Source organism: Urtica dioica, chromosome 4 (assembly GCF_054948205.1).
Source record: "Urtica dioica subsp. dioica isolate 48M chromosome 4, U.dioica_male_clone48M_v1_H2, whole genome shotgun sequence".
NCBI lineage: Eukaryota > Viridiplantae > Streptophyta > Magnoliopsida > Rosales > Urticaceae > Urtica > Urtica dioica.
Genome location: NC_142759.1, coordinates 25,115,860 through 25,187,948, shown reverse-complemented (window position 1 = coordinate 25,187,948; position 72,089 = coordinate 25,115,860). Strand labels below are relative to the sequence as shown.

The following is a 72,089-nucleotide window of genomic DNA, read 5'->3' as shown; positions in this document are numbered from 1 at the left end:
CTTTCTCATGTTGTCATGAACAAATGAAGAAGCTTCTAGAAGCTCCTTCTAGAGAGACTTGGGCGCCTACCCTAATAGAGAAATAGGAGAGTTTATTTTGTGCATAAATGTATTTAGATACTTGCCAAAAGAAAAAGAGGAAACAAATTTCCTCCAAGAGGAAAGTGGGAATCGGCCAAGTGAGAGACAAGGCAAGGCCTTGAACAAAATTGGAAACAAATCAAGGCTTCTAGAAGCCTTGAGTTGGCCGAGTGTCTCAAAGGTAAAAAAGAGGAAATTGCTCATGAATATGTGATATTCTATAGAAGAGGAAACTACGTTATTGAAGGTGAGACCTCTCCTATAAATAGGAGCCTCATTTCCTCACATTTCATTCATCCAAGTTTAAGAGATTTGAGAGACTCTCTCTCTAGAACTTTGGCCGAAAATCCTCTCTCTCTCTCTCTAGTTTATTTTCGATTTTTTCTTGTCTTGGCACCTAGGTCCTCATTAGACCTAGTGTTTAGCTCTGCGACTTCGAGACTCGTTCTTAAGTCGTAGTGTTTAAAAGTGCCCACTCACTGATTCCTTCTTTTCGAGTGATTTAGTGATAGAAACTTTCGTGGTTGCTCGAGGTGCCGAGGAAAGAAAGAGAGACATGCTGCGAGGGGAGACGAGCGTTGCAAACTTTCCACAAGCTTCTTCAAAGTTCAAGCTTCAAGAAAGGTTAGTAAACTTCTAGCTCATATTGGTTTTTAATTACATGTACTTGCACTTGTCTAGGTTAGTAAAAACTGTTTTTACTTGTAAAAGAAAATTTTTAAAATTCCGCCGCTTACCGAAGCGTTAAATATTTTCTCAAACCCTAGATCGATTCCAACAGTTAGCGATAGCCCCACTATTATCACAATAAAGGGTCATGGACTCGTCGACGTTTGGAACAACTTCCAAATACTTAAGGAATTTTCTAAGCCATACAGCCTCTTTGGATGCTTCACAAGCAGCCACACATTCTGCTTCCATTGTGGAGTCAGCAATGTAAGATTGCTTAATACTCCTCCACACAACAGCTCCACCATTAAGGATGAACACAGATCCCGATGTGGATTTCCTGGAATCCTTATCCACTAGAAAATCGGAGTCGGTATATCCCATCATAGTAGGTCAGTACCTGAGTATGTAAGCATCAAGTTCCTAGTTCTTCGAAGATACTTGAGAACATGCTTAATAGCAATCCAGTGCTTGGGTCCAGGGTTGGATTGGAAACAGCTACCTACGCCAACGGCGAAACATATATCAGGTCTAGTGCAAAGCATAGCATACATGAGGCTTCCTATGGCAGAGGCATAAGGAATTTTCCTCATGTCTTCAATCGCTTGTGTAGTCTTGGGAGACTGGTCCTTAGAGAGTGAGACTCCATGCCTAAAGGGTGTTTGGCCCTTCTTGGAGTCTTGCATCAAGAAGCGATCCATCACCTTATCAATATAAGATGCTTCAGACAGTGACAAAGTCCGGTTTTTCCTATCTCGAAAAATTTGGATCCCCAGAATGTACGCGGCTTCTCCTAGATCCTTCACATCGAATTGCTTTGCTAACAAGACCTTAACCTCAGATAATTTACCCACATCGTTACCTATGAGTAATATATCATCGAAATATAGTACCAGAAACACAACTTTGCCTTCGTGTATTAACTTGTAAACATAAGGTTCATCTATTGACTGTTTAAAGCCGAAGCTTTTCACAGTTTAATCGAATCTAATATTCCATGACCTAGATGCTTGCTTTAGTCCATAAATGGATTTAAGTAACTCACAAACCTTGGTCTCTTGACCTTTATCCACGAAACCGTCTGGTTGAGCCATGTAAATGCGCTCGTCAAGATTGCCATTCAGGAAGGCTGTCTTGACATCCATTTTCCAGGTCTCATAGTCGAGAGTTGCAGCTATGGATAAGAGTATGCGGATGGATTTAAGCATCGCGACTAGCGAGAAGGTTTCTTCATAGTAAATCCCTTCTTGTTGGGTATAATCCTTCGCCACAAGTCGTGCTTTGAACGTCTCGATGTTCCCATCCGGACCTCTTTTCTTCTTGTATATCCACTTACACCCTACGGGTTTAATCCCTTGAGGAAGGTCTACAAGTTTCCATACTTTGTTGACGTACATCGAGTGCATTTCAACTTTCATGTCGTCAAGCCAAAGGTTTGATTCAGAACAAGCCATTGCTTGGCTATAGGAAATAGAGTCATCCATGTCAGAGACAGCTATGAGAGAGTCTCCATAGGACGTGTACCTGTCAGGCTTTTGAGTAGCCCTCCCACTACGTTGACGTACTACTTGACGAGATTCTGAAGAGTTTGGTTCTGTTTCCGTTGGGGTAAGAACAGTTCTTACAGATGAGGTAGAAGCTTCCTCACCCAACTTTTCTCCAAGCACAATTTTGCTTCTAGGTTTTGTATCCTTCATAAAGTCCTCCTCAAGTAAACGAGCATTCGTGCTAACGAAAGTCTTATCGTCCTCGGGACTATATAATTTGAAACGTTTTGTTTCCTTCAGATATCCAATGAACAGACACAATTCTGACCTAATAGTTAACTTGCTAGTCTTTTGCCTTAGCACGTGTGCGGGGCAACCCCAAATTTTGATGCGGCCAAGATTCACTTTACGGTCAGTCCATCTATCATATGGAGTACCAGGAACCGTTTTAGACAGAACTTGGTTCAGAATGTAAACGGCTGTTTCGAGGGCATATCTCCAAAAGGAAAGAGGGAGTGATGAGTAACTCATCATTGATCTAACCATCTCCATAAGAGTTTGGTTTATTCTCTCTGACACTCCGTTTTGTTGAGGTGTGCCAGGTGCGGTAAGCTGAGAAGCAATACCTTCTTCGTTAAGAAAGTCATCGAACTCTCCAGACATATACTCACCACCTCGATCAGATCGAAGGGTTTTGATCAATTTGCCAGTTTGCTTTTCCACTAAAGCCCTAAAGACCTTAAATACATTAAAGGTCTCGGATTTGTGTTTGAGCAAATAGACAAAACCATATCACGAGTAATCATCGGTGAAGGTAACGAAGTATTCGTATCCTCCACGTGCCTGTTGGTTGAGCGGTCCACATACATCAGAATGTACTAGTTCCAGCAACTCAGTGGCTCTTCGACCCTTATCGGAGAAAGGTTGCTTAGTCATTTTTCCTTCTATGCAGGATTCACAAGTAGGTAGTGAACCTATTGCAGAGGCTTGGAGTGGACCATCACTCACAAGTCTCTTAATCCTATCTAGACTGATATCACCAAGTCTTAAGTGCCAGAGGTATGTTGATTTTGTTAGATCGGAGGATTCAGAAAGTTTGATCCTCTTTGGCTCCCTAATTAGATCATTATCTTTTTCGGTATCTAAAAGAGAAGGTTGAGTGGGATCGATGTAGAAAAGAGCATTCTTCATACGTGCATCAGTGACAAAAGAATTATCAGGAAACGAAATACGAATTCCATTCTCAATGAACTTTAAACAATAATCTTGCTCAAGAGGACGAGCAACGGATATTAAGTGTTGGAATTGATCTAGGGTGTAAGAAAAAGTTTAACGCTTCGCAAAGCGGCGAAATTTTAAAAATTTTCTTTTCAAGTAAAAACAGTTTTTTACTAACCTAGACAAAGAGCAAGTACATATAAATAAAAACTATTATGAGCATAGAAGTTTACTAACCTTTCTTGAAGCTTGATCTTTGAGAAGCTTTTGGAAAGTTTGCAACGCTCGTCTCCCTCGCAGCACGTCTCTCTTTCTTTCCTCGGAGACTCGAGCAACCACGAAAGTTTCTATCACTAAATCACTCGAAATAAAAGGAATCAGTGAGTGGGCACTTTTAAACACTACGACTTAAGAACGAGTCTTGAAGTCGCAGAGCTAAACTCTAGGTAAAATGAGGACCTAGGTGCCAAAACAATAAAACGAAATTGAAGAGAGAGGGAGAGAGAGGATCGGCCAAGTCTAGAGACAGAAGCTCTCAATCTCTAAAACTTGGGATGAGAAAAATGAGAAGAATAAGGCTCCTATTTATAGGAGAGGTCTCACCTTCAATAAGGTAGTTTCCTCTTCTATAGAATATCACATATTCATGAGCCAATTTCCTTTTCTTCTCCTTCATTCAGGCGGCAAAGACTTGTCAAGCAAGTCCTTGGATTTGTTTCCTCTTTTATTTGGCTTCCCTTTTTCTCTACTTGGCCGAAATTTCCCATGCCTTGTATAGGAAATTTGTTTCCTCTTTTTCTTTTGGCAAGTATCTTGATACATTTATGCACAAAATATTCTCTCTTTCTATGGATATGTTGGGCGCCCATATTGTCTCTAGAAGGAGCTTCTAGAAGCTTCTTCATTTGTTCATCACAACATGAAAAAGGCCCATTAAGAATTTTCAATAAAACTCTTATAAAATGAAATTAATCAACAAGTCCCAATGATCAAGTCATGGCCGAGTATTATCAATTCATCAAATGACCTTGTCAAAAAATTTATTGACATTCATTTCATGCTATGTCGCAAAAGACAAAAATACCCTTTTGACAATTTTCGTTCTTGTTTTGACTTAGCTTCCAGTTTAACTATTCCTATTCGATGTGATTCGTGACAAGGACCTCATGGATCCAAATGAACAAATCTTGTGCTAAATACTTGGACTCAAAAGTTCACAAACCTTTTCCAAGTTTAGCTTAATGTCAACTGACTCCACTAAAGAGTTGACACTGAAAATCCCTCGGTTCAAATGAATTTATTTTCTACTAAAAAATTCAACCTAATTGTAATGAGCGGATCCACATAATATTATCAGTGTTTACCCTTCATGAATATCATCAGCTAGTCGGGATTTACAAAATTACCATTTTACCCTTCTAGCTGTTATTTCCTCAACTCCTTTGTCGCTTGTGAATAAGTTAGAAACAATGTATTGACGAGGAGCTAACAAGTCACATTGTTTCATCCAAAAGAGTCAAGACTCAATTTGGACACTGGTCAGTTCATTTATTCACACTCCAAGGAACAAAGCATGAGGTGATATACATTGCATTTCAGCAATCTTGTACATGAATTCCATATCTATGAGAACTTCACAAAGTTACTCATGACATTCTCACAACTTAGTACTTCACCAATAGGCCTTGTTCGGAATAACATAGTGAGTCCGAACTCTGACTTTCTCAAATGAGAATACTAAGGTGTGAAATGACAAGTCTCATTTCAGGATTAAGGTAAGCACGATGCAATTCATACGTAGTGACTTCGAGACATAAGAGGTTAAATGGTTTGTTCTTATCTTGTTTCTAGAAGTGTACTGGTCAATTCAGTACCTTCGGAAGATACCTAGAAGAACTATAGAGTCTCCAACTCTCAATGCCTCATAACGAAACATCATAGATTCTTCTAACAATCATACTGAGGTCAATAGTCCTTTGACCCTTAGATTGCGAATATATCGTTTTAAGCAAACTACGAAGAGTTTGTTCATGCAAATCTACATTTGTCTCTTCGTAAGTTGTATAGTTTGTTTATGGACTAAAGACTAACGTTTTATCATAAAGCTTCAAACAAAGAAGATTGAATGAACGTTTCAACTTTTTATTAATGAATAAGCAATTATAAGCAAGAGTCTTCATGAGACTTTATTACATCAAATGTACAATATAAAGATTACAACTCTTCTTGTGGGCACCATTGACAATACTCAAAGGTTAGTAAACAAATAATTTACTTGTTTTAAAGATAATTTTTAAATTCCGCCGCTTGCTCGAAGCGTTAAATCTTTTCATAACCCTAGATCAATTCCAACACAAATTTACTCTACATGGAAAGGAAGTGGACGGGCAAAGCAAGAGAGGAAGCAAAAGAGGAAACAAATCCAAGGCCTTCTAGAAGGACCTTGGACGTGTGAAATGAGACAAAGGAGAGCAAATATTTGCTCATGAATATGTGATATTCCGTAGAGCAAAGGAAACTACCTTTTGGAGGTAATCCTTCTCCTATAAATAGAGCCCTCATTCTCATTGTTTCTCATCCCAAAATTTTAGAAATTGAGAGCTTCTCTCTCTAGAATAGCCGCCCATCTTCTCTTTCTCTCTCTTCCCTTTTCGTTTTTGTTTTGGCACCCAGGTCCACATTTGATCTAGGTTTTGTTTTAGCTTTTCGACTCTAAGACTTATTCTTGAGTCGTCGTAATTAAATGTGCCCACACACTAATTCCTTTTTAGCTCGAGTTATTTATGTGATAGAAACTTTTGTGGTTACTCGAGTTCCCGGAGAACGAAGAATGACGAGTTGCGTGGGGAGACAAGCGATTCAACCTCCACAAGGTTCTCAACGATCAAACTTCATAAAGGTTAGTAAACGTGTAATAGCTCTTAGATAGCTTTAATTTAAAAATAACATGTGCTTGCTCTTTGTCTAGGTTAGTAAAAATCGTTTTTACTTGTTTAAAGAAAATTTTTATTTTCCGCATCTTGCTAGAAGCGTTAAATCTTTTCTTAATCCTAGATCAATTCCAACAGACATGTACCTTTCAAGCTTTTGAGAAGTCCTCCCACTACGTCGAAGTACTACATGACGAGATTCTGATGAGTTAGGTTGTGTTTCAGTTGGGGTAAGAACAATTCTTACAGATGAGGTAGAAGCATCCTCAACCAACTTTTCTTCAAGCACAATTTGGCTTCTAGGTTTTACATCTTTCATAAAGTCCTCCTCAAGGAAACGAGCGTTCGTGCTAACAAATGTTTTGTTGTCCTCGGGACTATAGAATGTGAAACCTTTAGTTTTATTCGGATATCCAACAAATAGACATAATTCCGATCTACTAACCAACTTGCTAGTCTTTTGCCTTAGCACACGTGCAAGGCAATCCTAAATTCTGATGTGGCCTATATTTACTTTACACTCTGTCCATCCTTCATAAGGAGTACCATGAACTTTTTTAGACCGGACTTGGTTCAGAATGTAATTTGTTGTTTCGAGGGCATATCCCTAAAAGGAAAGAAAGAGTGATGAGTAACTCATCATCGATCTAACCAACTCCATTAGAGTTCGGTTCCTTCTCTCTGACACTCCGTTTTGCTGAGATGTGCCAGGTGCTGTAAGCTGAGAAGCGATTCCTTCTTCTTTAAGGAAGTCATCGAACTCTCTAGACATATACTCACCACCTCGATCGGATCAAAGGGTTTTGATCTGTTTGCCAATTTGCTTTTCCAATAAAGGCCAAAAGACCTTAAATACATGAAAGGTCTCCGATTGGTGCTTGAGCAGATAGACAAAACCGTATCTTGAGTAATCAGAATGTACGAGTTCCAATAACTCAGTGGCTCTTCGACCCTTAGCAAAGAAAGGTCGTTTATTCATTTTTCCTTCTATACAAGATTCACAAGTAGGCAATGAACCTATTGCAGAGGCTTGGAGTGGACCGTCCATCACATGTCTCTTAGTAGCAGCGGAGTCAAGAATGCTTCGGTAATAAGTACAACACCTTTTTCCTTAGCTTCGAGGTAGGCAGGATAGTTCATGCGCCAGTGTCTGGGTTCATTGCAGTGGTGGCATTTGTCATTAGACTTGTCCACCTTGATTGCCTGGGGCTTCGTCTTCTTCTGAACCTTGCCTTGGTTCTTCTTCTTAGCCATGCGAGGTCTCTTCTTAGATCCAGAGGTGGAGGCTTTTTGCTAAGTAGCATGTGCCTGTCCTTGGTTCCTCTTTCTCTTATTGAGACCTTCAGCAGTGTGAAGCTCCTTCATCAGATCGGTAACAGTGTACTCTAGCTTGTTCATGGAGTAGTTCAGCTAGAAGGTAGCGAAAGATTCGGGGATAGTTTCCAAGATCATATCTATTTTAGTCTCTCCATCAATCTCCGATCCTAGGATTTCCATTTCATTAAGATAATTAATGATCAACATCATATGGTCTCTAACTGGAGTCCCAACATTCATGCGACAGTTCATAAACTATCAGACTTCTTGCTGTCTGACCTGAAGCCCTTGCCCTCCAAACATCTCATGGAGATTATAGAGCATATCGGCGGCTTTCTCAATGTCACGATGCTGCTGTTGAGCACATTGTTCATAGATGCTAAGATATAGTACCTCGCAATCTCATCAGAGTGGAGACAGGTCACCAAGGCGTCCTTGTCCTCTTTAGTCGAATCAACATTTGTCCGAGGAGGACACAGGGTGGTGAGTACCCACTTGTGCTCGTCAACAGTAAGGATGATGTCGAGGTTACGTTTCCAATCAAGGTAGTTTTCACCTTCGAGTTTGTTTGAGGAAAGCATGGTTGAGAGATGGTTGAGAGACATCCTGCTGAAAATAAGTTGAAACAAGTTTATGATTAGTCTTTTGGTTTAGAATAATTTGTTTAAGTTTTTAGGAAGAACAAGACAGAAGAAATCCAAAGGTGTTATGAACGAAATGATACTTTACTCATTTGAGGGAAGGCCGAAAAGAGTCTCCTTTCATAAATAAATGACTCGTCATTAATGCATAGCCAAGATGTCAATACATCAAATTTGACTCGCCACCTTGTAAAAATGTTTTATCACTCATATCCTTTCGCAGTGCCTCCAGGGAGGATTACTAGGGATTGAGTCTAAGTGTGTAACCAACCACTTACTCCATGAGATCTACTTTGAAAAACAATCCGCGGAGGGGAGGCCTTGTCTCATTATTTCACTCTCGGACGTACCTCTTATAGCAATGATCAGAGCAGAGCACCGTTGAGTACACTCATTTAAGAGAAGACCACGAGGGTGACTTTTAGTCTGGCGACAATTGCACTTTTCATTAGGGTTGGAGATTGTGGGTTATAAACAACAAGTATAACCCTCCCACTTAGTTTTTAGAGTTGGCACATTATCTCTTATATGTTCGGAAACACGTTTCCTAGTATATAGAGAAATAGAGTGGAATTCTATAAATTGATTCCTAGATCGACATGGTTCAAGGGAGAGCAGTGTTAGTGCATAAAGGCACAAGGTACATACTCAGACATTTCCTATTTTCTACTAGGGAAAGTGTGTCAAAGAAGTGTGAACTTTTAACTCACTTGAACACTTGATGTTTGAGATTACACATCTTCTTGCATCTTCTTGCTAACTAGTCTTCGAGGAGACCTCCCACTTAAATTTTCAAGAGCAATAATTTTTGAACATAAGTGATATAGATATAGTTTTGAAAAAACTTTTGAAAACATATTTGATTTGGATGACAAAATATTTTCATGTTTGAACGTGAAAACAACTTTTCAAAATTCAAACTAGTTTTTATAAAATCTCAATTTCAAGTAAATATTCAAAATATCAAAACTTTTCAATATGACACATTATGTATATTATACTTAAAAAAACATTTTTTCTCAAGGAAATTTTCCATTCGAGTTCTAGAACTCTCGGAATGGGATCCGGGATCCGGGATCCATAATCCAAAATTTTCAGAAACCCTAGAATCCCGGACTGCAATCACCTCGGAGTAAAAACGTTGTAGACGGTGGCTCCGATGTCCAATTGAGCTAATTCTGAATGATTTCGAAAGTAGACTGACATGCCATTAATTTGGTTTAAGAACCATTCAAATCCAAGTTTCGAGCAGAGATATGCACTCGCCGAGAGGTATTTTTAAGCTAAAGGAATTTCGGACAGAAATTCGTCCGAGGAAAAAAGTGCAAGAGAATTAGGTGTAAGGAAATGTTTAATTTAGTTCTTAAGTCTTATTGGTGTTTTTTTATTAACAAAGTAATAGTATAGCACCAAAGAAAATAACAACAAACATAAAACAAACAAGTAAATAAATAAAGCAAGCAAGACAATATTACTATTTCATAAAATTACCCGAAATTCTCAAACTTCTCAAAACATGATTTTGTATATCCAAAAATTAAAACTGTTAGAGCTAATTCTAATGTGTCTTAATAGCACCCATATAGTGTAGAAAATCAACACGCACTTTAGTTTAAAGGCCCGAGCAATAAATTTAAAAAAAAAATCTAAAAAACAATTTTAGCAAATTCATTACTCGAGTAAAATTAAGAAAACAATTTTCATACTCATAGTTTAAATTACAAGCACATGCTTAAACTTTGACCATAGCTCTGATACCATTTATTGGAATAGATCTAGGATTAAGAATAATTTATCTCTTCTAGCAAGCGACGGAATATAAAAAATTCTTTAAAACATGTCAAACGATTTTACTACCTGGACAAAGTATATGAACATGTAATCTAAAATTAAAAAAAAAACTATAATGAGTTTTCACTGCGTACCAACCTCGCTTGAAGCTTGAACGTTGAGAATCCTTTGGAAAGGTTGAATCGCTCGTCTCCCCACTTAGCTTGTCTCTTTGCGTCTTCTTGAATCCGAGTAACCACGATAGTTTATACCACTCGAGTCTTCGAGTTTAGAAATGATTTAGTGTATGGGCATTATTAAACGTAATGACTCAAGAACTAGTCTTAGAGCCAAAGAGCTAATACAAAATGCTTGGTCTAATGAGGACCTACGTGTCAAAACAAAAGAGGAAGAATAAGAGAGAGAGGGAGAGAGAGAGAGAGGTCGGCCAAAAACTAGAGAGAGAAGCTCTCACCAAAACTTGTTTCAACATTGTGAATGAGGTGTGGTAATTATAGGAGAAGGGATTTCCTTGAAGAGGTAATGAATATCACATATTCATGACCACAATCTCTATTTCCCATTCCTATCATAATAATACCAAGGTTGGAAATTTGTTTCCCTTCATTCTCTAATTTGGTCATCCAACATATAGCATATATGCTATAAATTTGTTTCCTATTTTTCTTTTTGGCAAGTATCTTCATACATCAATGCACAAAATAATTTCCTCTTTCTTTCGATGGAGGGCCACGAATTTCTCATCTAGAACAAACTTCTAAATATTTCTTTATTTGTTCATGACAATACAAGAAAAACCCATGTAAAATTTTCACATAAAATTCCATAAAATGAAATTCAATCATCAAGGCCCGAATCCTATTCATGGCCGTGTGGATTAATTCACATTGTCATCATATGACAATGTCCAAAATCTTATTTTGGCATTTATAACATCTTATGTCCTAATGGACAAAATTACCCTTTAGACAATCTTCGTAAAATTCGTCTAGCTCATCACTTCAACTTGTTTTGACTTAGCAACTAGATTAACAAATCCTACTCTAATGACATGTGGTAGTGACCTCATGGATCCAAATGAACAAAGCTTGACTTAGCATTCTTGGACACAAAAGTTCAGGATGAGTCATGGATCCACTCATCACAATTAAGCTAGAACTTGGAAAATGTTTGTGAACTTTTGAGTCCAAGTGTGCTAGCTCAAGCTTTGTTCATTTGGATCCATGAGATAACTACCACAAGTCATTAGAGTAGGATTTGTTAAACTAGTAGCTAAGTCAAAACAAGTTCTAGTGTTGAACTAGACGAATTTCACGAAAATCGTCTAAAGGGTAATTTTGTCCACAAGGACAATAAGATGGTATAAATGTCAAAATTAGATTTTGGACATTGTCCTATGATGATAATGTAAATTGAATCTCACGGACAACAATAATATTTGGGTCTTGAGGATTGAATTTCATTTTATGGAATTTTATGTGAAAATTCTACATGGGCTTTTCTTGAATTGTCGTGAACAAATAAAGAAACATCTAGAAACTTGTTCTAGATCAAAAATTTCGTGGCCCTCCATACAGAGAAAGAGGGAAATTATTTTGTGCATTGATGTATGAAGATACTTGCCAACACAAAAAAGAGGAAACAAATTGATAGCATATGGCTATCATCATGGACGGCCAAGCATAAAGAAAAGAGGAAACTATTTCCAACCTTGGTATTTTGATAGGAATGGGAAATAAAGATTGTGCTCATGAATATGTGATATTCAATAGAAAAGAGGAAACTACCTCTTCAAGGCAATCCCTCCTCCTATAAATATCACACCTCATTCACAATGTTGAATACACAAGTTTTGGAGTTTGAGAGCTTCTCTCTCTAGCTTGGCCGCCCCCCCCCCTTCTCTCTCTCTCTCTCTCTCTCTCTCTCTCTCTCTCTCTCTCTCTCTCTCTCTCTCTCTCTTCTTGCTCTTTTATTCTGGTACCTAGGTCTTCATTAGACATAGGTTTTTGTATTAGCTCTTTGACTTTAAGACTAGTTCTTGAGTCACTGCGTTTAATAGTGCCCAAACACTAAATCCTTTCTAAACTCGAAGACTCGAGTGGTATAAACTATCGTGGTTACTCGGATTCAAGAAGACTCAAAGAGACAAGCTAAGTAGGGAGACGAACGATTCAACCTTTCCAAAGGCTTCTCAACGCTCAAGCTTCTAACGAGGTTGGTACCGAGTGAAAACTCTTTATAGTTATTAATTTTAAATTATATGTTCATGCACTTTGTCTAGGTAGTAAAATTGTTTTACGTGTTTTAACGAATTTTTTATATTTCGGCACTTGCTAGAAGTGATAAATTATTTTTAATCGTAGATCTATTCCAACAGCCAGTTCATTTATTCACATTCTAAGGAACAAAGCATGAAGTGATATACATTGCATTTCAGCAATCTTGTACATTAATTCCATATCTATGAGATATTCACTAAGTTGTTCATGACATCTTCATAACATAGTACGTCATCAATAGGTCTTGTCTATATCACATAGTGAATCTAGAACTCTGACTTTCTCAAATGAGAATATGTGAGCTATAAAATGACATGTCTCATTTCAAGATTGAGGTAAGCATGGTGTAATTCATACATAGTGACTTTCAGACAGAAGAGGTTAAATGATTTGTTCTTGTACTCTCTCTAGAAGTACACTAGTCAATTCAGTATCTTCAGAAGATACATAGGAAGAACTATAGAGTCTCCAACTCTCTATGTCTCATAACCAGACATCATAGGTTCTCCTAACAATCATACTGAGATCAATAGCCCTTTGATCCTTAGATTGTGAATATACTGTTTTAAGCAAACCATGAAGAGTTTGTTAATGAAAATCTATATTTGACTCTTCATTTGTTGTTAGGTTTGTTCAAGAACTAAAGACTAAAATTTATCATAAAGCTTCAAACAAACAAGGAAGAATGAAATTAAATTTCAACTCTTTATTATTATTCAGCAGTTACAGTATCAATCTTCTTGAAACTCTATTACATCAAATGCATATAACAACTACTACTCTTCTTGTGGGCATCAAGGCGAACATCGACGCCATACGCGAGGGCGAATGGGGTTTCACTGGTCTCATTTCGCGTGGTCGTCCGGTATGCCCATTACACGAATGGAAACTCGTCAACCCACGCTCATTTCTTCTCCTCCAACTTTTTCTTGAGGTTTTCTTTGATCGTGCTATTCACTGCCTCTACATGGCCATTGGTCTGCGGATGCTTAAGGAGGAAAATGACTTGGTTATCTTCAACTGTTCGCAAATCTCGCGGACACGCGCGTTGTCGAATTGCTTTTCCTTGTTGGTCACGATTGACACGGGAATCTCAATGGAAAATTATATTTTTCTTGGTCGTGTTTGCCTCTGTGATCTTTGCTAGCGGTTCCGCCTCCACCTATTTGGTGAAGTAGTCGATCGCGATGATCGCATGCCTATACAACCGCGGGGCCATAGGTAACTCGCTGATAAGGTCGATCCCTTATTTCACAAAGGGCCGAGCATGATGATCGGGCAGAGGGGCGTAGGTGCCTAGTGTTGGACGTGGGAAAATCTCTGGCATTTGTCACACTTCTTGGCTCACTCGTGCGAGTCTTTTTCAAGGTTGTCCAAAAGTACCCCAGTCTTAGGAGTTTTAGTGTCAGAATGTCCGGCGGCATGGTTTTCACATAAGCCTTCATGGACCTCGCGGAGTGCGCTCTTTGCTTCACGCTCGTTCAGGCATCGAAGTAGTAGCATCGAGTATCCTCTCTTGAATACGGTGTCTCATGTCATCGTGTATCTTGATGCCAAGCTTTTCAGCTTTCTCGCCTCCGCTTTGTCTTGAGGTGTGAATCTTCGCTTAAGGTATTCCACCAGCAGTGTCATCCATGAAGGTGATGGTGCATCCTCGATCACGCCTACGTCATCTCTCGAGACATATGGCCTGGTAACCACTTCGATGGGGACGCGTCCTTTGCTTTCCTCGTCTATGCCAGATCCGAGGCGTGCAAGCACGTCGGCCTCAACATTTGCCTCGCATGGAACTTGCAAGATCTCGAACCATGAGAGAGCCTCGAGATTCCTCTGCGTTTTTTACATGTATGCGATCATGTTGGATTCCTTGGCCGCTGGCAGTCCAGATCTACTGTATAACCTGTCTTGTTATGTGTTGTTAAGAACAACTGCAAGAAGAACAAGCAACATATAATAAAAGTACGTAAATGACACCAAGAGTGGTAACTCAGTTCGGCCTCAAATGCCTACTTTGGGGGGATACGTATCTCGGTGAAAAGAGTAAATCCACTAGACAATAGAATGAGTACAAGATGGAATACAATGGATGATCACCTTCCACTATTCCTAACTCCAAGCTATTCTATGGTGTTACTAACCTAGGCCCCCCCTAGATTTGAGCTCCCATCACTTTTCACTCTTACACTCTCTCAGTGTATCAGTGTATAACAATAACAATAATAACAACAACAATTGCAAAATTCTAGGTTTTTGTTCGCCCAAAAAGAGCCAAAACCTAGAGAACCAAACGCACACACTTTTTTCTTGAAGAGATGATTTCGGCGTGTAAACTTTGATGACATTTCCTAGGGTATGGCATCTCTTTTATATGAGACAAGAAAAGAGAATGTACTATGATTAGACACCAAGATCGATGGCGCACATCAGGACGAGGATAAACAAAAAGGTGTCAGTGAGGCCACGTCATTTTCTGGCACAAAGTGACGAAAGATGTTATGGGCAATAGAGTTGCCTAAACCAAAACGCCAACCTCAATGTAACAATAATCTCCCCCTTTTGGCTTTGAGAAGGTAAAAGTCGATACTTGCAAAACTGAGCGATCAACATATGCCGTACTGTAAGATCACTCATGTGACAGTGACTGATAGAGGAGAACAAGGCACTGCAAGATTCACTCATGTCACAGTGACTGACAGAGGAAAGCACACGCACAGAACATAGCAACTATAACATAGCATATTATCAGCATCAGAGTAGTTTTCAGAGTATTATAATTGACTCCCCCTTTTTGCCAATCAAAGGCAAACAAGGAAAATCAAGGAACAAAAAAAAATATATTCAGACCAGATGTTCAAGAAGAAGATGGAGGAAAAGCAGGAACTCATAAAAACTAAACATAATCATTAAAATTCGGAGGATCAATGGGATGTAGAGGATGTGGCACCAGATAGCATCTTTGCGAGAGATTCCTCCATGTCCTTCTTGCGCTCACTGGATGTGGCAATGAGCATGTCCTGGTGCTTGATCTTGTCAACGATGGAGAGATCGATCAGCTTCTTGATGTCAGTTAACATGGGAGGAACAACAAGAGCGTCAGGAGAGAAGAACCTGGCATGAGGGATACTGGACTGGGGCGGCTTCTTGATGTCAGCAACATGATGCTTCTGAAAAAGCTTGTAGAATTGTCTGGTCCCATTGACAGTAGAATTGTCAAACATCGAGCGTCTGAATCATCGACATTAAACTGAAGAAGCTGATCTTCTAGTAACTATTAGTGACGAGGATGAAGATATGATGACAGTGAGGTACACATCGTTTATGAGGAAGAAGATGTCGATGTTGATGTAGAAGAGGATATTGTAGGCAATGATGACGATCAATGATAATTTTTTTATGTAACCACGGTTTTCCTCCACCATATGTGAGGTCTTTTAATAAAGAGAAATTCCCTCATTTGCCACCAATTTCATAACATTTTCCCACTTTCCACCAAAAGGCTAATTTGGCCCAAAATCCCACCATCATATGTGTAAAAAGTCAAATTTGCCATTCACTATTATTTTCTAATTATCTAATAATTAAGTAAATGACTCAAATTAAAATAAAACATGTTGTGTCATTTTATGACAGACGGTAATAGAAATGAGTGTAATTATATTTTCAATATTTAAATAAGTAAGTTAAATAAATAAATATTTAAATAAAAAATTGTTAAGAAAATAATAGTGAAGTGCAAACTTGACTTTTTACACATGGGCTGGTGGCATTCTGGACAAAATTAGCCTTTTGGTGGAAAGTGGAAAAATATTATAAAATTTGTGGCAAATGAGGCAATTTCTGTTTAATAAAATATCTGTGGTACCGTCCACGTTTCTTTTATAAAATGTTGTTTACTTAGATTTGAAAATCTTATATTGTTTACAAATATTGTTTTCATATTATATGATTCTTTAATAAAATGTTATTTTCATATTCTAGGATCTCGACATCTACAGGAGCAGGTGTAGATCCGCATCAGACACCTGGTTCTCAAGGTCCACCATATACACCGACTTTCCGAGCTCCTAAGAAAGTAACAGGACCAACAACCAGCTCAACGTCGGCGAAAGCAACACATGGCGTACCCGGTGCGAAGCCGGTCAAGTGGGACGCAATAAACCAAACCTTCTACCAAGATACGAGAAAGAAAAACCCAAAGATCGGACTATTGAACACCCGCCTCGGCGCTTTGGTGAAAGCCTATGTCCCGCCTACAGTTTGTGATTGGAGTGAAGTGACTCCCCAGACAGTGTCTGCTATTCTTAGCGCAATTCGTTCTGAGTTCACTTTCGTGTACGCAGATCTCGAAACCGGTAATGATATTCCAGCGGATTGCTTTAAGAATACGATTGACCAGGCTATTCTTCGGAATACCAAACAAAGGCGACGTAACCAGAAGGCTCGTCTATCAAAAAAGTTCCGGTTGGACTTCTACGGGAAAACAAATATTGCCAAGAACGAAGTCCCAACCGGATATAGGAAAGATGATTGCGAGACGGTGGTAGACGAGTTCTCAACAGACAATTCGAAGGTAATGTAATATTTTAATAAATCATGTTATCTTCTAACAGATCGAATAATGACGCAATTAAATATTTGCAGAAAAAGTCAGAACGCAGCAAGGTAAATTCGTCGAAGAAGAAGACAAAGTCGACACAAGGATCGCTTTCTTACTTGGCTCATCGTTATATTAACCTAAGTTATTCTAATTTTGTATTACTTATTTTGCACTTAAATATAATACTCATATTTTCATACAAATTGCAGAGTAAGGAAGATGGGACCTTGGGCTCCGCGTTAGAAACGTGGGAGAAAAAGCACCATAACAAAAAAGGTGAATGGACGACAGACTGGGCGAGACAAGCATATGTAAGTTATTTTTGTTAATTACTATTATATTATTTACTTAATAATCAATTTTCGATAATCTTATTTTTTTTACATGTCTGTAAAGGCAAGAATAGTCGATCAAGTGGCGGATCTTTAGCCACAAGCAGAGGAGCAAGGCGCACCATTTAACTTGGACGACGCAGAGCAGTACGCGTTGCAAGACGTTCTCGGGCACCATTAAGATTGGTATGTTGGGATAGGTCCCTCGGTCCCGAGATCATCTTGGGCCATTGCTTAGGCCATTGACGAGAGCTCGTCATCAAGTTCGTCATCGCGGGGCTTTCCAGATCCAGCGGTTAGCAAGCTACAGTCCCAATTGGTGGCACAAGAAGCCGCTATAGATGAGTTGAGGCGATCCTCGCAAGCCCAGCTGCAGGAGATGCCTCATATGTCGTCCGGCCCCGAGATGCCTCAGCTGACGCCAATGCCTCAGACGACGCCCCCATCACTTTCAATGGCAGATCGACAGACGACACCGCCATCAGTTTCAATGGCAGATGTTCAGACGACGCCGCTAGCTTCAATAGAGTTCCACCGAGAGCTTACGACGAGCGAGAATAGCACACGAGGAAGATTTAGCGGAAGAAGAAGTAGTGCTATCAAGCAGTGGCGTAGAACCCCAGGAAGGGGAAAAGAGAAATAAAAAAGAATAGGATTAAACGTTTATTTAACTATTTATCAAACATCAGAATTTTTATTATAATTATGTAATTATTATTGTAATCAATATTATTTAATAACTAAAATTATCTAATGAATTTTCAAATTAATGTTATTAGTCAATTTTATTTAATGAATATTTTAATTAATGCTATTTAGAATATGTGCATCACAAAGATTTTAAAAATAATTACTTTTACCTGTCGCACCCAAATTTGGCGGGTATGGTTTTTGGGTGCAAAAAGTCGCACCCAAAAGCCTACTCGCCAAATTTGGGTGCGACCAAAAGTTAAAGGGGAATATCTTTTGCGTGCAAAAAGTCGCACCCAAAAGTCTAACCGCCAAATTTAGGTGCGACTTTTTCGCACCCAAAGGTAAATGCAAATGACTTTTGGGTGCGAAAAGTCGCACCCAAAAGCTTACCCGCCAAATTTGAGTGCGACTTTTTCGCATCCAAAATACTTTCCCGCTATTTTCCACATACTTTCAGTCATAAAAGTCGCATCCGAAACTTATGACTTTTGGGTGCGACTTTTCGCACCCAAGACCTTTAGGTGCGGACTTTTTAGTGCGGAAAAGTCGCACCTAAAGGTATTTTTTGGTGCAAAAAAAGATTTTTGGGTTGGGAAAAATTTGCACCCAAAAGTCTCTTTTGTACTAGTGCGATCATCTCCTCCAGATTGGGGTTGTCAAACTCTTCCTTAGCTTGAGGTAATCTAGGGTTGTCAGAAGAGGTATTTCTAACATTAGCCGTTTCAGGCTTTCCAAGATCTAGCATCTCGTCAGCGGCAGACGACACCGTTTCTATCTCAGGGACACCGGACCCAGAGGGTACATCCTGTTGCATGTCTCTAGGAACATCCCTAGGTGCAGAGATAGAGTGAGGGAGAACAGTTGCCTTTAACTGAGGGAAGGGAGGCAGATTCTCACAAAGATTCAGACGTTCAGTCATTGAAGAAGGATCTCCGGCCAAACAATCGACCCCGCTCGACTTCGCTTTGATGATCTTCACTCCATGTCTGTTGACCTTAGAGATTGTCTTCTTTAAGCCAGAGGTTTCTTGCGATTAGCTTCCTTACCAGCCTTTTTGATGAAATCCTTTCGCGTCCTGGTACGCACCATTTTTTCAAACACAACAGAAATGCTACACTGAAGAGGACGATAGCAAGGCGAAAAGAGAGAATTTGAAATGTAACTACTGACACAGTTGTTGGAATTGATCTAGGGTTTAAGAAAAAGTTTCTTGCTTCGTTAAGCGGCGGAATTTTAAAATTTTCTTTTTCAAGTAAAACAGTTTTTACTAACCTAGACAAAGAGCAAGCACATTTAAATAAAAACTAATATGAGCATAGAAGTTTACTAACCTTTTTAGACGCTTGAACGTTGAGAAGCTTTTGGAAAAAGGTTGCAACGTTCGTCTCCCCTCGCAGCACGTCTCTCTTCCTTCCTCGGCAACTCGAGCAACCACGAAAGTTTCTATCACTAAATCACTCGAAATAAAAGGAATTAGTGTGTGGGCACTTTTAAACACTACGACTTAAGAAGAGTCTTGAAGTCGCATAGCTAAACTCTAGGTCAAATGAGGACCTAGGTGCAAAAACAATAAAACGAAATTGACTAGAGAGAGAGAGGAGAGGGGCGGCCAAGTCTAGAGAGAGAAGCTCTCAATCTCTAAAACTTTGGATGAATGAAATGTGAGGAATGAGGCTCCTATTTATAGGAGAGGTCTTACCTTCAATAAGGTAGTTTCCTCTTCTATAGAATATCACATATTCATGAGCCAATTTCCCTTTTTCCTTCATGAGGTGCACGGCCAAGACATATCAAGTAAGTCCTTGGATTTGTTTCCTCTTTTGTTTGCTTCTCCCTTGACTCATTTGGGCGCCCACCTTGTTTCCTCTTAGGGGAAATTTGTTTCCTTTTTTTTTCTTTTGGCAAGTATCTTGATACATTTATGCACAAAATAATCTCTCTTTCTCTTGGGTATTTGGGCGCCTATAGCCTTCTAGAAAGGGCTTCTAGAAGCTTTTCCATTTGTTCATGACAACATGAAAAAGGCCCATTAAGAATTTTCATTAAAATTCTTATGAAATGAAATAAATCCACAAGGCCCAATTGAACTAACTTGGCCTAGTGATACACGTCGTCAAAAAATTTATTGACATTCATTTCTTCCTATGTCTCAAAAGACAAAAATACCCTTTTGACAATTTTCGTTCTTGTTTTGACTTAGCTTCCAATTTAACTATTCCTACTCGATGTGATTCGTGACAGTGACCTCATGGATCCAAATGAACAAAGCTTGAGCTAAAATATTTGGACTCAAAAGTTCACAAACCTTTTCCATGTTTAGCTTAATGTCAACTGACTCCACTAAAGAGTTGACACTGAAAATCTCTCTGTTCAAATGAATTTATTTTCTACTCAAGAATTCAACCTAATTTTAATGAGTGGGTCCACAGAATATTATCAGTGTTTACCCTTCATGAATATCATCAGCTAGTCGGGATTTATAAAATTACCATTTTACCCATCTAAGTATTATTTCCTCAACTCCTTTGTCGCTTGTGAATAAGTTAGAAACAATGTATTGACGAGGAGCTAACAAGTCACATTGTTTCATCCAAAAGAGTCAAGACTCAATTTGGACACTGGCCAGTTCATTTATTCACACTCCAAGGAACAAAGCATGAGGTGATATATATTGCATTTCAGCAATCTTGTACATGAATTCCATATCTATGAGAACTTCACAAAGTTAATCATGACATTCTCACAACTTAGTACTTCACCAATAGGCCTTGTTCGAAATCACATAGTGAGTCCGAACTCTGACTTTCTCAAATGAGAATACTAAGGTGTGAAATGGCATGTCTCATTTCAGGATTAAGGTAAGCACGATGCAATTCATACGTAGTGACTTCGAGACATAAGAGGTGAAATGGTTTGTTCTTATCTTGTCTCTAGAAGTGCACTGGTCAATTTAGTACTTTAGGAAGATACCTAGAAGAACTATAGAGTCTCCAACTCTCAAAGCCCCATAACCAGACATCATAGATTCTCCTAACAATCGTACTGAGGTCAATAGTCCTTTGACCCTTAGATTGTGAATATATCGTTTTAAGCAAACTACGAAGAGTTTGTTCATGCAAATCTACATTTGTCTCTTCGTAAGTTGTTTAGTTTGTTTATGGACTAAAGACTAATGTTTTATCATAAAGCTTCAAACAGACACGGAAGAATGAATGAACGTTTCAACTTTTTATTAATGAATAAGCAATTACAAGCAAGAGTCTTCATGAGACTTTATTACATCAAATGTACAATATAAAGATTACAACTCTTCTTGTGGGCACCATTGAAAACAACACTTATGTTCAGAGAGAGTAATAATAGCAGTTGAGAGATTTGCGACCTTCCTAGGAGAATAAACCGTCAATGTGAGCTTCGTAATTAACAATTGAAATGCTGTGTTTTGACATACCACCAAGGAACCTCGCCGAATGGGCCTTTTATTGACTAAGACATAAGCCCAAACGTGTCTTGACCAGCCCATTAATTGCTACAAGTCAGGAATGCATACTCCCAACGCAGAACGCAACTTCTCAAATGTAATCATATCCAGGGGTTTAGTGAAGATATTAGCCAACTGATTCTATGTACTTACATGTTCCAATGAAAGGATTTTGTAGTTCACCTGGTCTCTGATGTAGTGATGCCGAATTTCAATGTGCTTTGTCTTGTTGTGTTGCACTGGGTTCTTGGCAATGTTGATAGCACTTGCTTGTGTTGTCACAGTACAAGGTTATGACATCCTGAGGGACATCGTACTCTTCCAGCATAGACTTGAGATAAACAATCTTTGTGCAGGCAGCACCAGTAGCAATATACTCGGCTTCAACAATTGAGATATAGACACAATTTTGCTTCTGGCTGAACTAGGAGATCAGGTTATTTCCAAGAAAGAAGCATCCTCCCGAGGTGCTCTTTCTATCATCGGAATTTCCTCCCCCAGTTTGCATCAGAATACCCAACAAGGCAAGAGTTGGTGTCAAAGGAATAGAGAATACCATAGTCAGTGGTGCCATGGATGTACTTGATGATCCTTTTAACATAGCTCAGATGAGTTGTGGTGGGTTGAGCCTAAAATCTAGCATAAACACCTACTGAATAAGAAATGCCATGCCTGCTTGCTGTCAAGTAGAGGAGGCTCCTAATCATGCTTATGTACAATTTGGTGTCACCCAGCTCAGCTCCATCTTCTTTGGAGAGTTTGACTGTGGCAGAGGCAGTAGCTTCCCAGATTCAAGGCAAAATTTCTTCACAAGCTCCTTTGCATACTTGCTCTGGAATAAAAAGATGCCTTCTTCAAATTGCTTGATTTGAAATCCCAAGAAGTATGAGAGCTCTCCAACCATACTCATCTCAAACTCAGACTGCATTTGATCTACAAAGTGGTCCACCATTGTCTGGGACATCCCTCCAAACACGATATCATCCACATAGAACTGGGAAAACATCATCTCTGAGCCAGATCGCTTGATGAAGAGAGTTTGATCCTTCACACCTCTGACATGCCCATTCTGAGTGAGGTATTCTGCCAGGCGCTTATACCACGCACAAGGAGCTTGCTTCAGACCATACAAAGCCTTATCAAGCTTGTAGACATGGTCAGGAAACTTAGGGTCCACAAACCCCTTAGGCTGCTCGACGTAGACCTCTTCATTGAGTATACTATTCAAGAAGGCACATTTTGACGTCCATCTGGAACAATTTGAACTTTTTGAGCCACGAAACACCAAGGAGAAGGCGAATAGCTTCGTTCTGAGAGTAACCCTGAGCAACCAGCCTAGCTTTGTTCCTCATGGCGTTGCCAAGAGCATCAGACTTATTCTTGAAGATCCACCTGGTCCCAATAGCATTTACCTCATCAGGTCTGGGGACAGGCTTCCAGACTATATTCGTATCAAACAACACAAGTTCCTCTTGCATAGCAATCATCCAGAAGTCGTCACTGACAGCCTCAGTGACATTCTTAGGCTCAACACTGGTTTTCATCTCCGTGTAGTTGACTAGCTCCTTTCTCATTCTGGTGATGATAGGATATGCAGGGTGATTCTTCTTTACTCCGCTCGAAACTTTCTTCACATGAGAGTCAGATGTAGCCCTTTCCTCTAAGACACCGGAAGCATTATTAGTGTTTGAGACATCATCTGGGACACTGGTAGGAATATCAGGAGAGTTGGTCGCTTCATCTTCCTGAGAGACCTTGTCTTCATCATCAACCACCACATTTCTTGATTCCATATAACATTGAGTCCTCTAGTTGAATACCCTGAAAGCAGCACCACTAGATGTATAACCCAAGAAGATGGCTTCATCACTCTTGGCAGCTAACTTCTTCCTGAGTTCCCTGTCTGCAAGGACAAAACATGTACTGCCAAAAATTTCAAAATATTTGACATTGGGCTTCTTCCTTCGCAAAATTTCATAGCTGGTGCAGGACATTCCAGGACGAATATACACGCAGTTGTGAATATGACAAGCACTGTGGACAGCCTCTGCCTAGATGCGATAGGAGAGAGACTTCGCATGATGCTTGAATAGATCTAGGGTTAAGAAAAGTTTTATCGCTTCTAGCAAGCGGCGAAATATAAAAAATTTCTAGAAAACACGTAAAACGTTTTCACAAACTATACCAAGCACATAAACATATAATTTAAAATTTTAAAACTACATTTAGTTTTCACTCAGTACCAACCTCGAATGGAGCTTGAACACTGAGAAGCCTTCGGAAGGTTGAAACATTCATCTCCCCACGCAGCTCACCTCTCGCACTAGTCTTCTTTAACCTTTGAGCAAGCAAGAAAGTTTCTACCACTAGAGTCTTTGAGTGTGGTTAGGATTTAGTGTGTGGGCACTTTTAAACATAATGACTCAAGAACTAGACTATAAGCCAAAGAGCTAAAACAAAATGATAGGTCTAATGAGGACCTCGATGCCAAAACAAAAGGGACAAGAAGAGATAGAGAAAGAGAGGGTGGGCGGCCAACAATCTAGAGAGAGAAGCTCTCAATCTCAAAAATTGTGTGTTGTAAATTGTGAATGAGGTGGGGTATTTATAGGAGGAGGATCACCTTCAAAAGGTAGTTTCCTCTTTTCTACTGCATATCATATATTCATGAGCAAATCTTGTTTCCTCTTTCTACCCCCTTTGGACGTGCAACATAGAGCATTCAAGTCCTTGGATTTGCTTACTCATTTGTTTTCTCCCTCTTTGGTCGGAAATCCCATTGCTTCTAGAAGCAAATTTCTTTCCTCTTTTTCTTTTGGCAAGTATCTTCATACATCAATGCACAAAATAAATTACCTTTCTCTTCTATGATGGCCACGGTTTTGGGACTCTAGAACAAGCTTCTAGATGTTTCTTTATTTGCTCATGACAATATAAGAAAAGCCCATTGAGAATTTTCACATAAAATTCCATGAAATGAAATTCAATCTTCAAGGCCCAATTCCTTAATTATGGCCGAGCGATATAGAATTCATGGTCATTATATGACAATGTCAAAAAAGTTATTTATTGACATTTATACCATCCCATGTCAAAACGACAAAATTACCCTTTAGACAATTTTCGTAAAACTTGTCTAGTTCAACAATGGAACTTGTTTTGACTTAGCTTCTAGTTTAACTAATACTACTCTAATGACTTGTGGTAGTGACCTCATGGATCCAAATGAACAAAGCTTGAGCTAGCATACTTGGACTCAAAATTTCACAAACCTTTTCCAAGTTCTAGCTTAATGTCAACTGACTCCACTAAAGAGTTGACACTGAAATCTTTCGGTTCAAGTAAATATATTTTCTACTCAAGAATTCTACATAATTGTATTGAGTGGATCCATTGAATATTATCTATGTTTACCCTTCATGAATATTTTCAACTAGATGGGATTTACAAAATTACCATTTTACCCTTCTAGTTGTTATTTCCTCCACTCCTTTATCGCTTGTGAATAAGTTAGAAACAATGTATTGACGACGAGCTAACAAGTCACATTGATTCATCCAAAAGAGTCATGATTGAATTCAGACACTAGCCAGTTCATTTATTCACATTCCAAGGAACAAAGTGTGAGATGATATACATTGCATTTAAGCAAGTTTGTACATGAATTCCATATCTAAGGGATCTTCACAAAGTTACTCATGACATCTTCATAACTTAGTACTTCACCAATAGGTCTTGTCTATATCACATGGTGAATTTAGAACTCTGACTTTCTCAAATGAGAATACGTAAGCAATGAAATGACATGTCTCATTTAAGGATTGAGGCAAGCACGATGCAATTCATACATAGTGACTTCGAGATATAAGAGGTTAAATGGTTTGTTCTTATTCTGTCTATAGGAGTGCATTGGTCAATTCAGTACCTTCAGAAGATACCTCGGAAGAACTATAGAGTCTCCAACTCTCAATGTCCCATAACCAGACATCATAGATTCTTCTAAAAAATCATACTGAGATCAATTGCCCTCTGATCCTTAGATTGTGAATATACTGTTTTAAGCAAACCATGAAGAGTTTGTTCATGCAAATCTATATTTGACCCTTCATTTGTTGTTAGGTTTGTTTAAGAACTAAAGACTATAGTTTATCATAAAGCTTAAAACAGACAAAGAAGAATGAATGAACGTTTCAACTTTTATTAATAACCGTCTGGTGTGATGCACGAACTTGTTTCCGAACTTTGCATTGACTACAGACCCTTCCTTCCTTGATCTTGAGCTCAGGTAGATCTCGAATAGCCTCTTTGGACACCAGGTTGCCCAAGCTTCTTAGATTCAAGGGCCCATGTCTCTTGTGCCAGAGATCTGTGACATCAACGTTGCTTACAAAGCAAGTAGAAGGAGGAGTCGAGGGAGCAGAACAAAGATAGTACTTGTTAGGGGATCTCAGTCTCTTCATGTACACTGAATTGTCCTTGCGAGTGACTAAACAGTCGTTTTTGGTGAAGGTGACTGTTAAATCTTGGTCACACAACTGACTGATACTGATCATATTGGCTTTAAGGCCATCAACAAGAAGGATATTGTCAAGGTCTAGAAGACCGAAAACATTCAGCTTTCCTTTCCCGACTACAGTACCTGTAGAACCACCTCCAAAAGTGACATGCCCATTTGAGCAACCCTTCACGTTGTTGAGAAACGAGCCTTCTCCGATCATGTGCCTTGAACACCCACTGTCAAAGTACCAGTCCTCTCTAGCAGTTGCTGTGAGAGAGGTGTAAGCCACAAGAGCTCTATGATCTTGCTTAATCCTCCACACTTGGTGAGCAGATTTGAGGGATAACTGCCTCTCAGATCGCTCCCTCAGGTCCACGTTCATCCTGGGAAATCTGCTCTAAGCATAGAGTGTTGGAATCGATCTAGGGTTTAAGAAAAAGTTTAACGCTTCGTTAAGCGGCGGAATTTTAAAAATTTTCTTTTCAAGTAAAAACGGTTTTTACTAACCTAGACAAGTGCAAGTACATGTAATTAAAAACCAATATGAGCTAGAGTTTACTAACCTTTCTTGAAGCTTGAACTTTGAAGAAGCTTTTGGAAAGTTCGCAACGCTCGTCTCCCCTCGCAGCACGTCTCTCTTTCTTTCCTCGGCACCTCGAGCAACCACGAAAGTTTCCATCACTAAATCACTCGAAAAGAAGGAATCAGTGAGTGGGCACTTTTAAACACTACGACTTAAGAACGAGTCTCGAAGTCGCAGAGCTAAACACTAGGTCGAGTGAGGACCTAGGTGCCAAGACAAGAAAAAATCGAAAATAAACTAGAGAGAGAGAGAGGATTTTCGGCCACCACAAGGTCTAGAGAGAGAAGCTCTCAATCTCTAACTTATGTGGAATGAATAGAATGAGAGGAATGAGGGTCCTATTTATAGGAGAAGGGTTGGCCTTGGAAAGAAGTAGTTTCCTCTTATTTTCCAAGCCTTTATGAGCAATCTTTATTGCCCATTCCCATCCAAGTCACACGGCCAACATGTGCCTTAATAACACCTTGGATTTGTTTCCTCTTTTATTCCTTGCTCTCTCCAAGCTTGTTTGGCCGAAATCCCTTATGCCTCTTAGAGGAAATTTGTTTCCTCTTTTTCTTTTGGCAAGTATCTTCATACATTAATGCACAAAAGGAACTCTCTTTCTCTTGGGTATTTGGGCGCCTATGACCTTCTAGAATGGGCTTCTAGAAGCTTTTCCATTTGTTCATGACAACATGAAAAAGGCCCATTAAGAATTTTCAATAAAATTCTCATGAAATGAAATTAATTCACAAGGCCCAATAATCATATTATGGCCGAGTGACATTAAGTCATCAAATGAACTTGTCAAAATTTATTGACATCCATTTCATCCTTATGTCTCAAAAGACAAAAATACCCTTTCGACAATTTTCGTTCTTGTTTTGACTTAGCTTCCAGTTTAACTATTCCTATCGATGTGATTCGTGACAATGACCTCATGGACCCAAATGAACAAAGCTTGAGCTAAACACTTGGACTCAAAAGTTCACAAACCTTTTCCAAGTTTAGCTTAATGCCAACTGACTCCACTAAAGAGCTGACACTGAAAATCTCTCGGTTCAAATGAATTTATTTTCTACTCAAGAATTCGACCTAATTATGATGAGCGGATCCACTGAATATTATCTATGTTTACCCTTCATGAATGTCATCAGCTAGTCGGGATTTACTAAATTACCATTTTACCCTTCTAGCTGTTATTTCCTCAACTCCTTTGTCGCTTGTGAATAAGTTAGAAACAATGTATTGACGAGGAGCTAACAAGTCACATTGTTTAATCCAAAAGAGTCAGGACTCAATTTGGACACTGGCCAGTTCATTTATTCACACTCCAAGGAACAAAGCATGAGGTGACATACATTGCATTTCAGCAATCTTGTACATGAATTCCATATCTATGAGAACTTCACAAAGTTACTCATGACAGACTCACAACTTAGTACTTCACCAATAGGCCTTGTTCGGAATCACATAGTGAGTCCGTACTTTGACTTTCTCAAATGAGAATACTAAGGTGTGAAATGGCATGTCTCATTTCAGGATTAAGGTAAGCATGATGCAATTCATACATAGTGACTTCGAGACATAAGAGGTTAAATGGTTTGTTCTTATATTGTCTCTAGAAGTGCACTGGTCAATTCAGTATCTTCGGAAGATACCTAGAAGAACTATAGAGTCCCAAACTCTCAATGCCTCATAACCAGACATCATAGATTCTTCTAACAATCATACTGAGGTCAATAGTCCTTTGACCCTAAGATTGCGAATATATTGTTTTAAGCAAACTACGAAGAGTTTGTTCATGCAAATCTACATTTGTCTCTTCGTAAGTTGTTAAGTTTGTTTATGGACTAAAAGACTATGGTTTTATCATAAAGCTTCAGACAAGGAAGATTGAATGAACGTTTCAACTTTATTAATGAATAAGCAATTACAAGCAAGAGTCTTCGTAAGACTATATGACATCAAATGTACATAAATAGACACTACTACTCTTCTTGTGGGCACCATTGACAACAAACTCCCACTTGACTCAAAGAAGATGTGAGTAGTCCTACATGCCTAATCCCTCTCGAAGTTGGTCGAAGACCATGTTCGCTAGGGCCTTGGTGAATGGATCTTCCAGAGATCTACTTTACCTCCACGTCTCCGCGTTGCGCGATCTCTCGAATCAAATGGTATTTCCTCTCAATATGCTTAGAGCGCTTATGGCTTCTAGGTTCCTTTGAGTTAGCGACAGCCCCACTATTATCACAATAAAGGGTCATGGGCTCGTCGACGTTTGGAACAATTTCCAAATACTTAAGGAACTTTCTAAGCCATACAGCCTCTTTGGATGCTTCACAAGCAACCACATATTCTGCTTCCATTGTGGAGTCAGCAATTCAAGATTGCTTAATACTTCTCCACACAACAGCTCCACCATTAAGGATGAACACAGATCCCGAAGTGGATTTCCTGGAATCCTTATCCGCTTGAAAATCGGAGTCGGTATATCCCGTCATAGTCAGGTCAGTACCTGAGTATGTAAGCATCAAGTTCCTAGTTCTTCGAAGATACTTAAGAACATGCTTAACAGCAATCCAGTGCTCGGGTCCAGGGTTGGATTGGAAACGGCTAACTACGCCAACGGCGAAACAGATGTCAGGTCTAGTGCAAAGCATAGCATACATAAGGCTTCCTACGGCAGAGGCGTAAGGAATTTTCCTCATGTCTTCAATCTCTTGTGCAGTCTTGGGAGACTGGTCCTTAGAGAGTGAAACTCCATGCCTAAAGGGTGTTTGACCCCTCTTGCAGTCTTGCATCGAGAAGCGATCCATCACCTTATCAATATAAGATGCTTGAGAGAGCGACAGCGTCCGGTTTTTCCTATCTCGAAAGACTTGGATCCCCAGAATGTACGCGGCTTCTCCTAGACCCTTCATATCGAATTGCTTTGCTAGCCAGACCTTAACCTCAGATAACTTACCCACGTCATTACCAATGAGTAGTATATCATCGACATATAGTACCAGAAACACAACTTTGCCTTCGTGTATTAACTTGTAAACACAAGGCTCATCTATTGACTGTTCAAAGCCGAAGCTCTTTACAGTTTCATCGAATCTAATATTCCATGACCTAGATGCTTGCTTTAGTCCATAAATGGATTTAAGCAACTCACAAACCTTGGTCTCTTGACCTTTATCCACGAAACCGTCTGGTTGAGCCATGTAAATGCGCTCGTCAAGATTGCCATTCAGAAAGGCTGTCTTGACATCCATTTGCCAGATCTCATAGTCGAGAGCTGCAGCTATGGATATGAGTATGCGGATGGATTTAAGCATCGCGACTGGCGAGAAGGTTTCTTCATAGTCAATCCCTTCTTGTTGGGTATAACCCTTCGCCACAAGTCGTGCTTTGAACGTCTCGACGTTCCCATCAGGACCCCTTTTCTTCTTGTATATCCACTTACACCCTACGGGTTTAATCCCTTCAGGAAGGTCTACAAGTTTCCAGACTTTGTTGACATACATCGAGTGCATTTCAACTTTCATGGCGTCAAGCCAAAGGTTTGATTCAGAACAAGCCATCGCTTGGCTATAGGAAACAGGGTCATCCATGTCGGAGACGGCTACAAGAGAGTCTCCATAAGACATGTACCTGTCAGGCTTTTGAGTAGCCCTCCCACTACGTCTAAGTACTACTTGACGAGATTCTGATGAGTTAGGTTGTGTTTCAGTTGAGGTAAGAACAGTTCTTACAGATGAGGTAGAAGCTTCCTCACCCAACTTTTCTTCAAGCACAATTTTGCTTCTAGGCTTCGCATCCTTCATAAAGTCCTCCTCAAGGAAACGAGCATTCGTGCTAACGAAAGTCTTATCGTCCTCGGGACTATAGAAAGTAAAACCTTTGGTTTCCTTCGGATATCCTACAAACAGGCACAATTCTGACCTACTAGCCAACTTGCTAGTCTTTTGCCTTAGCACGTGTGCAGGGCAACCCCAAATTCGGATGCGGCCAAGATTCACTTTACGGCCAGTCCATCGTTCATAAGGAGTACCAGGAACCGTTTTGGACGGAACTTGGTTCAGAATGTAGGCGGCTGTTTCGAGGGCATATCCCCAAAAGGAAAGCGGGAGTGATGAGTAACTCATCATTGATCTAACCATCTCCATAAGAGTTCGGTTTCTTCTCTCTGACACTCCGTTTTGTTGAGGTGTGCCAGGTGCGGTAAGCTGAGAAGCGATACCTTCTTCTTTAAGAAAGTCATCGAACTCTCCAGACATATACTCACCACCTCGATCAGATCGAAGGGTTTTGATCACTTTGCCAGTTTGCTTTTCCACTAAAGCCCTAAAGACCTTAAATACGTTAAAGGTCTCGGATTTGTGTTTAAGCAAATAGACAAACCCATATCTTGAGTAATCATCAGTGAAGGTAACGAAGTATTCATATCCTCCACGTGCCTGTTGGTTGAGCGGACCACATACATCAGAATGTATTAGTTCCAGCAACTCAGTGGCTCCTGGACCCTTATCGGAGAAAGGGCGCTTAGTCATTTTTCCTTCTATGCAGGATTCACAAGTAGGTAGTGAACCTATTGCAGAGGCTTGGAGTGGACCATCCCTCACAAGTCTCTTAATCCTATCTAGACTGATATGACCAAGTCTCAAGTGCCAGAGGTATGTTGATTTTGTTAGATCGGAGGATTCAGAAAGTTTGATCCTCTTTGGCTCCCTAATTAGATCATTATCTATTTCGGTGTCTAAAAGAGAAGGTTGAGTGGGATAGATGTAAAAAGACCATTCTTCATACATGCATCAGTGACGAAAGAATTATCAGGAAACGAAATTCGAATTCCATTCTTAATGAACTTTAAACAATAATCTTGCTCACGAAGACGAGCAACGGATATTAAGTTCTTCCCAAAGGTAGGAACAAAATAAACATTATTCAAGTTTAAAGTGCGGTCTTCAAAAGACAGCGTCACGGATCCCACAGCCTTCGCAGACACCAGGCTCCCATCACCCCATTTGAAACAGAACTCGCCTTCCTCTAAGCTTTTGGTTTTCTTGAAACCATTCAAGGAACAACAAATATGGTTAGTAGCAGCGGAGTCAAGAATCCACGTTGATACATTATCAGCTACTAAGCATGCTTCGGTAACTAGTACAATACTATGTTCCTTTGCTTTGAGATAGGCGGGACAGTTCTTTTTATCGGCCTTGTATGGTCTCTTCACAGTTCCAGAGGCGGAGGCTTTTTGCTCAGTAGCATGTGCCTCTCCTTGATTCCTCTTTCTCTTAGTGAGACTTACAGCAGTGTAAAGTTCCTCCATAAGCTTGGTAACAGTGTACTCTAGCTTGTTAATGGAATAGTTCATCATGGAGGTATCAAGAGATGCGGGGAGAGTTTCTAAGATCACATCTATGACATTCTTCCCATCAATCTCAGATCCTAGAATTTCCATTTTACTCAGATGACTAATGATCAATATCATAAAGTCTCCAACAGGAGTCCTAGCCTTCATGCGACAGTTCATAAACTGTCGGACTGCTTGTTGCCTTGTTTGACGCCTTTGCCCTCCAAACATCTTAAGGAGATTGTAGAGCATGACAGCGGCAGTCTCGATGTCATGATGTTGCTCTTTCAGCACATTGTTCATAGATGCCAAGATATAGCACCTCACAATCTCATCGGATCGAAGCCAGGCCGCTAAGGCGTCATTGTCCTCTTGAGTTGAATCATCATTCGTCAGAGGAGGACACGGGGTGGTGAGTACCCATTTGTGCTTGTTAACGGTAGGTATAATGTCGAGGTTACGTTTCGAATCTACGTAGTTTTCGTTTTCGAGTTTGATTGAGAGATGGTTGAGAGACATGTTGCCTATATAAGTTGAAACAAGTTTATGATTAGTCTTTGGTTTAGGATTTAAGTTTTATTAAGACTTTTGTAAAATCCAAAGGTGTTATAAACCAAACGATAATTTACTCCCTCAAGAGAAGGCCGCAAAAAATCTCCATTTATAAGTAAATGACACATCATTAATGCTAAGCCAAGATGTCAGTACATCATTTTGACTAGCCACCTTGTAAATTGGTTTGATCACTCACATCCTTTCGCAGAGCCTTAAGGAAGGATACTAGGGATTGAGTCTAAGTGTGCAACCAACCACTTAGTCCAAAAGATCAGCTTTGAAAAACAATCCCCCAAGGGGAGGCCTTGCCATCATTGCATCACTCTCGGACGTAGCTCATTGAGCAATGATCGAAGCAATAACGCCTTGGAGTACTCACATTTAAGTGAGGGTCGCAAGAGCGGCTCTTAGTCCCACGTTATTGCATCTTTCATTAGTGTTGGGGATCGTGGGTTACAAACAACGAATATAACCCTCCCACTTAGTTTTTGGAGTTGGTTCATCGACTCTTATAAGTTCGGAAACAAATTTCCTAGTTAGAGAGCGACAGAGCGGACAACTAGAAGAGAATCCTAGATCGACATGTTCAGAGCAGTATTAGTGCATAAAGGCACAAGGGACATACTCGATCTTTTCCTATTTTCTATTTCGGGAAAGTGCGTGAGGGAAGTGTGAACTTCAACTCACTCGAACACTTGAAAGTTTGAGATTACACATCCTTTTATTTTTCGGCTTGTCTACAAGGAGACCTCCCACTCAAATTTTCAAGAGCATATAGATTTTGAACATATGTGATATAGATATAGTTTTGAAAACATTTTGAAAACTTATTTGATTTGGATGACAAAATATTTTCAAGTTTGAAAGTGAAAACGGTTTTTCAAAATTCAAACTAGTTTTGTAAAAATTCAATTTCAATTAATCTTTCAAAAATCAAAACTTTTAATCTTTACACATCATGTTTATAATCATATGAAAAACATTTTTGCTCAAGAAAATTTTCTCATTAGAGTTCTATAACTCATGGTAGTGGGGTTTGAAAATCCGGATTTCTAAAAACTGGAGTTTCAGACAGTCGCGCACCTCGGAGTAAAATCGCCATATCTGGCGGCTCCGATGTCCTTTTGAGCCGAAAACGGTGGCATTGGATAGAGGACAGACAGAGCTTTAATTTGATTTAAGAATCATTAAATTTAGATTTCTGAGCAGAGAGTTATGCCACTTTTAATGCGGGTTTACTCCAGCTCGAAGAAAAAGAAATAAATTAAAGCTTGGTCCTACTTAGGTGCGAAAAAGAATCAAGTGTAACGGAACGTTTTAAGATGTTGTTTAAAGCTTTTATTTGTGTTTTATTAGCAGGGTAATAACATAGGATAAAAGAAATAACAACATGCATAAAACGATTCAAGTAAAAATAAGAAACTAGCAAGATAACAAAACTAGTCACAAAATTTTACTCGAAAATTCTCAAACCTTTAAAAAACACGTTTTTCAATATAAAAAATTAAAAAATTTTAGAACTGATTCTAATGTGTTTTAACATCATCCCAAACTCATAGAAAATCAACATTGTTTTTAATTTAAAGGCATGAGCAATAAATTAAAAAAAATCTAAGATTACAATTCTAACTTGTCACAAAATTAGTAAACTTTCGAAAACGATTTTCAAGCTCATAATTTAAAAACATGCACATGCATTCCTTTGACCATAGCTCTGATACCATTTGTTGGAATCGATCTAGGGTTTAAGAAAAAGTTTAACGCTTCGTTAAGCGGCGGAATTTTAAAAATATTCTTTTCAAGTAAAAACGGTTTTTACTAACCTAGACAAGTGCAAGTACATGTAATTAAAAACCAATATGAGCTAGAGTTTACTAACCTTTCTTGAAGCTTGAACTTTGAAGAAGCTTTTGGAAAGTTCGCAACGCTCGTCTCCCCTCGCAGCACGTCTCTCTTTCTTTCCTCGGCACCTCGAGCAACCACGAAAGTTTCCATCACTAAATCACTCGAAAAGAAGGAATCAGTGAGTGGGCACTTTTAAACACTACGACTTAAGAACGAGTCTCGAAGTCGCAGAGCTAAACACTAGGTCGAGTGAGGACCTAGGTGCCAAGACAAGAAAAAATCGAAAATAAACTAGAGAGAGAGAGAGAGGATTTTCGGCCACCACAAGGTCTAGAGAGAGAAGCTCTCAATCTCTAACTTATGTGGAATGAATAGAATGAGAGGAATGAGGGTCCTATTTATAGGAGAAGGGTTGGCCTTGGAAAGAAGTAGTTTCCTCTTATTTTCCAAGCCTTTATGAGCAATCTTTATTGCCCATTCCCATCCAAGTCACACGGCCAACATGTGCCTTAATGACACCTTGGATTTGTTTCCTCTTTTATTCCTTGCTCTCTCCAAGCTTGTTTGGCCGAAATCCCTTATGCCTCTTAGAGGAAATTTGTTTCCTCTTTTTCTTTTGGCAAGTATCTTCATACATTAATGCACAAAAGGAACTCTCTTTCTCTTGGGTATTTGGGCGCCTATGACCTTCTAGAATGGGCTTCTAGAAGCTTTTCCATTTGTTCATGACAACATGAAAAAGGCCCATTAAGAATTTTCAATAAAATTCTCATGAAATGAAATTAATTCACAAGGCCCAATAATCATATTATGGCCGAGTGACATTAAGTCATCAAATGAACTTGTCAAAATTTATTGACATCCATTTCATCCTTATGTCTCAAAAGACAAAAATACCCTTTCGACAATTTTCGTTCTTGTTTTGACTTAGCTTCCAGTTTAACTATTCCTATCGATGTGATTCGTGACAGTGACCTCATGGACCCAAATGAACAAAGCTTGAGCTAAACACTTGGACTCAAAAGTTCACAAACCTTTTCCAAGTTTAGCTTAATGCCAACTGACTCCACTAAAGAGCTGACACTGAAAATCTCTCGGTTCAAATGAATTTATTTTCTACTCAAGAATTCGACCTAATTATGATGAGCGGATCCACTGAATATTATCTATGTTTACCCTTCATGAATGTCATCAGCTAGTCGGGATTTACTAAATTACCATTTTACCCTTCTAGCTGTTATTTCCTCAACTCCTTTGTCGCTTGTGAATAAGTTAGAAACAATGTATTGACGAGGAGCTAACAAGTCACATTGTTTCATCCAAAAGAGTCAGGACTCAATTTGGACACTGGCCAGTTCATTTATTCACACTCCAAGGAACAAAGCATGAGGTGACATACATTGCATTTCAGCAATCTTGTACATGAATTCCATATCTATGAGAACTTCACAAAGTTATTCATGACAGACTCACAATTTAGTACTTCACCAATAGGCCTTGTTCGGAATCACATAGTGAGTCCGAACTTTGACTTTCTCAAATGAGAATACTAAGGTGTGAAATGGCATGTCTCATTTCAGGATTAAGGTAAGCATGATGCAATTCATACATAGTGACTTCGAGACATAAGAGGTTAAATGGTTTGTTCTTATATTGTCTCTAGAAGTGCACTGGTCAATTCAGTATCTTCGGAAGATACCTAGAAGAACTATAGAGTCCCAAACTCTCAATGCCTCATAACCAGACATCATAGATTCTTCTAACAATCATACTGAGGTCAATAGTCCTTTGACCCTAAGATTGCGAATATATTGTTTTAAGCAAACTACGAAGAGTTTGTTCATGCAAATCTACATTTGTCTCTTCGTAAGTTGTTAAGTTTGTTTATGGACTAAAAGACTATGGTTTTATCATAAAGCTTCAGACAAGGAAGATTGAATGAACGTTTCAACTTTATTAATGAATAAGCAATTACAAGCAAGAGTCTTCGTAAGACTATATGACATCAAATGTACATAAATAGACACTACTACTCTTCTTGTGGGCACCATTGACAACATAGAGAACATTTTGACCTGTGTTTTTTCGCTCTAGAAATCTACCATACAGTGAGAAGTAGAAAGGGTGGATATGCCCCAATCTTCAACAAAAATGACATCTCGAGTCATTTTAGGAGATGTACTTGGCAGCCTTGGTAACACATGACTTGATGTCTTTCAAGATGTTGGGGACACTTTTCGAACATTTTCAACTGCCAACCGGGATAGAGACACAAAAACTGTTTTCTGTGACGAAGAAGAACCAGAGTGATACCCAAGTCCTCTATGACTAGAGGAGGGTTAACCAATCTTCATAATCTCATTCAGGCTAGAGGTCCCTGAGTATAACATATGAACTGTCTTGGTCATATTCGCCAGATCATCGTTGAGTTTGGAGATTTGCTTCTTCAGACTCCCAATGACCTCGAGTAGATGAGACTTTTCACCCAGAAGCGATTCAAATCTGTTCCTCAGCATATCAGGAGAATCCTTCTTCAATTCTTCAATCTTCTCAAGTAGGCTAGATTTCTTGGCTTCCAACTCTTCTATCTTCAATTACTGCTTGAGGAACATGCAGAGAGACATCTCGTAGGTAAGTAAGGACCCAATAAGTTCATCCACCTTCATCGCAGATGTGTCATGCACTTCATCAATGGTGGTCACTTTGATCTTGAACTTCTTAGAAAGAGATCTCAAGATTTTCTTGATGAGCTTGGCATCTGACATGGGTTCTCCAAGAAAGTGAGACTCATTAGAGAGGTCTCTAACTCTCACATAGAACTTGCTGATGATTTCATCCTCATGCATCCTCATGTTCTCAAACTTGGTGGTGACAAGTTGTAATTGAGAATTTTTCACTTTGTCAGTCCCCTCAAAGGCTGTTTCAAGGATATCACATACCTCCTTGGCACTCTCACAAGTATTAATCAACCTGAACACATTTTTGTCCATTGTAGATGGCATTGAGAGCTTTGGAGTTAGAAAGAGCAGCTTCATCTTCTGTGGGGCTGCACTCGATCTCGGGCCTCTTCACATGGGTAACGCCATCCTCTAACGCCTTCTTGGGAGCTTCCCATCTTGTAATAACGGACTTCCACGTCTTGTGATCGATGGACTTGATGAAGGCTCCTATCTTAGCATTCCAATAAGCGTAGTTCTACCCATCGAGAAGTGGAGCTCGAGAAATAGAGCCTTTTTCCTTGAATGTGTCCATTTCCAGGAACAAAAGTAAGATCCACACGAGCCTCACCCAGAAACTTAGGGCCCACTCTGAGACCACTTGACAGTCTAGATCTATTGTATACTCTATCTGGTTATGTGTTGTTAAGAACAACTGCAAGAACAACGAGCAAACGATAATAAAGGCAAGTAAATGACACCAAGAGTGGTAACCCAGTTCGGCCTCAAATGCCTACTTTGGGGGAATATGTATCCCGGTGAAAAGAGTAACTCCACTGGACAATAGAATGAGTACACGATGGAATACAATGGATGATCACCTTCCACTATTCCTAACTCCAAGCTATTCTATGGCGTTACTAACCTAGGCTTCCCCTAGATTTGAGCTCCTCTCACTTTCCACTCTTACACTCTCACAATGTATATGTGTATAACAATAACAGCAACAACTGCAAAAGGCTAGGTTTGTCTTCGCCCAAAAAGAACCAAAACCTAGAGAACTAAACACACACAGACAATTTTCTCTTGAAGATATGATTTCGGCGTGTAAAGTGTGATGCCCTTTCCTAGGGTATGGCATTCTCTTTTATATGAGACAAGAAAAGAGAATGTCCTATGATCAGACACCAGGACAGATGACGCATATCAGAATGAGGATAAACAAAAAGGTGTTAGTGAAGCCACGTCGTTTCCTGGCACAAAGTGACAAAAGATGGTATGTGCGATGCTAGAGACAACAATGGGAACAATAGAGTTGCCTGAACCAAAGCGCCAACCTCAATGTAATAACAGACGCATAGTCGCCCTTCACCTAATTCACAATGAGTTTGCGAATTACAGTGAATGCGTAAATTTTAGACTTCTAACTTGCGTGCCAATTCTAGTCCCACAATCAGAGCTTCATATTCTGCCTCGTTGTTTGAGGCCTTGAAATCGAAGCGTAGTGTGTACCTCAATTTTTCCTTATCGAGATTTGTGAGTACAACGCTGGCGCCAGCCCCCTGGGCATTTGATGCACCGTCCACGTGAAATTCTCAAACTACCCTTGTCGGGCCACTAGTTCTCTTCTTTGACAACTCGATGTTGTTGCGTTTCATCGAATCTCCTTTCACTTCCTTCAGTTTGTATTATTCCTTTCCTTCCTCCTTGGGCTGAGATGTGCACGAGAATTTTGCTACGAATTTGGCGAGGGGTTGACCATTGATAGCCTTTCTCAATTGGAATTTGATTCTTTACTCACTCAGCTCTTATGACCAGATGGCCATACGTGAGTATATCTCTCTTTGCAATGCCTTCTCGATGGGGTGCCATGTGTGCACCATGATTGGATGCACTTGAAAGTAGGGGCGTAACTTTCTTGTGCTCATTACGAGAGAGATGAACAATTTCTTGATTTTCGGGTATTGAGCCCCAGCATCGAGGACAGCCTTGCTAACGTAGTACACATGCCATTGAACCTTGTCTTCTTCACGTATTAGGAACGCGCTCATGGACCTATAAAAAACTATGAGGTAGACGAACAAGGTCTCACTGTCCTTTGGCTTTGACAAGAATGGAGGTGAACTCATGAAGTAAGCTTTCATTTCACCAAGCGCTCTTTCCTATCCCTCGGCTCACTCAAACCCATCTGTCTTCTTTAGTGCCTTGAAGAACGGCTGACATTTATCGGTTGCTTTAGACATAAATCGCATCAGGGTGACCATAAGACTCTAAACTTTAATTTTTTGTGGCGAACTCATCTCTAAGATCGCCCTTATTTTCTCGGGATTCACTTCGATCCCTTACTAATTTACCATGTAGCCCAGGAACTTGCCAGATTCGACCCCGAAGGTGCATTTGTTGGGGTTGAGCTTCATTATGTATCAACAAAAGATAGTGAACATTTCCCTCAAGTCATGAACGTGATCGAAGGCCTTGAGAATTTTTACAAGCATGTCATCTACATATACCTCCATCATCTTGTCGATCTCATCTGCAAACATTCGGTTAATCTTTGCCATCTCCGGTGTTTTTTAGGCTGAAAGGCATGACTTTGTAGCAGTAAAACCCACGGTTCGTGACGAAGGTCATTTTAATCTGGTCCGGCTCGTGCATCTTAATCTGGTTGTAGACCAAGTATGCGTCCATGAAGCTCAGCAGCTCATGTCCTGCCGTGGTATCCACCAGTTGCTCGATCCATGGGAAGGGGAAGCGATACTTTGGTTTGACTTTGTTGAGATCCTTGTAGAGTCTATGCATATCTGCCACTTCCCATTGGGCTTCTTCACCATCACCATGTTCGACACCCATTTGGGATGTTCCTCCTCCTTGATAAAATATACGGCGATGAGTTTATCAACTTCCTTGCCAATGGCTTGGTACCTTTCTCCACTGAATGCCCTCCTCGGTTCACGTGCTAGGTTATTTTCTTGTCATCCTTTAGGCGATGCGCTATCACTTCGGGATCTATCACTGGCATGTCAGCGTGTGTCCACGCGAAGACATCGTTGAATTTATGCAAGAAGGCCATGAGTTAAAGTCGGATATTGGTCAAAAGTTGGGCGCCAATTTTGACGACTTGGTCAGGCTTGGCGTCGTCCAACATGATGGGTACAAGGTCGTCAAGTGTCTCCACCTTTTGACGTGCAACATCTTCCCTTTGATCCATATCCACAAAGTTTTCTTCTTCTTCGAATTTGCACGGGAACTTATCCCTAAGCTGGTAGACAATATTCACCATTTTCACAACCGCCTTGCCGTCCACTCCTTGAACATAGCACATTCTTGCCACGGACTGGTCTTCCATCATTACAGCGATTCTCTTCTCAGTCGGAAAATTCATCATATGAGATGATAAGTGGAAGTAATGGCCCACAGCCAATTCAGAGTGGGGTGGCCAATTATGATCTTGTAAGTGCAAAGTTGATCTACCACCAGGAACGACACGATGTGGGTGGCTTCGATTCCTTCAGGGGTCCCAAAAGTGACTGGAAGGTCAATGGTCCCCTCAGTCATTACCTTTTCTCCGAAGAAGCCGAAGAGCAGGGTCGCAAGTGGAGTCGGCCTCAGCCCGGCGAGCTTCATCCTATTCAGAGTTGTCTTGAAGATAATGTCGGCTGAGCCGTCATTGTCTATTAGGATTCTTTGGACAAGATTGTTTACCACCGGTGCCGAGACGACAACCACGTCATTATACGTATGTAAAAGGCGCATTGCCTCTTGGTTGGTGAAGAACATTGACTTAAAAGGAGACGAGGGTGGGCCTTCGTACGTGAGGTTAATACGTTTGTCTATCTTCTCTTAGGAGATCACCCAGAGGTACTTCTTTTGCTGAGTGTGAGAATCGTCAAATTCCGCGTCTCTCATGATCGTGCCCACGACGTGCATGTCTGATCTTTTTAGATCATTATTCGTCACCCAGTCAGTGACGGTGACCGTAACTGGGACTTTCTTCTCATGGCGCGAGTGTTCTCCAGCCACGGCGGCTATCCCAATAGTTCTAAGGATGTATTAATTGAGCTTCCAGTATTAGACGAGGGCCGCAATCTTTCTCTGTAACTGGTAACATCCCAGTGTAAGATGTCCATGGTCTTGATGGTATTCACAAAACTTGTTTCGGTCTCGCGTCATGGGATCCTTCTTCAGGGGTACGAAAAGAGTTGGTGAGAGGCACCTTCGGCCCAAGAAGGGTGCGACCGTTAGAGGTCTGGCCTCCCTTATTTCTTCTCTTTCAAGAATCGAGGCGATCCTCATCTCACTCATCCCAACACCGGCTGCTTTTGCCGCTCCCATTTTAGCCATCAAGGTAGTTCTTGTTCCCTATATACATGCGAGCTTTCGTCATGAGCTCTTCCATGTCACTCAGGACCCTTCAAAAAATAGAGTTGAGGAAGTCTCTTGTGCGAGCCCCCTCGGTGATGGCGGTAATGGCAGTAATGGAGTCTTTATCATCGAATCCTTGGACGGTTTGGGCCATTGGATGCTTGGTCCACAAAGGTGACAAGGGTGCTGCCTAGTGTGGCCGCACCTTATCCACCTTTTTGCGAGTTCGACCTTTGTCGGAGGTCCTCGCCTCGGGAGTTCCTTTGAGCAGTTAGGTGTTCTCTAAGGCCCCCGCTAAGCATTTGGCGGGGAGGTGTTTCCCTCGGTCGAGCTCTTCGACGGGCCTCTTGACTATCGTCCTTGTCGTCGCCGTTGTCGACTCTATCTCTAGTCACAAGTCGTGTCTGACCTCCCTTCGAAGCCGAGGCGGCTTGTCCTCGAGAGTGTCGTGAGTTTTAACGTGCCGATAGAGCCAGTCTTTTCTAGCTTTGAGTCGGGACTCCAACGCTATCCCTCGGCCTTTTTGGACTGGGTACGTGACTAGTAGAGGTCGACCTCTCTGGTCTTTGATTCTCTCACGTAGTCAGGATCCCTCTCATTATGGTTGAAATCATCCTTGACGTGGTAATCCAGGATGTCGGCGATGAGGGTGCCATCCATCCCCGCTAGGTCAAGGAGCACGACAAGTCTCCAAGCTGTGTCCTCTCGCAGGGGGCGTCATTGGCATCGTTGGTCATTCGGGCCTGACTCTCGTTATCACGAGGTCCTTGATTGCCCACTCGGTGTACCAAGTTTCTCAAACAGTACCTCGAGCTAATCGCTCGGTCGACCGCAGAGGTAGCGAGCATATTACTCATCTATCAAGGGTATGTCAGAAGGTAGAAGAAAAGTGAGGTAGAGGGAATGAGCTGCCAAGTCAGGAAAGTCCCATCCTTCTAGGGCCAAAATGTTGTTGCTCGTTTTCAGACAATGATTTAGAGGCTCTGAACGGTTCGACCCAAGGCTAGACCAAAGTCGCGTTCGAGCCTGAGCGTCATGAACTCGGTATCCCGAGTCCTCCCTAGATGTGGTTGGTTCTTCTCGTTCTTCGATGATCCTGTAAGAAATGGACACGATGAACTACAAAGGGGAAACAGAGGGGTTGGCTGTGTTTACCTCTGCGACGCTCAACATTAGTAGGAATGAGGTGATAGATAAAGGTTTACGGTGTTTAGAGGCCAAAGATGAGGTTGGACAGCGTTTCAGGACTCAAAATCGGATTACCATGGAAATAGAGCTAGGGGCCACTATTTATAGGTGCAGCATCGAATGCGCTGAGCAAAAAGGATGGCTGGCCGGGCCATTGTATGGCAGTCCAGCGGGGTCACGACATGAATGGCTGGACCGTTGTTTGGCCGTCCGGCCGAGCCACAGCGTGACCGGCCGGGTCATTTTCTGGCTGGCCGGGTCATTTTCTGGCCGGCCGGGCCAGCGCATGGACGCTCGGTAGAGCCACTCTGGGGCCGATCAGCGAGTCACCAAGTGACCGCCCGGTCACGTCACCAGATGGCCGGCTAGCGGAATCCCTGTGAGGCCAGGCTGTTGTGTCATCAGGCGGCGGGACATTCGGTTGTGTCATTGGGCAACCGGCCAGCTGTGTCACTTGGTGGCCGTGGTGCATGGTTGGTCGACCCGGTTGCTCGGGTGGCATCCTTCCGAAGGGGTCCATTTTAGGTGGATCCATCTTTCGGGTCGGTGGCTCGGAACCAATGGATAACACAAACTCCAATTGAACACAATATTGAAGTTAGAAACTAAGAATTTGAACTAAATTATCAAAAACTAACGACAAATTTCGTGAAGAACACTAAATATCGTCAAATTATAAGAATTGCTAGTATTTGACCACTTACCGGTAAGTTTTCGTCGGAATGTGTGAGAATTTGCTTAAAGACAACCGGAAAGTGGAAGGATTCCCTGGAAAATGTCTGAAACCAAAACGGTTTCCGCGGAGTCCAAGAATAATTCCGATTATGTACATACGGGTATCGAGACTCTTAAAAATGGTTTTCAGTCCGATTTCCGATCGGAATCTGCGGAATTTCAATCCTTGGTTCAACAAGGATAATAATAATAATAATATCCAGAGTCCAAATTTACTTTTGTTTTATCAGCTTTGCGCATTGAAAATCCACTTACTAATGAGTTCATCGAGAGGTGAAATGAGAACTATGCACATTCATGCTACAATAATTATCGGTAAATCTTCATCTCTATTATTTTTGTTCTTTTTACTTTATTTTAAATCTGCTCATAGTTAATCAGCCATTATGATTATTTTTTTTAATGATTATACATAAATTAGCCTTTTTAAACTAATTATTTCTTAAAATACCAATATATATATATATATATATATATATATATATATATATATATATATATATATAAGATAATTAGGAATATATCCCACTCAAATCTCTCACGTTAAAATTGTAGCTGAAGTTTCTAAAAGTTAAAAAAAATAGTCTAACCCAATTAAGACGCATACGCCGTATCTAGGGATGACATTTTTACCCGAAACCCGTTAGCCCGTCTGTTACCCGGTCTTAACGGGTCGGGTAATACCCGTTCAAAATGAGTTAACGGGTTAACGGGTATTACCCGTTAGTATTTTAGCGGGTATGGGTCGGGTAGCGAAAATGTTAAACCCGCCCCGTTAACCCGCCTGTTAATTATTTTTATGGAAAAAAACTATATATTTTTTTTAAGAAAACATTAGATTACATCATAATGAGTAGGCTGTTGTTTTGATTCTTATTAAAAATCATTTTTTTATTTTTTTTAAACGGGTTAACGGGTGCTCAATTTTGGCACCCGTCACCCGGCGGGTATACCCGTTACCCGCCCCGTTGGGAAAATCGGGTTAACGGGTACGTGTTTACGGGTATTTTAATAGGCGGGTACGGATACCAGTATTGGTGTACCCGCTAAAACCCGTACCCGTTGCCATTCCTAGCCGTATCATGGAGACGTAACATGAGTTGAGTTATTTATTTAATATTTGAATAACTGCAAATTTAGTTAAAGATAAATATTTAGTTATTTAATATAACTTTTTCTATATATATATATATATATATATATATATATATATATATATATATATATATATATATATATATATATATATCATGCGTGGGTCTTCAAAGATTTTTCTCACTTCCGGATATCATAAAATAAATTTTGTAAAATACACAGATAAGGTAATAAAACATAACTCTATTAATTTATTATATTATAGTTTAATAGCTATATATTTTGATATTAGAAACTATTAAAACAAAAAACACAGCTAACTCATGATGAAATTTATGAATTAAATAACTTACTAGATAAAAGATTTGTTTCTATAAAAACCATAAAAGATTTGTGATATAATATCAAATATTACAATGTTAAGTTAGAACTTAATATATATATATATATATATATATATATATATATATATATATTAATATTTTCCTATTCATAGGAAATAACCTAAACAATCTTGTTGCAGCACGGCTTGCAGCCTTGATCGGTCTTCACATCAAACTTTTTTTGTTTTTCTATAAAAATAGCTCAAGGCTTTTTTTTTTTTTTTAATAAATAGTGAATATAAAATATAAGAGTACAAAAATCTCACATCTTTTAACAAAATAAAATGATACCTCAAGACATGAATGATTCAATATTAAAATAAGATGAAAGCACGTTGTGTGGGAAATTCCGATGAACGAAATATAAATAACACTAAAATTCGAGCAATTTATTGGCTCTTTCATAAAACTTCTCAAAAGTTAGTGAAAAAATCAAAGTGCCCGAGGACCACCAACTGTGGAAAAAAAAAAAAAAAACGCTTAACTGTTTGCACTACCAAAGCACAAACAAAAAACTCAAGCTAAAATGCAAAAAGATGACCAAGTCATTGTAGGAACACAAAACCACCATAGTATTATAGACAAAGCATCAAAGCAAACACAACTAAATTGCAAAAGATAAATTAAGATAGCTAAATCCCCTAACATCAAGGGTAAAACACACAATTTTATTTAAAAAAATAAACTATTTCTAATAAAAGTAACATCTTCTCTATATAACCCACAACAAGAAACAACAATAAACACTACCAACGCACAGGCAGAACAGACCGCGGAGCCGGAAAAGACGACCGCGACAATGCTGGCGAGAGGATCATTGATGGAGGCGTCAAATGTGTGACCGGATCCGAGAGAATGACCACACAAAGATTGAGATCTTCATGATCTAAATAAAAGGACGAAAACCACCGTCTTCTCTTTGATCGGATATCACCAGAGGGTGGTGGTTGAGAACCCATAACCAATTTTATTGATACTCTCTTCTTCTAACGGAGAAGATAATGACTCTTCAATCTCAATCTCAATTCCAGTTGTCTCTCTAAATTTATGAACAGCCTAAGAGATCATGTCCTCTCATAAGCCATCACACACGTTACATTTAACTAATACTAATACTACTACTAATACTAATCTTGTGTGTGCGGTCAGGAAAAATAACAAAATTATTATATACCAACTAAATATTTTAATTCGACAATGTATACTGTAATTATATAGATCTAAATTAATTTTAGCTACAATAAGTGTCAAATAGTATATTAAAAGACTTAAGAGAGAAGGAAATGATAATGTTTCTTTCACAAGAAACACGAAAGTAAAATGGGTCCATGGGATATAGGATGTATACTATATACATAGGACCTACCTATCACAACAAATTAAATTAAATATGAAAATAAAGATATACGTGCAAAAGGCAAAACATAGCAAACGCACTCTATAAATATATCCTACTAGAGATTTGCATGCTGATTCATCAAACACTAGTGTTATTTTTGTGTTCTTTAGATTAGACTGCCAAATGGCAACAAACGCTCGTTTTTGTTGGTCACTAAACTTTGATAACAATAAAAATGCAATGTTGTTGGAAAGGTGTCCCAACTTGTCTGCCGAAAAGACTTGCAAATGTTAATCATAGATATTTGACTCATTTTCTTGTTCAGCTTTCCTCTAATTTCGGAACTGCATTTTATCTATTAAAAAATAAAATAAAAATTGATCTTAGGTAGTTACCTTATTGTGCGAAAGAATAGTTGAAAAATTCAGAAATATCGAGTTTCTGTGTGAATCCAATCGGTTTCAATTATGTATAATATATGTTTTGTTCTTATATTCAGAATTATAACATTAATATTGCAAAATTTGTGTCACTAACCCAGAATCAACTAAAACCCAAATTTGACACATATTATTTGTTGAATAGTACAAAAATTATTATAACGAATGTTGTTAGTTGGTATTGGCATATTTTATTTTGGAAAAACCTGTTGTTATAAGAGAGGTTAGGAACATCTAGATAATGACATTAGGTTCACTTTCCACGTCAGGGAATGTGATCATCCATATTTTTCCAACGTTGTACTTATTCTACACTCTAGTGAAGTTCACTTTTCACCGGGAGTATCACTCCTCCAAAAATAGGCACGATTGGCCGAACTGGATTACCAATTCCTTGTCGGATTAATTCTGTTTTTACCCCATGGACTCGTACCTCGATTTCATTTTACCCCCTGGACTCGGGATTGTTGCAGAACTCATCTCAGAACTTAGACACGTGTTACAACTTGGCACTTCCGTCAGTATTTGGACGTTAAGTGGTCACGTGTTTAACACGTGAACTGGTCTGAAAGGGTATAAGTGTACTTTTAAATATACTGAATATTTTTATTGTTTAAATAAATTCTCAGATATATTAATTAATAGAATTGTTATTAAATATTTAATTATTTCTATTATTCTTTTTTCACAACAACCTCCTCAGCTACCCAAAATCAAACAACAAATCATCGTTGAAAACTGACATTTATTAAACAGATAAATGAGTTGAATTAGAAACAAAATCATCAAATGCAAGTTTTGTTTTCCCTGAATAGAACCCCAAAACTAGAGCTTCTAGGGTTTCATCTCCATAGCTCGAAGCGACGAAGGAGAATCGTCCAACGACGACGAGGAAGCCGACGACGGAGACTTACAGAGGCGAATCGCATTTTCTTCCATAGCACACAAGGCGTTCGATAGAAACTCCCATTGTTGGATCTCTTTCTGGTACTGGTCTCTCACGCCCTCGCGAAATTCGCCGACTGTATGCAATTGGGCGACACGTACGCGGCGATGGGCCAGATCGAGAACTCGCTGCTGCTCTACTCGGCCGGGCTCGATATCCAGCGACAAGCCCTCGGAGACGCGGACCCGCGGCTTGGCGAGACTCACCGCTACGTCGCTGAGGCCAACGTCCAAGCCCTGAACTTTGACGAGGCCGAGAGAATCTGCCGAGCCTCGCTCGAGCTCCGGTCGCCAGAGGACAAAGACGCCGCCGCATCGAATACTGGACAGAAATCTATTCTCATCGAAGAACAGTAAGCCCTTGAACTCCGCGACCCAAGACCAGCCTACAACGCCGACGAAACCAGAGGCTTCATCAAAGCCTCAGATTCAGATTCACCACAACAGGTCAATGAGCGACCAATCAAATTCGAATCCGAGTTTCGAATCTGCGTTCTCGTCTCCAAACACATCGCCCAACAAGCTCTGCACAATTCTCTCCGGAAGGGAAATTTCGGGCCTCGAAACCAGCCCGGAAAAACAGAGCGTTTCCCAAACAGAGCCTACGAGAAAGAGGAAGCGAAAGAGAGGAGAGAAAGGAAGAAGAAAAGCCAGACCAAGAGCTTGTCCGACATGGAGTTCGAAGAGGTGAAAGGTTTCATGGATCTGGGATTTATGAAATGTAATCTGGGACATAATTCGAAGAGCTTGTCCGACTAAGAACATTATTTCTCTGTATATTAAAGAGAGAAAAAAAAACTAATTCTGGGTTTGACATAATTCTGGGTTTGACTGAAATTCTCCAGAGAGAACAACAAATATTTACAAGCTTTTCATCATTGAAAGATTCTGTGTATATGGAAATGAGGGTTTTTCGGTGCTTCGTGTTGGCGATTCCTTTGGAGTCACTGACACTGATTCCTCGCAGATACCAATTGCAAAGCTCTCAGATTGCGGTTTTGCAGCAGATAAGGAAGCATTTGGAGTTTCCTCTGCAACTTGATTCCTGGGAAAATTACAATCAAGATCTCTGCAATTTGCCTTTCTCTCCACACACCACCGTAACCTGCGAGGAAAACTCGGTCTTCGTGCTCAAAATCGCCGGAGACAAGTCCTCCTCCGACGAGGCCAGAAGGGACTTATATATCCAGTCAAGCTAGATCATTGTTTAAAAGAAGAGTTTTTTTTTTTAATTTATTATTATAAAAATAATAAAACGAGGGTATATTAGTAATTGCACATATTTTAAATCTCACGTGACAAAAACCGTGACATTTCACTCATTTTCTTGTTCCGCTTTCCTCTAATTTCGGAACTGCATTTTATCTATTAAAAAATAAAATAAAAATTGATCTTAGGTAGTTACCTTATTGTGCGAAAGAATAGTTGAAAAATTCAGAAATATCGAGTTTCTGTGTGAATCCAATCGGTTTCAATTATGTATAATATATGTTTTGTTCTTATATTCAGAATTATAACATTAATATTGCAAAATTTGTGTCACTAACCCAGAATCAACTAAAACCCAAATTTGACACATATTATTTGTTGAATAGTACAAAAATTATTATAACGAATGTTGTTAGTTGGTATTGGCATATTTTATTTTGGAAAAACCTGTTGTTATAAGAGAGGTTAGGAACATCTAGATAATGACATTAGGTTCACTTTCCACGTCAGGGAATGTGATCATCCATATGTTTCCAACGTTGTACTTATTCTACACTCTAGTGAAGTTCACTTTTCACCGGGAGTATCACTCCTCCAAAAATAGGCACGATTGGCCGAACTGGATTACCAATTCCTTGTCGGATTAATTCTGTTTTTACCCCATGGACTCGTACCTCGATTTCATTTTACCCCCTGGACTCGGGATTGTTGCAGAACTCATCTCAGAACTTAGACACGTGTTACAACTTGGCACTTCCGTCAGTATTTGGACGTTAAGTGGTCACGTGTTTAACACGTGAACTGGTCTGAAAGGGTATAAGTGTACTTTTAAATATACTGAATATTTTTATTGTTTAAATAAATTCTCAGATATATTAATTAATAGAATTTTTATTAAATATTTAATTATTTATATTATTCTTTTTTCACAACAACCTCCTCAGCTACCCAAAATCAAACAACAAATCATCGTTGAAAACTGACATTTATTAAACAGATAAATGAGTTGAATTAGAAACAAAATCATCAAATGCAAGTTTTGTTTTCCCTGAATAGAACCCCAAAACTAGAGCTTCTAGGGTTTCATCTCCATAGCTCGAAGCGACGAAGGAGAATCGTCCAACGACGACGAGGAAGCCGACGACGGAGACTTACAGAGGCGAATCGCATTTTCTTCCATAGCACACAAGGCGTTCGATAGAAACTCCCATTGTTGGATCTCTTTCTGGTACTGGTCTCTCACGCCCTCGCGAAATTCGCCGACTGTATGCAATTGGGCGACACGTACGCGGCGATGGGCCAGATCGAGAACTCGCTGCTGCTCTACTCGGCCGGGCTCGATATCCAGCGACAAGCCCTCGGAGACGCGGACCCGCGGCTTGGCGAGACTCACCGCTACGTCGCTGAGGCCAACGTCCAAGCCCTGAACTTTGACGAGGCCGAGAGAATCTGCCGAGCCTCGCTCGAGCTCCGGTCGCCAGAGGACAAAGACGCCGCCGCATCGAATACTGGACAGAAATCTATTCTCATCGAAGAACAGTAAGCCCTTGAACTCCGCGACCCAAGACCAGCCTACAACGCCGACGAAACCAGAGGCTTCATCAAAGCCTCAGATTCAGATTCACCACAACAGGTCAATGAGCGACCAATCAAATTCGAATCCGAGTTTCGAATCTGCGTTCTCGTCTGTAAACACATCGCCCAAAAAGCTCTGCACAATTCTCTCCGGAAGGGAAATTTCGGGCCTCGAAACCAGCCCGGAAAAACAGAGCGTTTCCCAAACACAGCCTACGAGAAAGAGGAAGCGAAAGAGAGGAGAGAAAGGAAGAAGAAAAGCCAGACCAAGAGCTTGTCCGACCTGGAGTTCGAAGAGGTGAAAGGTTTCATGGATCTGGGATTTATGAAATGTAATCTGGGACATAATTCGAAGAGCTTGTCCGACTAAGAACATTATTTCTCTGTATATTAAAGAGAGAAAAAAAAACTAATTCTGGGTTTGACATAATTCTGGGTTTGACTGAAATTCTCCAGAGAGAACAACAAATATTTACAAGCTTTTCATCATTGAAAGATTCTGTGTATATGGAAATGAGGCTTTTTCGGTGCTTCGTGTTGGCGATTCCTTTGGAGTCACTGACACTGATTCCTCGCAGATACCAATTGCAAAGCTCTCAGATTGCGGTTTTGCAGCAGATAAGGAAGCATTTGGAGTTTCCTCTGCAACTTGATTCCTGGGAAAATTACAATCAAGATCTCTGCAATTTGCCTTTCTCTCCACACACCACCGTAACCTGCGAGGAAAACTCGGTCTTCGTGCTCAAAATCGCCGGAGACAAGTCCTCCTCCGACGAGGCCAGAAGGGACTTATATATCCAGTCAAGCTAGATCATTGTTTAAAAGAAGAGTTTTTTTTTTAATTTATTATTATAAAAATAATAAAACGAGGGTATATTAGTAATTGCACATATTTTAAATCTCACGTGACAAAAACCGTGACATTTCACTCATTTTCTTGTTCCGCTTTCCTCTAATTTCGGAACTGCATTTTATCTATTAAAAAATAAAATAAAAATTGATCTTAGGTAGTTACCTTATTGTGCGAAAGAATAGTTGAAAAATTCAGAAATATCGAGTTTCTGTGTGAATCCAATCGGTTTCAATTATGTATAATATATGTTTTGTTCTTATATTCAGAATTATAACATTAATATTGCAAAATTTGTGTCACTAACCCAGAATCAACTAAAACCCAAATTTGACACATATTATTTGTTGAATAGTACAAAAATTATTATAACGAATGTTGTTAGTTGGTATTGGCATATTTTATTTTGGAAAAACCTGTTGTTATAAGAGAGGTTAGGAACATCTAGATAATGACATTAGGTTCACTTTCCACGTCAGGGAATGTGATCATCCATATGTTTCCAACGTTGTACTTATTCTACACTCTAGTGAAGTTCACTTTTCACCGGGAGTATCACTCCTCCAAAAATAGGCACGATTGGCCGAACTGGATTACCAATTCCTTGTCGGATTAATTCTGTTTTTACCCCATGGACTCGTACCTCGATTTCATTTTACCCCCTGGACTCGGGATTGTTGCAGAACTCATCTCAGAACTTAGACACGTGTTACAACTTGGCACTTCCGTCAGTATTTGGACGTTAAGTGGTCACGTGTTTAACACGTGAACTGGTCTGAAAGGGTATAAGTGTACTTTTAAATATACTGAATATTTTTATTGTTTAAATAAATTCTCAGATATATTAATTAATAGAATTTTTATTAAATATTTAATTATTTATATTATTCTTTTTTCACAACAACCTCCTCAGCTACCCAAAATCAAACAACAAATCATCGTTGAAAACTGACATTTATTAAACAGATAAATGAGTTGAATTAGAAACAAAATCATCAAATGCAAGTTTTGTTTTCCCTGAATAGAACCCCAAAACTAGAGCTTCTAGGGTTTCATCTCCATAGCTCGAAGCGACGAAGGAGAATCGTCCAACGACGACGAGGAAGCCGACGACGGAGACTTACAGAGGCGAATCGCATTTTCTTCCATAGCACACAAGGCGTTCGATAGAAACTCCCATTGTTGGATCTCTTTCTGGTACTGGTCTCTCACGCCCTCGCGAAATTCGCCGACTGTATGCAATTGGGCGACACGTACGCGGCGATGGGCCAGATCGAGAACTCGCTGCTGCTCTACTCGGCCGGGCTCGATATCCAGCGACAAGCCCTCGGAGACGCGGACCCGCGGCTTGGCGAGACTCACCGCTACGTCGCTGAGGCCAACGTCCAAGCCCTGAACTTTGACGAGGCCGAGAGAATCTGCCGAGCCTCGCTCGAGCTCCGGTCGCCAGAGGACAAAGACGCCGCCGCATCGAATACTGGACAGAAATCTATTCTCATCGAAGAACAGTAAGCCCTTGAACTCCGCGACCCAAGACCAGCCTACAACGCCGACGAAACCAGAGGCTTCATCAAAGCCTCAGATTCAGATTCACCACAACAGGTCAATGAGCGACCAATCAAATTCGAATCCGAGTTTCGAATCTGCGTTCTCGTCTGTAAACACATCGCCCAAAAAGCTCTGCACAATTCTCTCCGGAAGGGAAATTTCGGGCCTCGAAACCAGCCCGGAAAAACAGAGCGTTTCCCAAACACAGCCTACGAGAAAGAGGAAGCGAAAGAGAGGAGAGAAAGGAAGAAGAAAAGCCAGACCAAGAGCTTGTCCGACCTGGAGTTCGAAGAGGTGAAAGGTTTCATGGATCTGGGATTTATGAAATGTAATCTGGGACATAATTCGAAGAGCTTGTCCGACTAAGAACATTATTTCTCTGTATATTAAAGAGAGAAAAAAAAACTAATTCTGGGTTTGACATAATTCTGGGTTTGACTGAAATTCTCCAGAGAGAACAACAAATATTTACAAGCTTTTCATCATTGAAAGATTCTGTGTATATGGAAATGAGGCTTTTTCGGTGCTTCGTGTTGGCGATTCCTTTGGAGTCACTGACACTGATTCCTCGCAGATACCAATTGCAAAGCTCTCAGATTGCGGTTTTGCAGCAGATAAGGAAGCATTTGGAGTTTCCTCTGCAACTTGATTCCTGGGAAAATTACAATCAAGATCTCTGCAATTTGCCTTTCTCTCCACACACCACCGTAACCTGCGAGGAAAACTCGGTCTTCGTGCTCAAAATCGCCGGAGACAAGTCCTCCTCCGACGAGGCCAGAAGGGACTTATATATCCAGTCAAGCTAGATCATTGTTTAAAAGAAGAGTTTTTTTTTTAATTTATTATTATAAAAATAATAAAACGAGGGTATATTAGTAATTGCACATATTTTAAATCTCACGTGACAAAAACCGTGACATTTAACGTCCAAAATCAGACAGAAGTGGCAACGTGTAATAAGGCCATTAGTTAAGAGATTATCAATACAACATTTCCGAGTACAGGGGGTGAAATGAAATCGAGGTACGAGTCCAGGAGGTAAAAATGGAATTAATTCATTCCTTGTCTCTGTACATACTGTTTATTTACTTTCCATAATCTGTTAAGTTGTTTCATAACTTGTTAGAACATCCTTAGAGACATCACAGAACAGTATTTTTACTTTTTCAGTGAAGAAGCGTAAGAGATGAGGATTAGTGAGGATAGAAAGAGACTGAGATATGTGTTTGTCAATGAGTGAAACTGATTCTTATTAACGATTATATATATACATTAGAACATTGACTAACTGAATAACTGTAAATAGTTTATTATAGCTGACGTCTACATTAGACTCTAACAATACTCTAACAGACGCTAAGCACGTGGGAACTGAAGCTGAGCTTAAGTTAAACTTGTGTCATTTTCCATGTAAGACAATATAGCCATTATATCTTCATTCATCCCCTTGATTCCCTGATGAAGCAGGTCTCCGGAATAGGTTTTGTAAAGAGGTCTACAAGCTGCTCTTGAGTTGGGATATATCGCACATAATTGGGCTTGCTATGTTTAGGTTAGATCAAAATAATCATTTTCCCGATTTGTTAGGATCTTAATCTATATAATATGGGATATTATTCTATAAAATAGAACAAATAAAATATCTTCAACATATTCTAATAAATAAAATATCCAGGTCATATCTAATATTTATTTACTTCTCATACTATAATATATTATTCATGAAACTGAATAATATAGAATATCCCCATGATATTTCCATTAAAAAATATAATTAATATATTATTTGTTTCTCACAATAAAATATACTATTTTGTAAATAGAATTTTAGAGAATATCTCCATGATACTTGTTGTCGCTCGTTTTCGGACAACGATTTAGAAGACCTCAAGTGGTTAAACCTAAGGCCGGACCAAGTGATCTCACTTTGGCTTGAGCGTGTCGCACTCGATATCTCGAGCCTCCCCTTAGCTGTCAATGGTCCTTTAGTTCGCCGGCATACCTGAAAAAGATGAGAGAACCGCGAACTAAGAAGGGAAAACAGAGGGGGTGCCTCTGTTCACCTCTCCGACGCTCAACATTAGTGGGATTGAGGTGGAGTATAGAGGTTTTAGAGGGTGAGAGGCCAAAGATGAGCGAAACGACTGACTCGAAGGTTCGACAGCGTTTCAAGGCTAAAAAATGGATTACCTTTCGGGAGAGGATGGACCTCCATATTTATAGGCGACCAAGGGGTGATTGGGGAACCCCTTGGCCGAGTGAGATTTTGGGTCGGCCATTGGCCGGCCGAAGGTTTGGGTCCAATGGCCGAGTGAACCTTGGGTCGGCCATTGGCCGGCCAATGGCCGAGTGAACCTTTGGGCCGGCCAATGGCCGATCTAAGCTTGGGTCGGCCATTGCCCGGCCAAAGGTTTGGGGCGGCCAATGGCCGAGTGAACCTTGGGTCGGCCATTGGCCGGCCAATGGCCTAGGGAACCTTGGGTCAGCCATTGGCCGGCCAAAAGGTTTGGGCCGGCCAATGGCTGAGGGAACTTTGGGTCGGCCATTGGCCGGCCAAAGGTTTGCGCCAGCCAATGGCCGAGTGAACGTTGGGTCGGCCATTGGCCGGTCAAAGGTTTGGGTTGGCCAATGGCCGAGGCAAGGTTTTTCCGTCCGGTGGCCGTCCGAAGCCCTGCGCTGGTTGTGTGGGTTGAAGTGACGCTTTTGCCCTAGTATATCCGGGACGGGCCGACAACATTAGCCCCCCGAGTTTCCGGTTGAGAGTGGGTTGAGTGGAAACTCAGTACTTGCGTCGACGTGCGGACATGGGACGAACGCTCTCGAGTTTGTGAGCGCACCGTAGATAGGTTTTTAATGCATCGCGAGGGACGGCTTTGGGGTGTCACGAGGGACGACTTTTGTGCGTCACGAGGGACAACTTTTTTACGTTACGAGGGACGACTGTTGTGCATCGCGGGGGACGGTTTTTGTGCGTCATGAGGGACGACTTTTGTGCGTCGCGAGGGACAGCTTTTGTGCATCACGAGGGACGACTTTTGTGCGTCACGAGGAACGGCTTTTGTGCGTCACGAGGGACGGCTTTTGTGCATCGCATGGGACGGCTTTTGTGCGTCGCGAGGGACGGCTTTTGTGCGTCGCGAGGGACGACTTTTGCGCGTCGCGAGGGACAGGTTTTATGCGTCACGAGGAACGACTTTTGTGCATTGCGAGGTACGGCTTTTGTGCGTCAGGAGGGACGACTTTTGTGCGACGCGAGGGATGGCTTTTGTGCGTCGCGAGGGATGGCTTTTGTGCGTCATGAGGGACGGCCTTGGTTGTCTTTCGTTTTACGTGTCTTATGTTCTCGACATACTATCGTAATCGATTCGCACAGTTTTGTTGATGCGCGTCTTATTTTCTCAATTTACCGACGAAGGCGTAATCGATTTGCACGTCTTGTTGGTGCGCGGCTTATTTTCTCGATTTACCAATGAAGGTGTAATCGACTTGCACATCTTGGCGGTGCGCGGCTTATTTTCTCGACTTACCAATGAAGGCGTAATCGATTCGCACTTCTTATCGGTGCGCGGCTTATTTTCTCGACTTACCAAAGAAGGCGTAATCGATTCGCATGTCTTATCGATGCGCGGCTTATTTTCTCGACTTAACAATAAGGCGTAATCGATTCACACGTCTTATCGGTGCGCGGTTTATTTTCTCGACTTACCAATGAAGGCGTAATCGATTCGCACGCCTTCATTTTTCCCGTGGAGGCCGGCAGACCCGGTTACTCCCCCTGCAGACGTAAGCCTAGAACCCGGTGTCGTCGATGGCCTCTTGGCTTACGACTCACTGTATCGGGCGGCGAGCGCGACCAGACCACCTTATGAGCGTGGCACCCTTGGGTGTGGGTGTCAAGTGACTGACGGGGTTAGGTGTAGACTTGATCCTCCGGCGAGTGTGGCACCTTAGTACGCTGGTCGCACTTTCGGGTTGAGTCTCTTGGGTCGAGTCTTGTGCCCTTGTGAGCGTGATGCCACGGCGCGCGTGTCACGTTTGGGGACTCAATTGGCCCATTCTTTCTCTCACGAGAGCGTTGTAGAGAGAATTTTGGTGCGCCGTTAGAGGCGACTTAAGCACGTCGTTAGGGACGATTTTTCTGTTGCTTGTAGGAGAGCATGTAGATTTGTCATCGAGACTTGTGAGTCTATCGTTGATTGGTGAGTCAAGAAATCGTGCATGTTTGACACGACGACTTGTAAGTCGACTCGTGGGCTTTTGACGCAACTCGAGGAGTAAACTCAACTCCAGTAGTCGCGCACAAAGTCAATGCAAGGACTTGACAGTCGGCTCGCGAATCGACTCAAGGAGTTATGCGTGGAGTCGACACGAGGAGTTGTAAGCCAATTTGTGGACTCGGGACTCAACTCGAGGAGTCATGTGTAGAGTCGGCACGAGAAATTATCAGTCAACTCGTGGACTCAAAACTCAACTCGAGGAGTGAACTCAACTCGAGGAGTCATGTGTAGAGTCGGCACGAGGAATTATCAGTCGACTAGTGGACTCGAAACTCAACTCGAGGAGTCGTGTCTAGAGTTGGCACGAGGACTTATCAGTTGACTCGTGGACTCGAAACTCAACTCGAGGAGCGGACTCAACTCGAGGAGTTATATGCAGAGTCGGCACGAGGAATTATCAATCGACTCGTGGACTCGAAACTCAACTCGAGGAGCGGACTCAACTCAGGGAGTTATGTGTAGAGTTGGCACGAGCAATTATCAGTCGACTCGTGGACTCAAGACTAAACTCGAGGAGTGAACTCAACTGGCGGAGTCATGTGTAGAGTCGGCACGAGGACTTATCAGTCGACTCGTGGACTCGGAACTCAACTCGAGGAGTGACCTCAACTCGAGGAGTCATGTGTAGAGTCGGCAGGAGGATTTATCAGTCGACTCGTGGACTCGGAACTCAACTCGAGGATTGAACTCAACTCGAGGAGTGAACTCAACTCGATGAGTCATGTGTAGAGTCGGCACGAGGAATTATCAGTCAACTCGTGGACTCGAATCTCAACTCGAGGAGTGAACTCAATTCGTGGAGTCATGTGTAGAGTCGGCACGAGAAATTATCAGTCGACTCGTGGACTCAAAACTCAACTTGAGGAGTTATGTGTAGAGTCGGCACGAGGAATTATCAGTCGACTCGTGGACTCGAAACTCAACTCGAAGAGTCATGTGTAGAGTCGGCACGAGCACTTATCAATCGACTCGTGGACTCGGAACTCAACTCGAGGAGTTATGTGTAGAGTCGGCACTAGGAATTATCAGTCGACTCGTGGACTCGGAACTCAACTCGAGGTGCGAATTCCACTCGAGGTTGTCAGGTGTAGAGTCGGCACGAGGACTTATCAGTCGACTCGTGGACTCTGAACTCAACTCGAGGAATAATGTGTAGTGTTGACACGAGGACTAATTAGTCGATTTGTGGATGGGGATTGTTTCTTTTTGGGACCTCCGGCCTAACCATTGGCCCCTTGAGACTTCGTTATACTTTTTGTTTTTTGTTTTTGAGGGTTTCATTGAGTATTGCTCCACATTAGCCCCCTGAATTTCTTATGTTTGTGAGACGAAAACGAGGAAACTCTCGTGTAGGGGATATACAATAATACGTGACAATGGGTAGACCAACTTTTTATTGCAATGAGAAGGTTTTTTACAGCTTGCCTTGACATTTGGACTTTTCAGGAAAAAGAAAATTACATGTTTGAAATGAAACAGTCATAGAGTCGGGTAAGATCAGGCATGACTTTAATGGCGAAAGCTATGCCAGTTGTGGCCGCAAGTGGTGAGAGCTTGTTCTTTAGTTGATAGACAATGTTCACCGTCTCATTTTCTTTATGCTCGAGGATTCTCCCCTTTGACAAGTCGGGCGCTCAGTTGGGGTTGTCACTGTTGTCAATGGTGCCCACAAGAAGAGTTGTAATCTTTATATCGTACATTTGATGTAATAAAGTCTCATGAAGACTCTTGCTTGTAATTGCTTATTCCTTAATAAAAAGTTGAAACGTTCATTCATTCTTCCGTGTCTGTTTGAAGCTTTATGATAAACCATTAGTCTTTAGTCCATAAACAAACTAAACAACTTACGAAGAGACAAATGTAGATTTGCATGAACAAACTCTTCGTAGTTTGCTTAAAACGATATATTCGCAATCTAAGGGTCAAATGATTATTGACCTCAGTATGATTGTTAGAAGAATCTATGATGTCTGGTTATGAGGCATTGAGAGTTGCAGACTCTATAGTTCTTCTAGGTATCTTCCGAAGGTACTGAATTGACCAGTGCACTTCTAGAGACAAGATAAGAACAAACCATTTAACCTCTTATGTCTCGAAGTCACTATGTATGAATTGCATCATGCTTACCTCAATCCTGAAATGAGACATGCCATTTCACAGCTTACGTATTCTCATTTGAGAAAGTCAGAGTTCGGACTCACTATGTGATTCCGAACAGGGCCTATTGGTGAAGTACTAAGTTGTGAGAATGTCATGAGTAACTTTGTGAAGTTCTCATAGATATGGAATTCATGTACAAGATTGGTGAAATGCAATGTATGTGACTTGTTAGCTCCTCGTCAATACATTGTTTCTAACTTATTCACAAGCGACAAAGGAGTTGAGGAAATAACAGCTAGAAAGGTAAAATGGTAATTTAGTAAATCCCGACTAGCTGATGACATTCATGAAGGGTAAACATAGATAATATTCAGTGGATCCGCTCATCATAATTAGGTTGAATTCTTGAGTAGAAAATAAATTGATTTGAACCGAGAGATTTTCAGTGTCAACTCTTTAGTGGAGTCAGTTGGCATTAAGCTAAACTTGGAAAAGGTTTGTGAACTTTTGAGTCCAAGTGTTTAGCTCAAGCTTTGTTCATTTGGGTCCATGAGGTCACTGTCACGAATCACATCGAGTAGAAATAGTTAAACTGGAACCTAAGTCAAAACAAGAACGAAAATTGTCAAAAGGGTATTTTTGTCTTTTGAGACAAAGGATGAAATGAATGTCAATAAATTTTTTGACAAGTTCATTTGATGACTTAATGTCACTCGGCCATGACTTGATCATTGGGCCTTGTGGATTAATTGCATTTCATAAGAATTTTATTGAAAATTCTTAATGGGCCTTTCACATGTTGTCATGAACAAATGAAGAAGCTTCTAGAAGTTCCTTCTAGATGTGAAATGGGCGCCCAAATACCCAAGAGAAAGAGAGATTATTTTGTGCATAAATGTATCAAGATACTTGCCAAAAGAAAAAGAGGAAACAAATTTCCTCTATGAGGAAAGCATAAGTTCGGCCAACACAAGGGAAAGAGAGAGACAAACTAAATGAGGAAACAAATCCAAGGCTTATTGAAGCACATGTTGGACGTGCAAAGCAAGGGAAAAATAGGAAATAAGATTTCCTCATAAAGGCTTGGAAAATAAGAGGAAACTACTTCTTTCCAACGCCAATCATTCTATAAATAGGACCCTCATTCCTCTCATTCTATTCATTCCACACAAGTTAGAGATTGAGAGACTCTCTCTCTAGACATTGTGGCCGAACTCCTCTCTCTCTCTAGTTTATTTTTGATTTTTTGTTTTGGCACCTAGGTCCTCATTTGACCTAGTGTTTAGCTCTGCAACTTCAAGACTCGTTCTTAAGTCGTAGTGTTTAAAAGTGCCCACTCACTAATTCCTTTTCTCTCGAGTGATTTAGTGATAGAAACTTTCGTGGTTGCTCGAGGTGCCGAGGAAAGAAAGAGGGACGTGCTGCGAGGGGAGACGAGCGTTGCAACTTTCTAAGAGCTTCTCAAAGATCAAGCTTCAAGAAAGGTTAGTAAACTTCTTAGCTCATAATAGTTTTTAATTACATGTACTTGCTCTCTTGTCTAGGTTAGTAAAAACTGGTTTTACTTGTAAAAGAAAATTTTTAAAATTCCGCCGCTTACCGAAGCGTTAATTATTTTCTTAAACCCTAGATCGATTCCAACAGTCACCTCGCTAGCGAATGCGATGAATTCTTTGAGATTCTCGCCTCGAATCAGGGAATCAATTTGCTTCCTAAGCTGGTAGCATTCGCTCGTCACGTGTCCGTGGTCTTGGTGATATTCGCATTTTTTGCTCCTGTCCCGCGTTGCGGGGTCCCTCTTCATTGGAGACGGAGATCCCAGCTTCTCTTTGTGTAAGATCAAGATCTTGTCGGGTATCGTGTTGAGAGGGACGAAGGATTGCTTCGGGGTCGGAGAAGGATGGTCATCAGAGACCTGACCATTTTTACGTCTCTTCCTTCGCGAGTCGGGACCGACGGCCGGTGCCGTGAGTGTGGCAACGCGCTTCTTGTTGGATACTCGATTAACAACTTTGGGCGGTTGGTGTCCCGAGCCGACTTCTCTTGCGTTCACACGTTGGGTGTTGAGTTTTTCTCTCAAGTCATTCCCACGAGATTCCCTTCGGGAATTGAGGCGGTCTCTCAAGTCTCCGTTTGCCGTTCCTATCACCCTTGGCAAGGGTACGTCATTCAAGTGACGTCCTCGACGGGCGCCGCCACCATCGATGTCGTCATTCCTCCGGGGGTTTTGGACGCAAATGGTGAGCTTAGGGCATCCTTTTTGGGACCTTGAGTTCGCTGGCATACCTGAAAAAGATAAGAGAACCGTGAACTAAGAATGGAAAACAGAGGGGGTGCCTCTGTTTACCTCTCCGATGCTCAACATTAGTGAGATTGAGGTTGAGTATAGAGGTTTTAGAGGGTGAGAGGCCAAAGATGAGTGAAACGAATGACTCGGAGGTTCGACAGCGTTTCAAGGCTCAAAAATGGATTACCTTTCGGGAGAGGATGGACCTCCATATTTATAGGCGACCGAGGTGGTGATTGGGGAACCCCTTGGCGGAGTGAGAATTTTGGTTGGCCATTGGCCGGTCGAAGGTTTGGGGTGGCCAATGGCCGAGTGAACCTTGGGTCGGCCATTGGCCGGCCAAAGGTATGGGTCGGCCAGTGGCCGAGTGAACCTTTGAGCCGGCCAATGGCCGGGTGAACCTCGAGTCGGCCATTGCCCGGCCAAAGGTTTGGGGCGGCCAATGGCCGAGTAAACCTTGGTTCGGCCATTGGCCGGCCAAAGGTTTGGGCCGGCCAAGGGCCGAGGGAACCTTAGATCAGCCATTGGCCGGCCAAAAGGTTAATGTTCACTCACCTAAGGGTTGATTCCAGAACTGATAGATTGCTAGCACTTTCGAAGTAAGTAACGTTCGAAAGAATCTTTCGCTGGGGAAGCAACAATGCTTAGGGCTGATATGTATCAAGAGAAGTATAACAGATAAATTGACTTCTCTTGACACGGGTTGAACCTGGAGGATCTTGATCACGAAGGTTTGGGGCGGCCAATGGCCGAGTGAACCTTGGGTCGGCCATTGGCCGGCCAAAGGTTTGGGTCGGCCAGTGGCCGAGTGAACCTTTGAGCCGGCCAATGGCCGGGTGAACCTCAAGTCGGCCATTGCCCGACCAAAGGTTTGGGGCGGCCAATGGTCGAGTAAACCTTGGTTCGGCCATTGGCCGGCCAAAGGTTTGGGCCGGCCAAGGGCCGAGGGAACCTTAGGTCAGCCATTGGCCGGCCAAAAGGTTTGGGCCGGCCAATGGCCAAGGGAACTTTGGGTCGGCCATTGGCCGGCCAAAGGTTTGGGCCGGCCAATGGCCGCGTGAACCTTGGGTCGGCCATTGGCCGATCAAAGGTTTGGGCCGACTAATGGCCGAGGAAAGTTTTTGCCGTCCGGTGGTCATTCGAAGCCCTGCGCCGGTCGTGTGGGTTGAAGTGACGCTTTTGTCCTCGTCGGTCCGGGACGGGCCGACAACAATACTTTCATAAATAATTATCATATTAAATATTTACAAAACCCTATTGGGCTTTGATCAAACAAAACTAAGGCCCATATACACTATTGTAAATGTCTACTACAAGCCTCATTGGGCCTTCTGAGCTTATTTAAATTGCTCTTTACGAGTCTATTTAAATCCCAGTGATATTCTGAACTTACTTATAATTAATAATTTATTTGTAAAGTGCTTTATTATGAATGCAAAAGATCACTATGACAAATTAGGTCATTATCTTCGGAATGCTCTTGGATGCGAAAAGTCCTTTTAACATCGATGTTGAACCTAAATTGCAGTAGTGAGCGTGTAGTCAAAGCTCATATATACTACAAGAGTATCCTTGTCCATCCTGTTGGAACCGACTAATGGACGATGAACCTGATAACTCAAAGCTAGATGAACACGAGCGATAGTGTTGACACTGTTATGTCTCATATTTCGTATCATCAAATCTTGATGATATTCTACTGAAATCCCAGGACTGAATCTCTCGAAGTTAACAAAATTATATTTACTCGATCCTAAAGATAAAGTATCCATTTATATAAGCAGTACGTATAGTCTATCCTCCAGACTCAGCTCGTCAAATATATCGTCATACCCTCACCCTCGAGTCACTTATGAGCCCTGAGTTCCACCAATTCCCCGGATACAAATTCCTTTTCCACTCATAGTGCAAAGGTGCGCGCAATCTAATGGTTATGGAATCGACTATTAGATGAGTTAACATTAACTCTCTTTATGAAGAGCTAGATTCGACTTTTGATGTTTTCCTTCCATCAGTGATTATACCTTAGTTTCCTAAAGCATAAGTAGATAAGCATCTTTGTAGTGTGAACGAATGATTCAAAGCGTCGAGTATATAACTCTGATTTCCAGGAGCACCTAAGGATTTAGGTTGATCTACATTGTGGCCATATGTTGTGATTTTGATACGTCCCATTGTCACGTTCACTTTAAACAATGTACTTAATCACAACCTGATAAGTGCATTTCTTACGTGTTAAACTCTTATCTCCCGGCTTGGATTTAGCGAGTTCTCGGGTGTCTTTGACAGTTTTGGTGTGTTTATAAGGAATTACAGGTTTAAAGGAGTAAAAGAGCTTCTATAAGCCTTTGGAGTCATTTCCAAGAAAAATGAAGCAATCCGGAGTCGAACTAGAAACCGAGCACGAGGTGCGAATGGGCGAAAAATATGAGCCTCTGCGCGCCGCGCACTCCTCTCGGATGATCCCAGAAAGATGCGTGTGTTCCGCGAGAAACTAAAATTTTAACCTCACGGCGCGAGTGTTGTCAATGGTGCCCACAAGAAGAGTAGTAGTGTCTATTTATGTACATTTGATGTCATATAGTCTTACGAAGACTCTTGCTTGTAATTGCTTATTCATTAATAAAGTTGAAACGTTCATTCATTCTTTCTTTGTTTGAAGCTTTATGATAAAACCTTAGTCTTTTAGTCCATAAACAAACTTAACAACTTACGAAGAGACAAATGTAGATTTGCATGAACAAACTCTTCGTAGTTTGCTTAAAACGATATATTCGCAATCTTAGGGTCAAAGGACTATTGACCTCAGTATGATTGTTAGAAGAATCTATGATGTCTGGTTATGAGGCATTGAGAGTTAGGAACTCTATAGTTCTTCTAGGTATCTTCCGAAGGTACTGAATTGACCAGTGCACTTCTAGAGACAAGATAAGAACAAACCATTTAACCTCTTATGTCTCGAAGTCACTATGTATGAATTGCATCATGCTTACCTTAATCCTGAAATGAGACATGCCATTTCACACCTTAGTATTCTCATTTGAGAAAGTCAAAGTTCGGACTCACTATGTGATTCCGAACAAGGCCTATTGGTGAAGTACTAAGTTGTGAGTCTGTCATGAGTAACTTTGTGAAGTTCTCATAGATATGGAATTCATGTACAAGATTGCTGAAATGCAATGTATGTCACCTCATGCTTTGTTCCTTGGAGTGTGAATAAATGAACTGGCCAGTGTCCAAATTGAGTCTTGACTCTTTTGGATGAAACAATGTGACTTGTTAGCTCCTCGTCAATACATTGTTTCTAACTTATTCACAAGCGACAAAGGAGTTGAGGAAATAACAGCTAGAATGGTAAAATGGTAATTTAGTAAATCCCGACTAGCTGATGACATTCATGAAGGGTAAACATAGATAATATTCAGTGGATCCGCTCATCATAATTAGGTCGAATTCTTGAGTAGAAAATAAATTCATTTGAACCGAGAGATTTTCAGTGTCAGCTCTTTAGTGGAGTCAGTTGGCATTAAGCTAAACTTGGAAAAGGTTTGTGAACTTTTGAGTCCAAGTGTTTAGCTAAAGCTTTGTTCATTTGGGTCCATGAGGTCACTGTCACGAATCACATCGATAGGAATAGTTAAACTGGAAGCTAAGCCAAAACAAGAACGAAAATAGTTAAAAGGGTATTTTTGTCTTTTGAGACAAAGGATGAAATGAATGTCAATAAATTTTTTGACAAGGTCATTTTATGACATGTTTCACTCGGCCATGACTTGATCATTGGGCCTTGTGAATTAATTTCATTTCATAAGAATTTTATTGAAAACTCTTAATGGGCCTTTTTCATGTTCTCATGAATAAATGAAGAAGCTTCTAGAAGCTCCTTCTAGAAGTGAAATGGGCGCCCATAATACCCAAGGAAAGAGAGTTTATTTTGTGCATAAATGTATTTAGATACTTGCCAAAAGAAAAAGAGGAAACAAATTTCCCACACATGCTTGTAGGAAATTCGGCCAAGTGAGAAAAGGGAAAGCCAAGGAACAAAAAAGGAAACAAATCCTAGCCTCTAGGAGGCAGCCTTGGGCGCCCAACATGGAATGGGAAATGAAGGATTTTTGCTCATGAATATGTGATATTCTATAGAAGAGGAAACTACCTTATTGAAGGTGAGACCTCTCCTATAAATAGGAGCCCCATTTCCTCACAATTCATTCATCCAAGTTTAAGAGATTTGAGAGACTCTCTCTCTAGAACTTGGCCGAAGTCCTCTTCTCTCTCTCTCTAGTTTATTTTCGGTTTTCTCTTGTCTTGGCACCTAGGTCCTCACTCGACCTAGTCTTTAGCTCTGCGACTTCGAGACTCGTTCTCAAGTCGTAGTGTTTAAAAGTGCCCACTCACTAATTCCTTCTTTTCGAGTGATTTAGTGATAGAAACTTTCGTGGTTGCTCGAGGTGCCGAGGAAAGAAAAGAGAGACGTGCTGCGAGGGGAGACGAACGTTGCCAACCTTCCAAAGGCTCATCAACGTTCAAGCATCAAAAAGGTTAGTAACTTTTAAAGCTCATATTAGTTTTTATTTACATGCATATGCTCTTGTCTAGGTTAGTAAAAACTAGTTTTACTTAAAAAGAAAATTTTTAAAATTCCGCCGCTTTGCGAAGCGTTTAATCTTTTTCTTAAACCCTAGATCGATTCCAACAAATGGTATCAGAGCTATGGTCAAAGGAATGCATGTGCATGTTTTTAAATTATGAGCTTGAAAATCGTTTTCGAAAGTTCACTAATTTTGTGACAAGTTAGAATTGTAATCTTAGATTTTTTTTTAATTTAATGCTCTTGTCTTTAAATTAAAAACCATGTTGATTTTCTATGAGTTTGGGATGATGTTAAAACACATTAGAATCAGTTCTAAAAGTTTTTATTTTTTTATATTGAAAAACGTGTTTTAAAGGTTTGAGATTTTTCGAGTAAATTTTGTGACTAGTTTTATTTTCTTGCTAGTTTCGTTTATTTACTTGAATCGTTTTATGCATGTTGTTATTTCTTTTATTCTATGTTATTACCCTGCTAATAAAACACAAATAAAAGCTTTAAACAACTTCTTAAAACGTTCCGTTACACTCGATTCTTTTTCGCACCTAAAAGGACGAAGCTTTAATTTATTTCTTTTTCTTCGAGCTGGAATGTAAACCCGCATTAAAAGCGGCATAACTCTCTGCTCAGAAATCGAAATTTAATGATTCTTGAATCAAATTAAAGCTCTGTCTGTCCTCTGTCCAATGCCACCGGTTTCGGCTCAAAAGGACATCGGAGCCGCCAGTTATGGCGATTTTACTCCGAGGTGCGCGGCTGTCTGAAACTCCAGTTTTTTTTAGAAATCCGGATTTTCAAACCCCACTACCATGAGTTATAGAACTCTAATGAGAAAACTTTCTTGAGCAAAAATGTTTTTCATATGATTATAAACATGATGTGTAAAGATTAAAAGTTTTGTTTTTTGAAAGATTAATTGAAATTGAATTTTTACAAAACTAGTTTGAATTTTGAAAAACCGTTTTCACTTTCAAACTTGAAAATATTTTGTCATCCAAATCAAATAAATTTTCAAAATGTTTTCAAAACTATATCTATATCACATATGTTCAAAACCTATATGCTCTTGAAATTTTGAGTGGGAGGTCTCTTTGTAGACAAAACCGAAAAATAAAAAGATGTGTAATCTCAAACTTTCAAGTGTTCGAGTGAGTTGAAGTTCACACTTCCCTCACGCACTTTCCCGAAATAGAAAATAGGAAAAGATCGAGTATGTCCCTTGTGCCTTTATGCACTAATACTGCTCTGAACATGTCGATCTAGGATTCTCTTCTAGTTGTCCGCTCCGTCGCTCTCTAACTAGGAAATCTGTTTCCGAACTTAAAAGAGTCGATGAACCAACTCCAAAAACTAAGTGGGAGGGTTATACTCGTTGTTTGTAACCCGCGATCCCCAACACTAGTGAAAGATGCAATAACGTGGGACTAAGAGCCGCTCTTGCGACCCTCACTTAAATGTGAGTACTCCAAGGCGTTATTGCTTCGATCATTGCTCAATGAGCTACGTCCGAGAGTGATGCAATGATGGCAAGGCCTCCCCTTGGGGGATTGTTTTTCAAAGCTGATCTTTTGGACTAAGTGGTTGGTTGCACACTTAGGCTCAATCCCTAGTATCCTTCCTTAAGGCTCTGCGAAAGGATATGAGTGATCAAACCAATTTACAAGGTGGCTAGTCGAAATGATGTACTGACATCTTGGCTTAGCATTAATGATGTGTCATTTACTTATAAAAGGAGATTTTTTGCGGCCTTCTCTTGAGGGAGTAAATTATCGTTTGGTTTATAACACCTTTGGGTTTTACAAAAGTCTTAATAAAACTTAAATCCTAAACCAAAGACTAATCATAAACTTGTTTCAACTGTTATAGGCAATATGTCTCTCAACCCTCTCTCAACAATTCTTTCCTCGAATAAACTCGAAGGCGACAATTACGTCGACTGGAAACGTAACCTCGACATAGTCCTTACTGTCGACAAGCACAAATGGGTTCTCACCACCCCCTGTCCTCAAACGAATGATGATTCGACGCAAGAGGAGAAAGACGTCCTGGCGGCCTGGCTTCGATCCGATGAGATTGCGAGATGCTATATTTTGGCATCGATGAACAATGTGTTGCAACAACAACATCGTGATTTCGAAACTGCCACCGATATGCTCTACAATCTCCATGAGATGTTTGGAGGGCAAGGACGTCAAGCTAGGCAACAAGCGGTCCGACAATTCATGAACTGTCGTATGAAGGCTGGAACTCCCGTTAGAGATCATATGATGCTGATCATTAGCTATCTCAACGAGATGGAGATTCTTGGATCTGAGATTGATGGGGAGACCAAAATAGATATGATCTTGGAAACTCTCCCCGAAACCTTTGATACCTTCAAGTTGAACTATTCCATGAACAAGCTGGAGTACACTGTTACCGAGCTCATGAAGGAACTTCAAACCGCTGAGGCACTCACTAAGAAAAAGAGGGCTCAAGGAGAAGTACATGCTACTGCCTCCACCTCTGGATCTAAGAAGAGACCTCGCAACGCCGAGAAAAAGAACCAACCTAAGGTTCAAACGAAGAAGAAGGCGCCAAAGGCTCCGAAGGTGGACAAGTCTAAAGACAAGTGCCACCACTGCAACGAGCCTGGTCACTGGCGTAGGAACTGTCCCGCCTACCTCAAAACCAAAGCTAAAGGTATTGTACTTGTTACTGAAGCCTGTTTAGTAGCTGATAATGTATCATCGTGGATTATTGACTCCGCTGCTACTAACCATATTTGCTGCTCCTTGACTGGTTTTAGGAAAAGCAAAAGCTTAGAGGATGGCGACTTCTGCTTCAAGTGGGGTGATGAGAGCGTGGTGTCTGCGAAGGCTGTGGGATCCGTGACGCTATCTTTTGAAGATCGAACTTTAAATTTGAATAATGTTTATTATGTTCCTTCCTTTGGGAAAAACCTAGTATCTGTTGCTCAACTTTTCGAGCAAGATTATTATTTAAAGTTTATAAAGAATGGAATTCGTATTTCTTTTTCTAATTCTTTCGTCACTGATGCATGTATGAAGAATGGTCTTTTTTACATCTATCCCACTCAACCTTCTCTCTTAGACACCGAAATAGATAACGATCTAATTAGGGAGCCAAAGAGGATCAAACTTTCTGAATCCTCCGATCTAACAAAATCAACATACCTCTGGCACTTAAGACTTGGTCATATCAGTCTAGATAGGATTAAGAGACTTGTGAGGGATGGTCCACTCCAAGCCTCTGCAATAGGTTCACTACCTACTTGTGAATCCTGCATAGAAGGAAAAATGACTAAGCGACCTTTCTCCGATAAGGGTCGAAGAGCCACTGAGTTGCTGGAACTAATACATTCTGATGTATGTGGTCCACTCAACCAACAGGCACGTGGAGGATACGAATACTTCGTTACCTTCACTGATGATTACTCAAGATATGGGTTTGTCTATTTGCTTAAACACAAATCCGAGACCTTTAACGTATTTAAGGTCTTTAGGGCTTTAGTGGAAAAGCAAACTGGCAAAGTGATCAAAACCCTTCGATCTGATCGAGGTGGTGAGTATATGTCTGGAGAGTTCGATGACTTTCTTAAAGAAGAAGGTATCGCTTCTCAGCTTACCGCGCCTGGCACACCTCAACAAAACGGAGTGTCAGAGAGAAGAAACCGAACTCTTATGGAGATGGTTAGATCAATGATGAGTTACTCATCACTCCCGCTTTCCTTTTGGGGATATGCCCTCGAAACAGCCGCTTATATTCTGAACCAAGTTCCGTCCAAAACGGTTCCTGGTACCCCTTATGAACGATGGACTGGCCGTAAAGTGAATCTTGGCCGCATCCGAATTTGGGGTTGCCCTGCACACGTGCTGAGGCAAAAGACTAGCAAGTTGGCTAGTAGGTCAGAATTGTGCCTGTTTGTAGGATATCCGAAGGAAACCAAAGGTTTTACTTTCTATAGTCCCGAGGACGATAAGACTTTCGTTAGCACGAATGCTCGTTTCCTTGAGGAGGACTTTATAAAGGATGCGAAACCTAGAAGCAAAATTGTGCTTGAAGAAAAGTTGGGTGAGGAAGCTTCTACCTCATCTGTAAGAACTGTTCTTACCCCAACTGAAACACAACCTAACTCATCAGAATCTCGTCAAGTAGTACTTCGACGTAGTGGGAGGGCTACTCAAAAGCCTGACAGGTACATGTCTTATGGAGACTCTCTTGTAGCCGTCTCCGACATGGATGATCCTGTTTCCTATAGCCAAGCAATGGCTTGTTCTGAATCAAACCTTTGGCTTGACGCCATGAAAGTTGAGATGCACTCGATGTATGTCAACAAAGTCTGGAAACTTGTAGACCTTCCTGAAGGGATTAAACCCGTAGGGTGTAAGTGGATATACAAGAAGAAAAGGGGTCCTGATGGGAACGTCGAGACGTTCAAAGCACGACTTGTGGCGAAGGGTTATACCCAACAAGAAGGGATTGACTATGAAGAAACCTTCTCGCCAGTCGCGATGCTTAAATCCATCCGCATACTCCTATCCATAGCTGCAGCTCTCAACTATGAGATCTGGCAAATGGATGTCAAGACAGCCTTTCTGAATGGCAATCTTGACGAGCGCATTTACATGGCTCAACCAGACGGTTTCGTGGATAAAGGTCAAGAGACCAAGGTTTGTGAGTTGCTTAAATCCATTTATGGACTAAAGCAAGCATCTAGGTCATGGAATATTAGATTCGATGAAACTGTAAAGAGCTTCGGCTTTGAACAGTCAATAGATGAGCCTTGTGTTTACAAGTTAATACACGAAGGCAAAGTTGTGTTTCTGGTACTATATGTCGATGATATACTACTCATTGGTAATGACGTGGGTAAGTTATCTGAGGTTAAGGTCTGGCTAGCAAAGCAATTCGATATGAAGGATCTAGGAGAAGCCGCGTACATTCTGGGAATCCAAATCTTTCGAGATAGGAAAAACCGGACCCTGTCGCTCTCTCAAGCATCTTATATTGATAAGGTGATGGATCGCTTCTCGATGCAAGACTGCAAGAGGGGTCAAACACCCTTTAGGCATGGAGTTTCACTCTCTAAGGACCAGTCTCCCAAGACTGCACAAGAGATTGAAGACATGAGGAAAATTCCTTACGCCTCTGCCGTAGGAAGCCTCATGTATGCTATGCTTTGCACCCGACCTGATATATGTTTCGCCGTTGGCGTAGTTAGTCGTTTCCAATCCAACCCTGGACCCGAGCACTGGATTGCTGTTAAGCATGTTCTTAAGTATCTTCGAAGAACTAGGAACTTGATGCTTACATACTCAGGTACTGACCTGACTATGACGGGATATACCGACTCCGATTTTCAAGCGGATAAGGATTCCAGGAAATCCACTTCGGGATCTGTGTTCATCCTTAATGGTGGAGCTGTTGTGTGGAGAAGTATTAAGCAATCTTGCATTGCTGACTGCACAATGGAAGCAGAATATGTGGCTGCTTGTGAAGCATCCAAAGAGGCTGTATGGCTTAGAAAATTCCTTAAGTATTTGGAAGTTGTTCCAAACGTCGACGAGCCCATGACCCTTTATTGTGATAATAGTGGGGCCGTCGCTAACTCAAAGGAACCTAGAAGCCATAAGCGCTCTAAGCATATTGAGAGGAAATACCATTTGATTCGAGAGATCGCGCAACGCGGAGACGTGGAGGTGAAATAGATCTCTGGCAGATCCATTCACCAAGGCCCTAGCGAACATGGTCTTCGACCAACTTCGAGAGGGATTAGGCATGTAGGACTACTCACATCTTCTTTGAGTCAAGTGGGAGTTTGTTGTCAATGGTGCCCACAAGAAGAGTAGTAGTGTCTATTTATGTACATTTGATGTCATATAGTCTTACGAAGACTCTTGCTTGTAATTGCTTATTCATTAATAAAGTTGAAACGTTCATTCATTCTTTCTTTGTTTGAAGCTTTATGATAAAACCTTAGTCTTTTAGTCCATAAACAAACTTAACAACTTACGAAGAGACAAATGTAGATTTGCATGAACAAACTCTTCGTAGTTTGCTTAAAACGATATATTCGCAATCTTAGGGTCAAAGGACTATTGACCTCAGTATGATTGTTAGAAGAATCTATGATGTCTGGTTATGAGGCATTGAGAGTTAGGAACTCTATAGTTCTTCTA

At 40.8% G+C, this 72,089-nt stretch overlaps 2 protein-coding genes across 2 annotated transcripts; both read right to left on the bottom strand.

Annotated features, from left to right (window-relative positions):
- Positions 1-23,324: 23,324 nt before the first annotated feature.
- On the bottom strand, positions 23,325-26,396 carry LOC149401361 (uncharacterized). Its single transcript, XM_089610682.1, has 2 exons — positions 25,776-26,396; positions 23,325-23,567 (listed from the first exon to the last, which is right to left on the bottom strand). Exons 1-2 carry the CDS (start codon positions 26,394-26,396, stop codon positions 23,325-23,327), a joined length of 864 nt encoding a protein of 287 aa, XP_089466808.1.
- Positions 26,397-40,364: 13,968 nt separating this feature from the next.
- On the bottom strand, positions 40,365-40,760 carry LOC149401360 (uncharacterized). Its single transcript, XM_089610681.1, has one exon. The coding sequence runs from the start codon at positions 40,758-40,760 to the stop codon at positions 40,365-40,367; it is 396 nt and encodes a 131-aa protein (XP_089466807.1).
- Between the last annotated feature and the right edge of the window lie 31,329 nt (positions 40,761-72,089).

Excerpts from the sequence above, each read along its gene's own strand:
- LOC149401361 (XM_089610682.1), bottom strand. The coding sequence starts at position 26,396 with ATGAACGTGGACCTGAGGGAGCGATCTGAGAGGCAGTTATCCCTCAAA. Across the intron at positions 23,568-25,775 it reads TCAAGATCAAGGAAGGAAGG|GCAGAGGCTGTCCACAGTGC; the intron begins GTCTGTAGTCAA and ends TATCGCATCTAG.
- LOC149401360 (XM_089610681.1), bottom strand. The coding sequence starts at position 40,760 with ATGTTCTTCACCAACCAAGAGGCAATGCGCCTTTTACATACGTATAAT.